At 41.7% G+C, this 65,000-nt stretch overlaps 3 long non-coding RNA genes across 5 annotated transcripts; 1 reads left to right on the plus strand and 2 right to left on the minus strand.

The window, feature by feature from the left end:
* Nucleotides 1-23,697: 23,697 nt before the first annotated feature.
* LOC308586474 lies at nt 23,698-36,292 on the minus strand. Of its 2 annotated transcripts, none has more exons than XR_014007906.1 (3): nt 36,196-36,292; nt 30,193-30,309; nt 23,698-23,831 (listed from the first exon to the last, which is right to left on the minus strand). It is a non-coding gene; the product is annotated as an uncharacterized lncRNA (long non-coding RNA). The 2 variants fall into 2 exon arrangements; XR_014007907.1 differs by lacking the exon at nt 23,698-23,831 and adding an exon at nt 25,710-25,783.
* Nucleotides 36,293-39,694: 3,402 nt separating this feature from the next.
* Nucleotides 39,695-48,807, minus strand: LOC308586462. 2 transcript variants are annotated; one of them, XR_014007890.1, is made up of 3 exons: nt 48,608-48,807; nt 46,336-46,426; nt 39,695-41,042 (listed from the first exon to the last, which is right to left on the minus strand). It is a non-coding gene; the product is annotated as an uncharacterized lncRNA (long non-coding RNA). The 2 variants fall into 2 exon arrangements; XR_014007891.1 differs by having other exon boundaries at nt 48,502-48,674.
* A 13-nt stretch (nt 48,808-48,820) lies between these two features.
* Nucleotides 48,821-50,803, plus strand: LOC308586466. The gene is made up of 2 exons (XR_014007897.1): nt 48,821-49,112; nt 50,508-50,803. It is a non-coding gene; the product is annotated as an uncharacterized lncRNA (long non-coding RNA).
* Nucleotides 50,804-65,000: the final 14,197 nt, after the last annotated feature.

Consider the following 65,000-nt stretch of genomic DNA (forward strand, 5'->3'; position numbering starts at 1 on the left):
TGGGTAGAAGGAATAAAGGTGATTTTCACTAATTCCTCTTATCCTCATTGGTGCCAGTTTGGGAAATATCCAATGCCTAAGCCAAAACCCACTTGCATCTGTAATCAATAAAGCTGTGGCCTAATCTGAACCCAAGAGTGTTCTACTGTAGTCCTTTCAGCTTCTTCAGACGTGGCACCATGGGTGGCGGGCTCACTGTGCCTGGCTTTGTAAAACTACTGCAATCATTCCTATGTCTGAATGCAGGCTTAGTTCTCTTTCACACACACACACACACACACACACACACACACACACACACATAGTGAGGGCAGAGGAGAAAGAGTATTGTTGTATATTACCAATAACAAGTAGATGGGACTAAAGTAAAAGGCCATGGAGTCACAGAAGCATGGCACTTCCTATTATTTCACCTGTTTTTGAAGTACTGCTAGATCAACTTGTGTTTTCTTAATACTGTCTGATTATACTCAATAAGACTAAGCATCCTTCTCATCAGCCATCTGTGGTTTCATCAGCCATACTGGAAACTGGCTGCTAATTGCCAATTGTTAACCAGACAATAGCAGATGCTAACTTTAATATCCAACAGTGCTCTTCAGAGCATCTTTTGTATGCATGTGCGTCCACACTGTAATATACTTTCTTCCTTACTAGAAATATGCCATCTTGTTAAAGGCTGATTAGCCAAGTGCGCTGTGTGTAATGAAGCAATGAGCTCGTAAAAAATGACAGTTGACATTCCATTACTGGACCACAGCGAATGTAACATAACTAATGATCAATAACAGAAGGAAGTATCCTTTCATTGTTTTTAAGCATTCTGCTATTTATTTAATGGATAGGCTTACAACATTTCAGGGTGGTGCGTTGTTGTCGCTTTGGCCTGGCGGTGTGAGGATAATTTCAACAAATTGTTGCCAATGCACATGCCTCCCAGCAAATACTCAATTAGCCTTGGAGCATTACAGTGCAGTGCACTGAAGCAGGCTTTTCCTCCAAATATTTACTAAAGGATTTCAGTCTCCATATTTATTTAATCTCAAGCAGGAAAACAACCGAGGTACACTCTATTGCCATATTGTTTTGGTACTAAAACATATTTTCAAGTAACAAAAAAAGCCCTAGCGGTATCTGGGAGCCTTCTGGGTGGGCTCGGGGTTTTTTTTCTATAGAAATTTGCTTGCCTAAAATAATGAATAATGAACCCATTACCTCTCTGACTGTGGCCTGCAGTCTACAAAGAGATATTAGGAGCAATTTGTACTCAACATGCAGGTCTGTTCCATCTAAAATATTATCAATGAGCTTGTCAACCCAAGCCCTAACCTTCTTTGTTATTTTCATCTGCTCTCCTCTCAGATGTCTCTGCTCATGCCCGTAACCTCTGAAGACTAGCAACAGGATGTCATACACCTGTTTTGCTTAAGGCTGGGACTTGGAGTCCTGTGCGATATTGTGTAGGCATTGGCTCGCTTGCTGCTTTGCTCAACGTATATGTCAGAATGTCAGATGATCGTTGTTGTATCTGCAGCTGTTGCATAAGAACAGTGCCAGGGGCACAACTTTCCTGCGGTGAGCTTTAATTTGCTCTGCCCTCCCTGAAGAGCTCCCTCACTTCACCTTGCTGCTGCTGCTGCAGCTGTGTGAGAACTGAGTCCCATGTGCAGCTGAGGCCAACTGGATGGGGAAGGGGAGGAAGAATATTAGCGATGGGCACGGCGAGGCTTTAGACAGCAATATGCACAGCTACACTGAACAGTGGGGAAATGAGCAAGCTTAGGATATAGGCATCTTTTTTGAGGTGATTGTTTTTTTGTCTACAGTCCATAATTAGGACTGTAAACGAGAAAGGATTCATACTTTCAAGTAGGTCAATTTCTGATATATTCAGAAACTATGCCAAAAGAGCTCCTTGAAGCCCAGACAAGCTCTAACCTGTCAGGGTATTCATGGGAGATCTAACTGAGTTTTATGACTGCTTCCAGAATTAGGTTGACAATCAAAACAGATGTAGAGTGTGATTGCAACTGGACTGCCAAAGGCAAAACAACACAACAACAACATTCTCCTGTCAGCTTTCAAAACGGAGTGCACTTATAATACATGGCGATGGTGGACAAAGGCACATAAGCATCCATCTTAAGATTTATTGGTGTGGAATGGGCTCCTCTATTGAAATGAACGGGGACACCCACAGTTTCAAGGCAGCAATGCATGCTTCTGAGCATGCACAGATTGCTGGGTCAGATCAGAACTTAGAGCAAATGCTTCTAAAAGACACGAAAGGAGGATTGTAAGGAAGTTTTAGAAGGGCAGTACGAATGTGTAAATATTGCAAGCTGTTTCTCAGTGGAGTTTTTGTCCTCCAGAAGGAATAGTTACTTTTCAAAGTGACATAGAGAGATTGCGGAGATCATTGGTAATTTAAAAGAAGAAACACAGAGACTGATTTTAAAAAGAAACATCATTACATATTACTACATTTTCCTTTGTCTGCATCTATTATTTAACAAAAGACAGAAGCACTTTGTTTTTCCATTTGAAACTTTAACTAAATAGAGAGTAAATAGAAAGCTTTTCTTTTTTTCCCTTTTCTTTTTTACAAAGTTGGCATTTACCTATCCTAAGGAAATAATGGTTGGCTGGTGTTGTGCCCCCAAATTTGCAACTACATCTTGGTGGAGAACTGCAGAATATGGTCAGTTCGAGTAGCAGATGAAGGCGGAATTATCTACATTTGAAATTTCTGTATGCAGGTGTCAAATAGGATTTTTTAAAAATTCCTTTAAGCCATTTGATTGCCATATTCTGTTATGCATCTTGCATCTGCAATACAGCTAGAGCACTAATTATAGACATCAAAGCATTTTATGAAACTCTTCAAATAGGAAGGTAAAGAATGAGGTCCTTCAGCTGGTTAGATTATTCTTCTTTGCATTTTCCACTGCTTTTTATAGCCATAAATGCACTAGAAATTTACAATATCTGTAGAAGAGTTAGTGTAATTCGAGGCATTTCTGCTCAGAAGTGATCCCCCTGAAGTTCAATGGCATTTACTCCCAGATTGCAGCCTTTAAACTCCAAGTTTAAATAACTACCACTGTTCTAGATCTTTTTTTCCTCTTTGAGAGAAACAATGTAGGTTAGCATCTAGTCCTGAGACTCTTGCTCTCTTAGACTTCTTGCTCAGTGCAGGACCTCGGGTGGGGATATAGCTAGCCAGGGGATTCAGGTTTCTGGAATTAAGGCTATAAGAGAAAACAACAAACTATGGCCTCATCACCAGAAGGGCCATTGTGGATTCATCTCATCTTGCCTTAGGAATGGCCAGATTGCTCCCTAGGAGCAAATAAAGTGCCTCTAATGGTGTTTCATTTTCAGCTAGGTTTCGTTTTATTATTATTTTTAAAAACAACTTGTTGTGTGACACAGTTTAATGGAAGAAAGCAAGGGAGAGCTGAGAGTTTGTGTCCTCTGCATATTCTCTTCTGAAACATTGCATGTAGGTTTCTATAAGATGTACACCATAATCTAGTTTGTTCTCGTGGACAACAGGGCTCATGCAGCGAATACTATTGCTGCAAATCCCTGATGGATACAGGGCAAATGAGTGCGTCAGTGAATGCTTCATAAGTGCAATTCACATAAGTGCATTTTTGGATCATTTTCCATTTCCCCTCTCTTTCCCCTTTCCTTTTTTCTTCTTCTGGGTTAGCAAATGTGCCAGAATGATTCTTATTTCTGTCCAGCTCCTTCCCATGGAACCTGTACACAGTAGGGAAGGTTGCACATCAAGGAGATGGGAATTAACGGATACAAAAATCTTGACATTTACACAATTTAGACATGTTACTTTTATTTAAAGGGACTTTTTCCTATAGAAAGGGTGCAGACCCCTTAGTGAATAGACCTGCTAATGCCTCTTGCTTTTTGTGTTTATATGTGCCACTTCTAATAATTGTCACTGTTGACCTAAGTAAGAAACATCCCAACATGTTTGTGGCAGACACCATGGGGCTTTAGGGCACGCTGTTTCTCTTGGATGGGGGGAAAGGCAGAAGGCATAAACCCTGTAGAATTCTGTTATTTACCGAACATCTTGGTTCCTCACTTGTAAATAATTAGGACTGAAGAAAGGACCTACAAATGAATGAATAAGAGACAAAAAGCAATGACATTCAAAAAGCAACACTCCCACATGGATCTGCTCTTGACCCTTCCAGAGTGGGGGGAGATTAAGTCAAAATGAAAGAACATGCTTGGACACACTCAAATTGCCTCTGCCATTTTCCAGCTTCATTAGAGAAGGGGACTCCCAGTACAGGTGGGATCGTCAAGGGGCCATTTTGTCCTTCAAATGGCACTTTGTGATTTGGACAACTGCATAGCAACATGGCAGAAAAAAACAAATAAACTTGAAGTAAGTACAGGAAGCTCTATACACATAACACCAACTTGAGCTAAATGCTGCTCATTGGGGCATCATCATGGGGATTACTGTGGTGGCATGCTAAGTCAACAGTAGCACCCTGCCCATAGTAATGTGGATACTTGGCCATGCCTTGGCAATCACTCACAAAAGAGGGTTTGTGTAGGCATAAAATGTTGCTGAATTGTTGGCATCAGTCTGTCTTGAGAGACAATTGAGTGCACCTCCAGGGTTGAAGTCAAACTGCTGTGTTAGCAGCACCAAAGTGACCTCCTCGGGGCACAAGTCTGGGCAGTGTGCACAGAGGTCCTGGGCTGCCCAGATTACAAGACCCCCATATTGGCCTTGCTGATGTAGTCCAAAGGAAAGCAGAGCACTATGTTTGGCACCAGCTTGGCTGCAGGAGTTGTCAGAAGGAGTCATGCAAAGTGCCATACAACTGTCTTAGGGACTCCTCTCTGGATTTGTGTAGGGTTTACTCATTAGCCTTTTCTTCTAAGAAAAGGCAGCAGAGAGTTAGGATCAGAGCTTTCCATCTCCTAGATGGGCTAGGATGCAAGGGGAGTCCCTAACTCACCAAGGGTTTGAGACCCATTGGCTAGCCTCATCTGGTTTGACTGGTCAGTCGAAGCTGTTCCTGGGTTGTGACTGCTGTCGCATGGTGACAGCTTCTAGGAGCCATAGGTGAGAGCTGAGTGCATGGTGGGGATGAAAGGTGGACAATCTACCCCAGAAGGAATATGACATCTCCCCCACCAGAGGTACTACCCTACCCCTAACACCCCATATACCCCTGGATGCAGCAGATGAAAAGATAATTGTTCGCATGCAGTTGCTGTGTGGTGAGTGTGTAGATGGCAAGCAGTCATTTCTGAATCAATTCGGACTTGTTACTCATGCTCAGTGTCACATGTCTCCCTTTAGAAAAACAGGCTGTGTGCTTCAGTTTGGCTGTTCAATATTATTATAAAAATTAGTAACTAACATTAGTCTAGAGCAGCAATTGATTAAATCTGTACTTCATTAATTGCCAGTTAGAAATGCAGATTTTGCTGGAGAGAATGGTTAATATTGATATACACTATATAGTAACATTGAAGTTGAGCAAACACAAGCTTTAGGAGGGGTCTTTGCATCCTGGGAGTGGCACAGTGAAAAGACCCAGAATTCACAGACCGAGAACTGCACTGCTTTCATGTTGCCAATGACTGCTGGCAGCAGAGTGCTGGCATTTTGGCTGAGGAAAAGCAGGCATTTTGCCACTTGCCAGGAAAGCACTTACATCTCAAAGAGGGGGAGGGAATTGGCCTCTGTGCCAAATTACCCTCCTCCAAAGAATTATTTGATCTGCAAAAGAACTCTGCTGGACCAGACCAAAGGCTGTTCTAGTCCAGCATTATGTTTCTCATAGTGGCTAACGAGGAGACCATGAACAGAACTTGAGAGTAACAGGTTATAATCAGAGTCAAAATGTGGTGGTTGTTGCAGCATTGGGGCAGATTGTCACATGTGCAGTAGGCATTGTTCACATGTGTTGCTGTTGTCGTTAGCAAAATCTCTGCATAGTCACCACATATCATGAAACATTACATAGGATTTCAGGATAAAGGAACTTCGCAGTTGCGGAAGCAGAGCTTGTGAAGATTTGTGTTCTTTCACCTTTTTGTCATTCATCTTTTCAGACCCATTTGGATCCATGGCATACAGTTGGAAGCTTACACAGAGGAACACAGGAGGCATGGATTAGTTCCCAGCCTGGCACGGCATCGTCCAACCTTCCTCCCCACTCACAGCACCATCCCTTCTCTTTACTTGTTTGAATATGCGATGTCTGAATACCTTAGCCAAATGGAGGAAGTTATATGTCAGCCCTGATTTAATTGGTATGGGCTGCATTTATGCATTCAAGAATAACAATATGGAGAGGTTTCGGCAAAGAAAAAGGCAATGTTCTGCATAGAAACATGAGATATGACTTCAGGCTTGGCACCAGCACCTGGCACCCTAGAATAGCTGTCTGTGCCTCAGGGCTCTATCAAGGCCTACTAGCACCTTAGGCTCCTAATGACAGCAATAGTGGATTGCCATTTTAATTTCTGACATAGCGTTGCTTTGGAATATTGACAGAAATTGAAATGGAGTATTGGCTCACCAGAGCCAATTGGCAAGGGCCCCTACCTGGAGCCCGCATGGCACAGAGCATGTTAGTAAACCAAGACAGAGGGGTCAAGCATGTACATCCCACCAGCCACATCAGAAGCCATGTTGCAGGTGCACATATCCTTTATTGGCTTCAAAGGATGACTGGTCTTAGGGCCTTATTGACAGCATTATCAGGTATGGCAGCAAATGTTATCAAGTTGGCAGTGCGTTGAGAAGAAGGTTTAAACCCTCCTTCTCATCCACAATTTCCCCCACTTTGTTATCATTAGCATTAGGGGACAAAACTCACATTGGTCCAGGTGGGAGTTTCCCACACCCAAAGTTATTTGCTGCATATGTGTGTGTAAATTCCACAGAGATTAAACCAGCCTGCTCTGTGTCCTGCCATCTTGATAATCATCCCACCCACCCTGCGCCTGGTTTTTATTTTTATTCCTAATGCACAGCGTATTTTGCTAATCATGTTGTTAACATGAGGTGTGGTTTGCCAGTTAAGCCAGGGGAACTTTGAAAGCTGGATGTAGCCTCTACTATTTCGCGAGGCGTTTGGGCTCCTGCATTTATATCTAGTTTTACCTGCTTATAGAAAGTGTCATAAAGAGATATTAAAAATTATCCCTGTTCGCCTCAAAACGATGGGGGGGGGACATGTTTGCAATGCTCATGAATTTTAAAAGTTGTCAAAATGTGCAGTTGGGTAAATGCCACTTGGAAGCTGCCTCACAAATGTGTAATTTGTATGCCTGAGGTATGACATATAGTGCTGTTAATGCACGCTTTTAGAAACATAAATTATCTATGATACTAAAAGAGATACATGCTGGACTGTTGTTGTTGGTTTTTTTTTAAGCCCATAATGCTCATTCCCTTGAGGATGGGAGTACTTGAGAAAGCAGTTCTTACTACCACCATAAGACGTAGTTAAACTATTATGTCCAAATATACTCAGTAGCCACCATCACTCCTTGAATTTTCATGCATTTCAACTTACAGATTAAGTGAGGAACTCCTCTATCTATCTGTAAAAGTTACTTTCTTTTCATTATTACTTAGCTGCTGTGAACATCCAATCAGAAGAAACTGAATAGTTTTGTTTCAGGCTTTATTATGACATAGCAAAGCTTGGACTTTTATCATCCTTTATTGACAAACATTACTCTCGATCCTTCACCAACTTAATTAGCGGCACTAAAAGACTGCAGAATACTAAACGTTATGGCCATTTCCTTTGCTACTCTTTAAATATATCTGGCAGCTCTATAAATCTGCAATGAGAGGCAGAGTCAAAAGTTAACTATTCTTCAGTTTATTGCAAGGAGACTGTAACTGAGATAAACAAAAAAAGAGCATTATCTACTAATCCCATAAAGGAAAATTGTATGTAACTGGAAACACAAAAAGTAAAAAAAGAGAAAAGGATGGTGTTTTGCTGATATTTCTAATTCAGCAGGGATTCTCAGGGCAGTCTCCCTGGTTTCTAGAAAAATGGAGGAAGTGGGGTTAACATGTTGACCTAGCAAAGGTGGCTTATACCCCCTGTACCCATGGCTACCTATCTGATGGCAACTGCTAGAAGACTTCTGTCTATAATGGAAAAGTCAAATGGTCAACGTTGACAACGCTGGTCACTTAGTTGGCAGGGGTGCCAACTTGAATAAAATATTGGTGGGGGTAGGTAAGCCCCGCCCTGCATAACCAATCACATTACGCACTGCACGCACGCCATTTTAATGGCAATTCCCATAAACTTGGGGGGGGGGGGTGCTGGTCCCTCACATATTTTATTGGGTGGCTAAAGACCTCTTGGCCCCTAGGAGTTGGCTCCTATGCTAGTAGGAGCACCTAGAGACAAATACCTTTTCAAAATGGAATATTTGCCGAAACACCAACACTTAGCTAGCCTTTTTTCTTTTTTTTAAAGGGCCCAAATAGGATACTTTCTGTGACAGCAATGCCCTACTGTTTCATGAATCTCTGCTTTTTAATATTTTATTTAGCTCTTAGAAAGTGTATTAGAATGCCAGACCAGAATAGAACATTTCCTTACACCTTCTTTGGTTGCAGAACTGTATTACAAAGTTCAGAGAAGTTTGAATTTTTAAGGAGAGATGTGCTTCTGTTCGTGCATAAGTTCGGGAAGTATGAATTTGGTAATTTCGTATTAAATTGCAGACTGAACACATTTCTCCCCCATCTCTACAAAAAAGGAGTGGGGTAGAGTGGTTAGGGTTCCTTTGGTTTGCCTTGAAGGCATGCAAGCATTGAAAAGCATAAACTGGCAACTTCTTTTGATCCAGTAGGTGCACTGGGCCAGAGTGATATCACCTGAATGGATAAACAGGACTTTCCCCCAGCTGTCTACCTTGGCAATAGGGTACCAACGCTGCAGAGCTAGCAATCCACAAAGAATCATGTCTGTGCTTGTATCTACAGGGATTTATTCTTTGTGAGCTGTTCTATGTTAAAGTAGCTTTTTAAACATACAGGGAGGAAAGGTCAAGCAACAAGCTGCTATTAACTAAAAAACAGAATACTTTTACAGTATCCAGCTGTGGGATATCGAGTGAATGAATTGTTCTCTGTAAAATGAAATGCTTAGTTTATATAAATAATATCACAATTCCTGGCGCTGCCAAGGAACATGATGCTATATTAGTGTCTAGATGTATTTATTATACATTGTGTCTGATTTCACCTACCTCAAGCCAAGGTTATGCTCCATTATATATAAGTTACCGTGTCTTGATATCAAGAAAACCGTGACAGGTGGACGACTCACATGTCCCAGAAGGAATCAACTGAAAATACTTGAATTAATCAAGGCCGATCAGTTATACTTGCCATTTTGTCCATAACTTTGAGATTCACTGAACAGGTCAGACCAAAGCAGAGAAATCATATAACTTTTATGTTATCCTCAGTCATTTTAAGGCCTTCTTTCTTTTCCTCATGACTGTTGCCTGTTCTTTTGAAAAGAATAAGAGTTTGAATTTGATATCCCACCTTTCACTCCCCTTAAGGAGTCTCAAAGCGGTTAACAATCTCCTTTCCCTTCCTCCCCCACAACAAACACTCTGTGAGGTGAGTGGGGCTGAGAGACTTCAAAGAAGTGTGACTGGCGCAAGGTCACCCAGCAGCTGCATGTGGAGGAGCGGGGATGCGAACCCGATACACCAGATTACGAGACTACCGCTCTTAACCACTACACCACACTGGCTCACAAGAAGAAGAAGAGGTGGAAAAAATGTGGCTCTTGGAGTATGGCCTTAGGGCACATGTTACAGCCACCTTGTTGAAGCTAAGCATTATGGATTCCATAATGGAAGGCAGGATATAAGTGCACCAAATAAATGAGATGAGCTTTCCAGTACTTCTCCTTTCTCAGTCACTGTGCTGATTCTAGACCGTCTTAGAAAGGGTGAGATATTTACTTATTTATTATTGATCAGCCAGAAGCTTAAAGATTCAATGCAAGCTTCTGTGTTACACAGAAGTCTTCTTCTGTCATTTCTATGTGAAGCTTCTTACCTTTGAGGCTGTTAAACCAACCTTCACAAAAGTAGAGGGCAGAAGAACTGGTGACACACATGACAATGCAAAAAAATCAAATATCTTTGCACTAATAGTAAAGATATCTTGCCTCTACACTCAAATGCAGCCACAAGGCAATGTAGGTGGTGAAACAACTTTCTGAAATATATAGTAGATGCTTGTCATGGCCTCAAACCAATCTCCTCGAGGTTGAAAAAATAGTTGCAGTTCCAAACTTTGCTATGTTGAAACAGTGTATTCAGAATATTTTAAAAGAACATTATTTTTTAAAAAATCCACAGCACATTGCAAAACAAAAGAAAAGACGAAGTGATAAACAATGTGATTGAACAAAAGAATTAGGTTTTCTTTTGAATTAAAAAACCAAAGTGTTCTGCTTTGACTGTTTGCTACTCATCACTGACAGTTTACAGGAAACAGAGTAATAGAAACATTGCCAAAGACTATTATCTCCTTGGCGTTTTGGTGCCTAGGCTTAAGAAAAGGGCACATGTTATCAGCTGTACTCCACTCTCAATTCACTACAGGAGACTGTGAGAAAATGGTCTAAAAACTGGCGATCAATAACTGGATATGTGAACACTGTGTGTCATTAAATGGCCTGATATTTAGATCCTCTTCAAAACACAAGGTGATACTGAGGAAAATAACTAGGAAAGAGAAAGAAACTGAAGTGTAATTCAGGAGAAGAGGGCCTCGTAAGGAAGTTGTACTACAGTATTTCTGAATTAGGAATCAGTAGTGCAACCAGGCTTCTGAATTCAGAATTCGGGGGAAAACTAGCCATTTCCCAGCGTTTGGAGGAAATTACTTGTTTTTACTGAGACCAATTCCATATCGAGCCCCGAGGGTGAGTGGGCGGGTTCTCCCATCACTAATTTAAAGCCTGAAAGAAATTTGAGGAGTTGGATGGTTTTGTGTGGAGTTCCTACAGCATAGCTGTGTGTGGACCAATTAGTGGATGACCTGTTTTGTTCCTCTCTTCTCTGAGTCCTTTTCATTGCGTAGGAGAATTTCCCAGCGGATTGTGCTGTTTGTGTGTAGTGTAGCAATAATGGTGGCAAAGGAAAGCAGCCACATTCTATTTCCCTCTTGTAATTGCTTAACAATGTTTGAAAAGCCCCCATTGTTAGAAGGAGGCTGCTGATCTTGTCAGTCTAAAGCCACTGATTTTCATCTCTTGGACATATATTTATTTATTTTTTACGAGTGGCATAATCTTTATTGAAATAGATATACCTAGTTCTTATTACCAGGTTTGACCCTGGTATCTTAAGAGGCATTAAGCACTTTCAACTTGCTTTGAGTGATCCAGAACTCTTTGTGACGGCTTCTAGTATTGATGTGCTAAAGAATACAAAGATCTGATTTATCCCTATGGGTGATAATATTCAATTTCTTTTGTTGTCTTGGAGGCAGCAGAGATAAACGTAGGCTGCTGGAAGAAGGTGATGTAGCTACCTAGAACAGAACAAAAATGAGTTGGTGGGCAGTCCTAAATCCATTTATCTGAAAGCAAGCAACACTGAACACAATGGGTCTTTCTTCTGAGTAGACATATATAGGGCATCACCATTTATAACTTTGTTTCTTAAAAGTAGTAATTAAATAAATCACTAAAGTGAAGAAAGATTTGATTTAAAACTGTTTTCATGAATGACTGATTTAAAAAATATATTATTTCCAAAATTTGAACTTATAGAAACTTAACAATTACAACTGATGGAAAAAAATATTTAATCAGCTTTTATGATTACCAAGCAAAGCTCCATATTCTGCCTCTGGGCCACACACACAAACACACACGCAAATGAGAGAGAGACTCTCATACCTGCCTCTTCAGATATGTGGCACAGGGATATGCTTTGTCTGGTTTAATGCTTGTACCTGAACAAGATAGATTTGAGCATCACAACAAAATGTTCCTGGTAGTATTCAGCTCTGCACCTTTGTCAGACCTTTGCTTTCTGCCGGCACAGGGACTGATTTAGTGGCAGTATCAACTAATTTACTTGTCTAATTTGATGTTTCTATGAAACCGGCAGATTCCTTACTTAAACTCAATTTTCTTCAAACTTTAATTCTCTTAAGTAATTTAATGCCTCCTTACAAGCATGTTGACCCTCACTTGCTTGTTCCATTAGTTAGTTTAACTAGAAATCACCCTTTTGCTCTCACATCTTAGCGACAGCAACTTTCCTTTTCCATGCTAATGGAATCAATGTGTTTCTGTATGTGGGGAAGTGTTTTGCACTAAAGGGTTCTATATTTTTCTCAGCCGTTCTGATCTTTCTATTACATTGGCTATATATCTCAATTGATTGCATTCTTTTTGTCAAATTATATAAACCATTCCTTTCTACTTCTCGTAACTGGTTTTTGCTATCATCTCAGAGGCTCGCCACAAGGCAGCAGCGATTTCTGCCCTGTGTTTTTCACAATCAGCGCTGTTTCTGTTTGGTACAGTTCAGTTGCCACTTAAGTCTACATCATTTGTCTCACTATTAGCCTTGGCTGAAATGAACATAATTACATAATGAATTTTAGTGCATTTCAATGGAAGGGAAACATCAAAAGCAATGCAGAAAATAACTTAATTTTTTATATAATGCTTGCAGACTATTGCTCATATTCACTTGCGTGATTTCCAGATGAACATGTGAATTGTGGCTCCCATTTCCGTTTCTGACAGAATTCTCCAACATCTGACATGCAGTACAATCCTGCTTGCATTTACTCAGAATGACGTTTCTTGTGATGAGTATGATTTATTCCCATATTAGGTGTGCATAAGGCTACAACCCCCCATATTTGTTCAAAAAGATGATACACACAAATAAATTTAAGTAAACTTCACTTTGAAACATATTTAGTTTTCTGTAGCTCTTCTCCCTTCCTCATCTTCTCCCTTTTCTCCTAGTTATGAACAAAGTCCCTTGGCTCCTTTATTTCCTGCATCTCCCTTGTGGCCCTTCTGTGCCTTTGAACCCCCGCTCAAAGAATAATTCAATTAACAAAAAACCTTTTGTGAGCTGAAGGGGCTTTCCATATAAGCATACAACTATGATCAATTGTTCAGGTGCCACTTCAGATTCATGTATGCCAGGAGTGGGGACCCCCCCTTTTTTTTTGTTGTTCAAGGACTGCATTACTTTCTGGTAATTACCTTCAGAGGCCCTCTCATCAGGGTTGGGTAGGGCCAGAGGCAAAAGTGTGTGGATGACAGGAGTGGGTGTCAGAAGTAGGTCAGCAATAAATCACATAGCACCAGTGAACTTACCTCTTTATTCAAGGTATGCTCAGGAGGCCAGTCCTAGTGAGCACAGCAACTGTTCCTAGTAGATCTTGTCCCTTTGAGGCAGTTGTGGGGACTAAAGGCACCTGCCTCTTCACAGTTGCCTAAGTCTCCTCCTCCCACAAGTCGTTCCCAAGGAATCTGACATTCTGTTGCCTTGTCTAACTTTGCTCCTCCCTCTTCATACCTCTTCTGGTTCTGGGAAACCAGTGGGGAGGGGAGCTGGCCACATCTTCTACAGCAGCCTAACTAATCTCTGCCTCTTGGCTCCTGTCCTCTCCAGTCTCTGCTTCTGCCGCTGCTTCTGGACTGCCACAGACTCTTCCTGCTCACTAAACCTTGTTATCTCTTCAGCTTCTGATGCCTCCTCCTCCCAGTCTTCTCCTTCTTCTCCCTCTGACCACTTGTTGTCATCCCACCACCAATTCCATGGCTCTAAGTTTTCTTCCCTTGGGGGTTTCCAAGCTGGTGCCTCTCACCACTGGAATGAGAGGGTGTGGTGTGTGTGTGTGTGTGTGTGTGTGTGTGTGTGTGTGTGTGGCCTGGGAGCAGTCCCAAGGAGCAGACAGAGAGACCTGGAAGGCTGGATTTTGCCCCTGGGTCTCAGGTTCTCCACCCCTGATGCAAGTGGCAAGTCAAGAGATCTGCAGATTAAACTACCACCCAGAAGAATGTGTAAATTGGAACAATAAGGGGGGGGGGGAATGGGATTAAAGAGTTTTAGGCATAAAGCTGCACAGTGACACTCCTGAAAACCTGAAAATAATTTTAAGAGAGCAAGAAAGGAAAGAACTCACTCGGGGGGTCGGCAGAACACCAGAAGAAAAGGCCAGACTGACATTGCTTGGTTTTATTAACTCATTCATAATTAGGCCCTAGCTTAGCTACAAGTCATCTTGTGCCATATGGGCTAATATAGAGCTGAAAGTTACCCCCCATGCAGGTGACAGTCTGTCACACTGAAGGCAGATTAGCATAAAACAAACAACAATACTCCCTTAATTATAGCGGCACCATTTGCAATGCCATCACTAAGGGTATGTAAGCACTTCCATTATAACTCCTTATCCTTAAGATTTTATTAAAGAGCCATAAAAAGTCTCAGAAACAGAATAAATCCTTCCTTGAATTTAACAAAGGATGTCGTGGGGTGGGGTGGGGGGAAAGGAATGTGAGAGCACCAGATACATTAAAGGAGACAAATCACGCTAGAGAGATAGAGGAGGAGCGGAGCGGAATCCAAACAGCTCCTGCTTGGATGAATTTGCAAACTAATTGGCCACTTGGCTCAACTTTGATAAAAATAAAAACATGAAAGCATCTGAATTATTAACACTTGTCACTTAGTTTCTGTTCATGCACATCACCTTTTCTGTAACTTTTTTTTCTAATGTGCACATCCATGACAAAAAGCAATGGTAAAAGAAAGGCGCTGGAGGAAATATTATGCGGATGAGCTGATGTGATGTGGAGTAGTGATCCCATAGATAATGCCATGAAAGCAAAAACGATCACAGTCCTCAATCGCATGTGAATTGGTGGGGGCGGAGCAGAACTTGCATCCATAATACAAATGATATAGATGATTATAATTAGCACAACTGACACACACATAACTATATGATACAGACGTGAATGCATGTTAATCAGATCAGAGATTACCTCTTTTTGAATGATATACAAAGTCTTTTCTAAAAAGTAACAGGTAGCGGTTTCCTTCCCCCCCATTTTTTTTTTGTCAGCTTCCACATTCCCTCCACCAACTGTAGGGGATCAAGGCTATTACCAAGCAACTTACTTTTTAAATCAAATATTCAGTTGCATTTTAATAAAGTTGCATATTCAATAAAAATGTTTTTAAGATACTAGATGAAGCAGAAGAGATCCTACTGTTTAATAAAAATTGGCGTATTATCAGCATCTCTGATGCCTGTTCTGTCCCTTAAAATATTATTAATTGCTGTTGTTGTTATTATTCTAGTGCTGAATAGAATCTTATAGCATCACTCTAGGGCAGAATGAGGAATCAAAATGGCAGCTCCCAAGATTCAGCTGCCCAGTGCTGATCAGTGTGTTGTTGCCTGTTGCTGTTGCCACCACTGCTAGGTATACCAATCAGGAGGACCTTGTGATGTAGGAGGCATCATATCAGATGGCAATGCACTAAACTCCTCAAATCTGGAGTTGACCCTGAACAAAATCTACAACTACAACAACTGCGTTTTCATTTTGTGACAGTAACACACCAGAAACAAATTAGCTTTCAAAATTAATCCATGTGCCCCTAAGTAGAGGCCCCACTGAGTAAGTCTTCACCAATTAAAATTGTGAGGTGCTAGTTAACCAACAAACACATTACCCATACAAATGATTAAAGCTTTCAGCCTTGCTGGTTTACTTTTGTTTCTGGAGCAAGCGGCCTTCGCAGGTTTGTTTTGTTGTTGATGTGTGGGGCGTTGGTTTGGCTTTGAATGGAGTGAATTTTGCAGTGCAGAGCATAGAGGGGTTAAATTTCTCTCTTGCTGTCTCCTTGCCTGCTGATGTGACTCTATGGTTTTTCAAATGCTATAATGCTAGAGGATGCCAAATGTCCTGCCATTTAATAACTAGTAGCCTACAGAGCTCTTTTCAAAATGCCACTGCTCTGAGCATCTGTTGTTATTAAGCAAGATGATCACATTTTTGTGCAGGACTTCAGTTCTGCTTTTCACATCACTTACAGAGCAGGAATAATATGCAGTTTGTGTATAACACAATCACTTCTCAGAACATCAAGCCAATTGCTGTTGTTTCAGGGTCCTGATTTATTATAGATTGTAAAAATAAATAAACTTTGGCCTTTATCCTCCCCAATAAATGTTACAAAAGTGCCCTGGAATCAGCAGAGTGTCAGCAATTAAAACCATTTAACATTATAATAATTAAAAATGCAACACTCTGGTGCACACAGCACCAGCTCCCATAAAAAAGCCACATTGTCAGTCCTTAATAATTACGTTGTTCTGAAAGGCAGAATGAAGAAGTGAGAAAGGTTAGGATAAGACTGGCAACCTGCTGGAGTCCTTTTTGCTGTTCATTGTTCTGGAATTGTTTATTCTGCATCCTGGTAAAAAAATTAGTTAACAGATGTGAAGGAACGCCCTCGGCTTGCTACCACGTCTCTCTCCAGCATAAAATGACGGATAATGTTAACAACCAAAGCAACAGCTGGATCTAAGCATGTCATTTTTTCCTGGTAGGGAAGAAGGGCTGTTAGGCTATTATTGAACAATTTAACAGAGAATAAGGTTCTCACTAGATATCCCTCTAATGATGTTGGAGGCAGTTGGAATAGGCTTTTGTGCAGCTTTACCTTGTTGTATATGCAGGCACCTGCATGAGGAAATATCCACTTGCGTGCAATGCTATTCACCCACCATCCAAATCTAAATGTGGATTCTTACTTTCACATTTATTCATCTTTCTAAGTCCATCACTATTCCAGTTGGCCCTTGCTGATCTTCTTCCCTTAGTTTTTGATGTATGTGCGAAGTGTTGCTGAGAAAGGTCAGATGGAAACAACTTCCTACAGGATATACAGTGGTACCTCAGGTTAAGAACTTAATTTGTTCTGGAGGTCTGTTCTTAACCTGAAACTGTTCTTAACCTGAAGCACCACTTTAGCTAATAGGACCTCCTGCTGCCGCTGCGCCATTGCTGCACGATTTCTGTTCTCATCCTAAAGCAAAGTTCTTAACCCGAGGTACTATTTCTGGATTAGTGGAGTCTGTAACCTGAAGCGTCTATAACCCGAGGTACCACTGTACAGGAACGAAAAGTCAGAGGCGGTTTTAGGAGAGCATGACTGGTTCAGTCGCACTGGGTGCAGAGCCTCGAGGGCACCAACACAAGTATGATTTAGAACAGAGTGCAAGAGGCAGAGTGGTACTAGATTCTGGCGTCGCACAGGGCATTGCTGAAATTTGAGACCCAAGGTCCACCACTGATAAAATGCTACATGCTGGGTATGGACCAGAGCTTAGTGGTAGAGAAGATAATCTAGGGTTGCCATATTTCAAAAAGTGAAAACCCAGAAACAAAAAGTTTTGTCCAAAGTTGCTGAGTTTTTGTGTGTGCAAAATCTCAAAAAAGAGGGGTTTTGAGCTTTTTAAAATGGAATTCGCCAAAATCTACACTTCCAACTTGGGTTGCCATATGTCTGGATTTTCTAGGACATTTTTAGAGATTTTCGCCCTGACGCTGTTTACGAGGGCCGAATACTGGCTATGCCTGGGAAATTCCAGACGTATGGCAACCCTAGATAACCAGGTAACGGGTAATACAAGTATCTCTGCTGCTGGCCACAGTAATAGTGGGCTAGATGGACAAATAGCCTGACCTGATTTAAGGCCAATGTTACTTTGCCCTTGGTGAAGAAATAGGAAGCAAAATGATTGCGGGGGGGGGGGGGGAGACTAAGGTGCCCCAGCTGCATTGTGCATGGAGATGAGAACAGAGAGGACCAGGGAGATGTATAGATGAGTGAGAGGCTGTATTTGACATCTTTGTTCGAGAGAGCCAGCCAAAGCTTTGACTATGTCCCTCTAGTATGAATTTACTTCCTTCTTGCTCCCAAGCAAATGAATGAAGTGATTCCACCTACATTGTGTTCCCAGGGTGACATCAACAGGATTTGGTGCCAGCCGAAGAAACCAGATGTCTCCACAACTCTTAGAGGAAACATTTGGAAATACAGATACTCATATGTGCAGCCTCAGCTCTGACTCATAACCAACACATTCTTTTTAAAGGGGTACCCTGTACTTTGTGCTTCATGAATATACACAATTTCCTGCAGGGCTTGTACAACATTTCATGTGAGGAAGAAATTTTGTCCAGTGGACAACAAGTAATTATTTCAGATTGCTCCCTAGGGTCTGTTTCTTTCAATCTCCTTTTTTGTTTATAAATTCAGTGTGGGGGCACGTGTGCATGAGGCATATAAGGTAATATTCTGCTATGGATAATATTATACATTATTGAGAGGCATGCTGGAGAATATACTATATATTGCTCCAAAGCATAGCTCTCTTGGAAACACCATTTCCTCTGCTGTGCTGCTTCAGATCAAGTTTTTTTAAAAGGCAACTTACAGCAGTTGAGTGACTTTAAATTGCCACTAGCCTTGTGCCAGTCCGAGCTGGTCAGAAATGGCTAGTACTGGGAGACCTTAATGTCACATTTGTTGCAGGCCTATTGGACTTGTATAGAGGTCTATTGAATACAGATTGGGATCAATTTCATTTGAAGAGACACGGTGACAAGTAGAAAACATGTGAATGAATTCTGCTTATGCTCTGTGACCTTGAACTTCCCCCTTCCTGGCTTATGAGATGTAGCTTGGGAAGTTGACCCAGTGATTCCAGGGAGTAGTTAATAGGCCCCGAGAACAGAACAAACCTTGGTGACAGGTTGTGGTTAGTGAGAAAAGAGCTTTATCACAAGCCTAGTATGGGATAACATACCATGGCAAACCTTGACTTAGAATAGCAGGCAGGGAAGTAAAAAAAAAATCTAGGGAGGAGCAAATTGCCTGTGAGCTCCTCTCTGGGATTCTATATGTTTGAGTGGTCCAGTAAGCCATTGTTTACTGTGATGTGCAAACTAGGCCGATTTGTGGTATGTGGTCAGGGATACATGTAGGCTTGGCAACAGTGCTTAAAGGCTATTCACAGACAGCCGTAATTCTGAAAGATCATTCACTGGCATTTTATGAGACAGTGTATCACCTCCACTGAGCAATGGCATTGAAAAGATATTGAGGGGCTTAGTTGCAACACAAACCCCAGAGGAACAAACAGTAGTGGCTCCTGCCCATTGGGACTGGTGGGGCAGTATGCAGGGTGGCCAAAAGTAGATAGGGCGAGATTCAATGAGAGGTGGAGCCAACTGTTTCTAGTTTTGTCCCTCTCTTCCTCCCTGCTGAGTTTAAAACAGCAACAGCTGACAGGCAGTGCCACCCGCCAAACTGGGTGGAAGTAGGAAGGCAGGCAGGTGGGCACTGACTGAGAGCAGAATTAAACTGGTGGGCCAGTGACTCATTTGACCTAATAAACCATCCTCCACTGGGAACAAAGAAATGGGGGTATGTGCCTATCCACAAGAAGTCACTGCTTAATGACTAAGGGGTCTGACAGGTTCTCTTCTGAACAGGTCATATAGATGGTGGGACCATCTGGGAGGGTTAAAGATGATGCCAGAGCAGGAAGAGAGCAGCACTTCCAAGATACTTCATATGCTTATTGCTGATAAAATGTCATTGCTCAGTCCCAAGTTTCTGTCTTTCATATCTGGTGTAAAGCATGCTTACAAATTTGGTTAGGTCTGCTACTCAGTGTTGCTCTAAATTCAGGTTAAGTTGTAAAGAACGAAGTGAAGCATAAAAGAAAAACGGGACACAGATCTTTTAATTCCATTCTCCTGCTTGGCAGCCAATTTTTGTTATAATCCACAACTCTTACCTTTCTTCTCTCCAATTTAGGATCATACATCAACTGGGTCCCTAAATAGCTCACCCAATTCCCCTCTAGGCCTTGGAACCCTGCCATGATGCAGCTTGTGCCAGTTCAGTCCTTCTCGGCGCTATAGCCGTTCCTCACAACCTTCACAGCCTTTTCTCTTTCTAGACGCTCCAAACATGATCCCTTCCAACCAAAAATATATCATTGTTCAGATGACAGTGCACAGCAGAAAATGCTGAAAAGAAACAGAGGTTTTTTTCCTAACAACCTGCTTTAGCAATAGTGGCACAAACAGGTTTTTCATTGCTGAAGTTAAAGTGGTCGTAGATCTCTTCATTACTTGGCATGGAAAGAAATACCTTTAAGTCTTCCACAGTGTGAGTGTAATTCTGAAATTGTGAAGCTGCCTTCAGTCACAGCTCTGCTTCTCCCCTGGCTCTCACCAGTCATGCTTTGTACCCTCCTTGAGTGATTTTGCCTGGCTGTAGTGTGTCTTGGACCTTGGATAATCGTGGGTTAGGGCCCATCCACATTTTTGGTTTGTCCCGTGATGTCAGGGACCCAAACCTTCTGCTTACCGCTGGATTGGAACAAGCATCAATCTGCAGAAAACCTAACTGATGATCACCCCAATTTTGCAGTGAAGAGCAGCAGGATAAAGAAAAAAACCCCTCAAACCCAGCATTGGATTCAAAGGACAACAAAAAAGCCATCATCTATGTCTCTTTGTTCCAGCCTGTCAATCTCGGCTCACTTGGAGTTCTGTCCCTCCTTCACATTCTCACGGCTAACTGATTCCAAGGACCTCGCCCCAGCCTATGTCATTCAAAGCTGAAACCCTGAACCTGGCCTTTGCCTCTGCCCACTAGCACCCAGCAAAGAAGGAGCTCCACTCCTCCTTGCCTTCTGATGGTTTCCCACTAATGGCCCATCCAGCTAGCTTTGCCAAGCTGGCCTGGCTTCTTAGCTTAACTAAATCCAGAGGGGTTCCATGTTTGTCAAAGTTTAAAGAAACCTACCGTAGTTCTAACTTTTACTAAATCCAGGAATTATGGGAAGGATCTGGCACCCAGGAATTTAGATGAATCTGCCCAACCCCCCCCCCAACATCATAAAATCCCCAGGAAATGGAGGGCCATATCATTGTGTGATCCACCCAGAAATACCCTGGGGCCTACCTGTGGGTCATAACCCACAGCTTGAAATACACATAGTTAAAGGATTCAACTGGATTTACTGGAACTAGTGGAAAGTAGCTTGTCACACTTCCATGCTGGACAGTTTCAGGCTGGCATTACAATATTTACTGCCACCAAAACATCTGCATTCATCTCCTATACCATTTTGCAAGGGGAAGAGACCTTGGCCTGCTTTTGGTTTTTGGTTTAAGTTTAACAAGCTGGGAGAGAGTGTGTTAAAAGGCAAGGGCTGGAGAATCAAAATGAGGTTTCTAATTCTCTGAGACATTTGAATAATATTTCCCACTATCTGCTAGCCCAGCTCAACTGAGTGATTAGTTCATCTCTCCACCGCACAGCATGCAAACGGTGCTGTCAGTGGAGCTAAGTCACTGGGAATCGATGATGGATCTTTGCAGGAGCTTCTGTTCAATCAATGTGTGCAAACATCTACTCCTCACTATGTATGTGGTAAACAATTTCAATGTATGTCTCCTAGTTTATTCAGTGTGTGTGTGTGTGTGTGTGTGTGTGTGTGTGTGTGTAGGTGTTGTGGGACCCAGGTAATTTCCCAAGCTGTATAATACTTAATTGAAATTATAAAAAACTACCCAAGTTCTTCCCCCCACCCCATTTTCTTTTTGTAAGTAATAATTGCAGTAGATGCTATAATTTAAGCACCAATTTCTGGAGTATTTAAATATTAATAAAGTGGTTGAAGAGGAGGCAGAATAAGGCATATATACATTTTTTTTAAAAAGCCCTCCCTCAATTTCTCCTCTACAAAAAAATCCTTCTTCCTTAATTTCACCTCCTTTGGGATGGTTTGGGTCCTGAACTCATTGTGAGATCTTCAAACACATAATAAGAATTAATCACCATTAGTTCTCTATTTTAACAGCTGCTTGCTACCTCCATAACCCAGTGCAGCTGCAAACTTCTCTCCCTTTGCTGACATCATAATCCCATTACGGCTGCAAACTTACATACATAAAATGCAGATTTAAGCTTTTCGCTCGCTCGCTCTCACTCTAAAAAACAACTTCTACTTCTTAATTGCTTGAGCCTCTATCAGAAGCATAAAATCACTTCTCACTTGGCAGCTCATCTTCTTGTGGCTTGAAGTTTAGAAGCATGCTCCTTGGCTGCCTGTGTTATTAGTACACCCCAATGCAAGTCTGTAACCCGTCGCCTGAGATTCAGGTGCCCACGCGTGGGCTGAATTATCCAGATGTGGCAGCTGTGCGTGTGTCAATTCCTTTCTCTTCACCTTCGAGCTATATCCTTGCCATTGATGGGAAACATATCGCAAGTCTACTAAGGAGCTGGGACTGCCTGGGTGCTCTGCTTAAAGCTGTGGCATATCTATTTTCTGTTGAGTGGATACATGTTGTTCCTTGAAAAAGATCAGAGCGAGGCTTTTGCTTACAAAATGCGGTCTTTCCCTAGACTATGTTCAGCAAAAGATTTGTGGCAGGTGATAGCTCAGTGGGTAGAGCATGAGACTCTTAATCTCAGGATTGTGGGTTTGAGCCCCACTTAGGGTAAAAGATTCCTGCATTTCAGGGGGTTGGACTTAGATGATCCTCAAGGTCCCTTCCAACTCCACAATTCTATGATTCCATGAAAAGATGGAGACAAAAAGAAAACCATTGTGTGGGATCCTCAAAGCGATTTCAAAAGAACTCAAAATGCCAAAACAATTCCATAGATACAAACCATTTTTAATATAACAAGCCATATACACACACCAATTAAATGCAATTCTGTATGTAAAGTCAATTTCAGTTCCAATCCAGATACAGACCTGGTTAAAGATCTCCACTTGCAAGGATTATTGACAAGAGAAGGTCTCCAGTTTGTTCTTCCAAAGCTGTCACCAACCTAAAATTTAGAGAGGTTATGACTGCTAAATGTGGGGGGTGGAGATACAAAGCAGTAGATTCCTTACTGCATTTGCAGCCCTAATCGACCCTATTGTTCAGGACAGAAAGGGGGGGGGTCTTTTTTTTGTTGCACCAGCTGTCAGGCTGGCCCAGTAGCGGGGTCTGAATTGGGCCCCTCACCAGAAGTGGGGCACAACACTGTCTCTGCCCTATCCTTGAAGCACCCCATTTTGAGACCACACACTGCCTACTGTCAAATCCAAACTCTTCTTCTACTGCCAGTGACAAGACCACTGGAATGGAGAGCTAAAATAAACACATTAGGGTTTTGTATTTTTAAAAAAATCTAAACTCCACTAGAGCAAAGATTATAAATATTAATATCAGAATGATTTTAAATAACAGTAGAATTGTGTTAAAATGCATGAAATGATTTTTTTAAAGTTATTGCCTGGTGCTGAAAGGATGTCAGGGTAGAGGCCAGGTAAAATTTCTCCAGGGAGAGGCTTCCACAACTGGGGAACTACCACTAAAAGGGCTCTCCCCTTTGCAACCACACTTCATATGTCAGATTGGCAGGGAACTCAGAGCAGAGCCTCTGATGGTTATCTTAAGGGCTTGGCTAGATGCATAATATTTGTATCAGCAATGCAGAGAAATGTTCTCTGGCTGCAAGGCCTGTGCACACTCACCATGAAGTGAGTCCCAGTGAACAAAGTGGGGCTTTGCACTGGACTGGTCCAGCAGTCAGTATTGACAGGAAGCTTTTGTAACTTGTCCAGCTCAAGTGATACAATTGACACCAACTTTGTTGAGCTTTTGGCACTGGGGAAAGAAGTGGGTTTCAGTGGAGTTTACTGTCAGATTGGATCATTGTGCATCCTTTACTTTCTAGCAATTTTATTTGCTCTTATCTTCTCCTTTGTTTTTATGTATATGAATTTTACTTCTAATTGTTACCTGCTCTGGAATTTATTTTATTTTTGCAATGAAGAACAGGATAGAAGTGTTTTAAATAAATGGTGTTATCTGTGTAGCAGCTAAAGCAGTTTATTAGGATCAGTGTGTCCATCTCATTTACATAATCATAATCATCATTACTTTTAAGAATGGTGTGCTTTTTAATGAATTCTCTGTTAAAAATAGGTTCCCCTCCCACCTTTTCTTTCCTAGTTTGGGATCTAGATTGTGGGGTCATTTTCTCCACCATTTCAATAGCTGTGTCTTGATTCTTTTAACTCCTAAACACTTAGGTTTGAGATAGATAATTATGTTGCTTAATAGTAAATTGCACTGCAACATGCCCAGAGGGATCTGAAATAAAAGGTATTTAAAAATCTACCATGTTAGAAAAGCAAGATAATTTCAACTAATGAGATTATCAAGGATAATCAGTTTACAAAAGCCCATTACGAACAGATTCATTGATGTCTTAAAACAGCAAAGAAGAATCCTATTTATTTTTTTAAATGAATTGCTTTTTCGAATGGAAATAGGCTGTTTTCCATTACTTTTTATTTGATGATTTTTGTAGCCCCATCTGCTGTCCATTTATGGAAATATCTGCATTAGGATTTTGTAAATTACATGTCTTCCAATTTAAAGTGGGCAATAAGTAAAATCTTGGATGCAATTTCCTATCAAACCAATGACGATGATAGTTTACACTGCCTTAGCTTGTGGTGTCATCCATACACACTGGAGCTCAATGCGGCTTTTGAACAGATATGTATTGAATTGCAGCCTTGATCAGTTTCAGAGAACAGTTTTGCCAGACTAAAGCCCCCTGGAAGCCAAAGATGATACCTAATCTCTCCTTATAACATGGAAAATATTTTTATTAACCCTTTCTTATGGACACTACTCTAACAGAAAGCAATACCTGCATAATATTAAAGCACCTACATAAGAAAATAAAGAAATGGGGAACTCTTGGGCCCCTACAAATCCCATTTCCCATGAACGTTGACCATGGTGCCTGGGTCTGAAACAGCTGGAAGGCTACAGATGCCCAACCCCAATCTAAGAGAAACCTTTTCGAGGGCCAATAGTCCCCCACCCCATCTTCTCCATTTTCTTAAATTGGACCTGCTAGTAAGTGACACCCAGCAAGTGTGTCTATGTGCATCTTTGGTGAGCCTGCTCACACATATATATCCTGAGCACACACATGCATGCAGGTGCGCACATACACCCCCCACATACACATATGCACATCATGGACTGTCTGTCAGTGGAAACTAAATCCCCCACTGTCAGTGTTCATGCAGAGAGCGGCTTCTTTGCAACAACTTTCCCCCCAAAGTAAAGCAGAAGAAAGTCAAAGCATATATTGGGGACACCACCTGGAAGGAGTTAATCAGCCCCCTCAAACGAAATGCTAACGGATCGGTGACTCCTCCATGGCTCCAACCCATTCTATTCTTCGTAATATAGAAAGCACAGAGGAAGGGCACATTTGTGTGGGAAGAACCATGTTTGCATGCAAGACTGGATCAAGGGGGCAGATTAGCATGGCACATGCACTTAAACCCTAATATCTTCTGCGCTGTCAATTTTAGCTGGTGCAGCTTTGTGCGCTAGGAGGCACGCACAAAACCGCAGCTGAAATACCAGGCTTATCCGACAAGCCGTGAGGATCCAAATGGGAAGATCTGAACCACAGCGTCTCTTTGGTGTGCAAACTATGCAGGACTTACTGCGCGTTGGGATGTTCACTTGCTAGCTGTTCCATGCAATTTTCAAGCCGCATCAGGATAATTTGAAAGCTGCAGCAGCTGTACAGAAGTAGTCATGAGAACCGTGATAAATTAGAGCTACAGTATATGTGTGTGGTTTCTGGAGAGTGGAAAGCGAGAAGTTCTTCTCTCTTGTTTCCTCCCTCCTGAAACTTTTCTGTATAATAAAGGGAAGGGAGGTTTTTAATCTTATTGTTCATCTTTGTACCAGGACATGTGTTAGGGGTTTAAGCAGACCAATTCCCTCTTTTCTGTCCTCCAATTCTCCTCACTATTTTTGGCTGAGGAAAGGACATCCCATGGGCCCTGGAAGCTACTGGTGAAGTACCCTGCTAACCTTGGCAGCAATGGCTAGTCAGTGTAGTCCAAGGCTGGGTACCCTTTTTGGCTCAGGGGGCCAGATCCTTATCAGGATCTAGTCTCATGGGCCAAATTTGACAGGTGGGCAGGGCTGCCCACCTGCCATTCACCTGATACCACAATGACATCAGTTGATTAGGCACTTAGAAGTCCAGACGCTGGAACTTTAAAGCACCACACACAGTTATTCCAGGAGGCCTTGGCTCTATCACCCATCAACTGATGGTCACTAGTACTGAATCCTGTTTTCCCTTGCCAATGCACAACTGGGAAGGCACTTTAAGGCAGCCACATCTCTTCCTGCCCCACACTTGACATCACATACAATGTCTAATGTGGGTAGTTGGGTGCGGTTTGGAGAAATTGGCCTTGTGGGTCAAATTTGAACCCCTGGCAAGGCACATTTGGCCCACAAGCCAAGTTCCCCGACTCTGATGTAGACAATATTAGTTGAAGGAGCAATGGTCTGGCTTGGTATAAAAGCGGCTTACTATAATAAGCATATTCTGCCATTTTATGGACCTCCATTTTATTTGCAGGCTATGTTGATCAAGGGTGAGGAAGTTGTGGCCCTTAAGATGTTGGGCTGCAACTCCCACCATCCCAAACCATTTGTGGGCTGATGGGAGTTGAAGTCTAACAGTATCTGGAGGGCCAGAGCTTTACCAACCCCTGCTATAGATGCTACCGGGGAGATCCTCTGACACAAAAAAACACCACTTCAGTATTCTTTAATGATTTCTATGTCTTCTCTAATAAAAGTACCAGATTAGCTTCCTTCTGCTTAGAGACAGTAAAAGGTGAATGAAAGATGTTGTGGTCCAATGAGAGCCGCAAAGCTTCTCAGATGTCACAGAGAGTGTGTAAATTCTCAGTCAGTTTAGATAACTATATTAACCAAAATATCCTACAACCATATTGGCTTATTCATACACTTATTATTTATGTAGGAGCTGCTCTACAATGGCACCGTTTTATTTATTTTAGCCCTGAGCGAGCATGCTGCATGAGCATCTACTGCATGCCTATTAGCCTGGTTCACAGATGAAGGGTTGTTACAGTTCCTGAACATTTTCCTATCTCTTCATGATGATTTGAAAGGTGGCTCTCCTGACCTTCTGTAACCTAAAATGATTTCAAACTTGTCTAAATAATATACATGTTCTGTCTTCTTTTGATTGAATGATGAATAGCACTTAAGAGTGATTGATTGGAGGCCATTAACATGGCCAACGTGTTTAGCATGGATCACAATCTTCCCCTCGTCACCACGCTGTATCCTATGAATTTGTCCGGTGTCTCTTTATTTCTTTGTCTCTGGCCACTGCAGCATGTTAACTTCAGCCAATTGGCAAACAAGCAATCCCTCTGGCACCGACACAAATGTCATTTCTTGGATTGTCCATTAAGGGGCTGGAGCAAGGGATATGTAGCTGATCCTTCCAAAAGAATAAGCACATCCTCAGGATGAAGCATTCTGTCTTCTTCGTTCTCTCTCTCTCTCTCTCTCTCTCTCTCTCTCTGTGTGTGTGTGTGTGTGTAAAACCAGCATTTCTAATAATAGTTAAAGCATTGATATTTCTTATAAATGACAAGCATCCCGTTTAACTATGTATCTATCTTACTTTAGAGACACTCAGGCAACAAACGTGTTATATGTCTTGGATAGAAAGTTACATACAAGTCTTCCTCTGCTTAAAGAAAGAAAGAAAAACTGAATGATTTCTCACATACACACTCCATTGGTCATTTGCACTTTTCATAAGCATTGCTCTTAATTTGGAAGCCAAATGAACCTCCAACCCTAAATGTGTTTAGTTGGAAAGAAAGTCTCATTGATAGCAAGATAATGTATTTCCTAGCCAGCTGTTTAGGATCAGAATATATCCAGGTATAGATGTTTTTTAAAATCTTGCTGTAAACAAGTTTTCCTTTACAAAAAAAGGAAACAATATAAGCAGGAAAGCCACTTACATACTGATGAGCAGAGGGTGGAGGAGGCAGCCCTGGGGTGGGAACTATGAGCTTTTGGAGGATTCATGAGGATAAACAGGACTCCCAAGTCCTGTCCTTTATGGAGCTGAAAGGCCTTTGGGACTTCAAACTTTTCAGATCTTTATTGAGAACTGTACTACACATCCCCAGGAGTATACCTTCGGTGTTTTTAACAGCTGAGACCAATATATTTGCAGTGGCAATAAGTGTTCATTTATACCTTTTTAGTTTATTAGTCTAAGCCAGGGATCAGCAAACTTTTTCAGCAGGGGGCCAGTCCCCTATTCCTCAGACCTTGTGGGGGGCCGGACTATATTTTTTTGGGGGAAATGAACAAATTCCTATGCCCCACAAATAACCCAGAGATGCGTTTTAAATAAAAGCACACATTCTATTCATGTAAAAACACCAGGCAGGCCCCACAAATAACCCAGAGATGCATTTAAATAAAAGGACACATTCTACTCATGTAAAAACATGCTGATTCCCAGACCGTCCGTAGGCCGGATTTAGAAGGCGATTGGGCTGGATCCGGCCCCCAGGCCTTAGTTTGCCTACCCATGGTCTAAGCCATGTATGTCTGAGTGCAGACAGTCAAAACTTGCTTAATGAAACAAATGCGAATCTGATCCAGTAGCTGAATCTCCGGGTGCCCCAAATGAGGGCTTGTGCTTCATTCATCTGACTTACCTATTGGGAATATAAGGGTGGGGTGGAGGGAATATATAGATAAAAAATAATTCCCAAAGACATCAATATTCAGGTACCATCAAGTAATCATGAGGAGACAAAATGTAAAGCATTTGAACGAATACAAGCCATATGGTAAGAACTGGAGTGCAACAAACGTTAGATTTCTGAATATCTGAATCAAAGTCACATGTCTTTTACTTTTTAGTGGCATACTTGTACTGTCAGAAAGTTGCTTTGGGGGTGCAGAATTATACCCATATATTAAGCCATTATCTTTACATAAGGCTTATCTATGAATATTTCAGCCATAACAGTAAATTGCAGGTGGTTTTGTATAGGTAACATAGCACTTCTGGGAATCCCCAGGTGCAGTATAAGTTCAGTGGAACCTTACAAATGGCACAGATTATATTTCTACACATCAATTATATGGGTTTCTGGATACTTGAACACATAAATAAATAGACAGGTATATCAACTAGCCCTCTGGGGAATAATGCAATATTGTTTGTGATTGGAAAATATTACACAAGATCTTACATTTGGTATGTGGGTAACCAAAGATAAGCATTTTCACTTTCAGCAAAGAGAGGGAATCACACATAATGGCTTCAGTTGCAAAAAGCATTAGGAGCTACGAAAGCACAGTGTGTGTGTGTTGGGATTCTATGGATTCCGGTGCAATTTTTATTTTTTGCCAGCTAGACACTTGTTGTTCTACAAACAAACTCTCTCAGACAGATGCTCATTTGGGAAGTAGCAGAATGGCTGTGTTTCCATAGCAAATGATTCAGTCCTGATTTTCCTGGATCCTTTAAAAAAACACACACACACACACACACACACACACACACACACACACCATTTTCTTTCATGTAATGACTTGTGGCTGCCTGCATGCATCAGGATATTTATTTCCTGTTGTAAACAGCATCTTTACTAACAAATCAAGGGGTCATTTCACATTGACACTTTTCATTATTTAGCAGTCAGAAGTGCACATGAAAAACAGCAACTGAGAAGTTGATCAGGGTCTTTATTTGAAACCCACAGCTATTTAGCAGTTGATGAAGAAGTTAGCAAACTCTCAGGGAAATTTGGAATGTTTCCCTCCAAGTACGGAAAGAGATTCTGTCACCCGTACCAAGTTTAATCAGCATGAATGCTGCTCAAAAGACATACATTTGAGGAAGCATTTAGCAAGCAGCATAGTACATTAGTGTCACAAACACTTTATGCTTCCAAACACGTTGCCCAGTGTGGTTATCAACAGAAGTTAACAGATGAACAGTGTGAAAACACATAGCAGTGTCAGTGCGTGTTTAGAAATGAGGCATGCTTTGGAGGAAACCGGGATGTCAAAAGGACAGAGATGAAAGTGGAATGAAGTCAAACCATACCTCCGTGCTGATGGCCAAGCATAGGAAAGGAATCGCATCTGTACCTCATATATAGATGTCTCCCTGTGAGTTTAGGAAAGTCCTTGCAGCCCAAGGGCAGATCATCTTTACAAAGCCCTACAGTAATAATAACGGGTGCATTATGAAATTGAGCATGACTCTTGCATTATGAAAGTGAAGATTGCTTAGGGGTTTTTTTTGGCCATTTCACCGGAACTAGAGTCTCTTTGCATGTTTACTCTTTAAACATCCTTCATTTGGGAATGTAGTTACTTAGAGACAGCAGACAATCTTAAGTAAACACAACTGACATTTGGACAGTTAGGGGATGCTATTCAACAGAAAAAACAATGATTGTTTATTATCTTCATAGCAATTCAAAGAAGCAATGTCATTTTGAGAGAAAGTTAGGGGGTAGTTGGTTACAATTTGTCCTTTTAAAGCTTTTTGTGAATTTTTCTTTCTTTTTTTGTGGCTCACTCTTGATATATTTTTTAAGTTGTTGTTTTTTTTTGTCCCAGAATCTAACTCTTTACAGGTGAGTGTTCCAGTAAGTTATTTTTATATTTAAATGAACCACAAGTAGCAGAAGCAGGTAATCTGAAATTGGCATGGGGAGAATTTCTCGCTGGGGTTCTATAGGACACCACACATATATAGGTACACCCACACACCCACACACCCACACCCCTCCTTTTCCTACTAAGTAAAGTTATCAAAGGAGATTTGCTTTCTTTTCAATACACTTGAAGAGTGCTTTATGATCCTGTTGCCCGGCTATTAGAAAAAGCTTAGCTTTCAACAAAGGTAATTAAATTATAAAATCATGCCTGCAATCATCAAACTACTCATAAAACAAGAAATGAAAAAAAGATCTCCACCCCTGAAATAAAATTCTTGAAGGCTTCTCTTCACGTAATATTGCTCCCTGATGTTAATTACATTTAAATGGAAGAGTACTATTTTGGTATCATTCATATGCCTTGAAAAGTACTTTCCAGTTTATCATACCTGTCAACCCCTGTGCATCACAGGCTAATACTTTATTAAGAAAAAAATCATTGGGGAGCTGCTGATCCCATTTAAGTACATTGGGCAGAATGTAAGACTAATTAAAAAGCATATTTTACATTATTAATTTCTGAGTTTCACTTAATGAATGTGAAATGACAAGGCTACTATTTTTACATTCAGGCTCTCTGGGTTCTTTAGTCAAGGGAATTAAATTCTAGGGATTTTTTTTTTTTTTTACAAAGATGCTGCTTGAGAGATTTGTTTTCAAGAGCAACTAAGCTTTTTGAGCAAGGTTTTTTTTATATAAAAAATACCAAAACCCGGGAAGTACACCAAAGCATATTACAACCACTTAAAAGAAGAGTTAAATAGATGTTGTTGTTGGGATTTTTGTTTTCCATCTCGATACTATAAAAGTATTTTAGATGAGGTATAAAATATGGTTTTTTAATTATATTATGATTTGCAAACACTAAAAAATAATTGCAGTGCAGTTGAGAGAGCACGAAAACATCTAATCTTTATTGTGTAAGACAATGTGATAAAATATTTTACAGCCAAAAGCTCATTTTGCATCTGGAAAATTGTGTAAACTGATGGGGGAGGGGGGGAAAATCTCATTAAAACGAAAGGTTTTTTTTTAATATTCTTAAAACAAAGCAATAGACTATAATTGCAGTTCTACTCCCACTCAGATTTTATTAAATTATACAGTTGTACAAATGTCTAATATTCTCTTTAAAGAAAGACATAAAATAAGAAGGGCTGTGAGATCAGGCAGGTTGATCTGAATTTATGCCAATATTTCAGAGAACAATGCTGTTACACGCTATAAGAATTTTGTTTTGGGTGTTGTGTTCAACTAGAGCAGTGCAGTTGTTAGGAAGTACTAGATGCTGTGTGTGTTACTTAAAACTTTACCAGGTGGAGACTGGCACTATGCTCCTTTTGAGTACTACATAATAACACATTTTAATAGGGCTGTGGAGGGAGGAGAGTCAAAATCTCTCCCCCCCCCAAATGTGCTTACAATTAGCTCTCTGTACTTTTATTGTCTTTTTTCCCCCTAACCACAAAACTCACACTGGAGGCAAAGCTTAACTGCCAAGGCTTTCCTCGTGTAAATATTAGGAAATTACATTTGTACAAAATGCAGGGCTTTGTCAATGAGGGCTGGAGCGACTCCAACACAAATTAATCAGGATAAAGTTGCTCTGTGTTCAACATGACCATAGTTTATTTTCTTAAAGCATTAATTTGTCAACAGCTTTCCTGCCTCGCTGTGACTCATGCGAATGGCATTAAAGGAAGACCCAGATTTAGTCCGTGCTGATCTACCTTGCTGTTTTAAACAACCCATTCCAGCCATTTGAAACATTATACGGCTTAATTTTCAATACTGGCTTTTGCACAAAAGGCTTTGAATCATTTGCAAGCAGCAGAATGTGTTTTGGTTTTTTTGCATTAAGAAAAATAAGTCATCTTTTTTAAAAATAATGTTAGCAGGACTGACAAAGCTAATTACTATAGCTGTGTATTATGTCAAATTTATATTCAAAATTGTCACAGATAGTCTGCCTAAGTAAACTATGCTCCAAATGAAAAAGCAGCATTCTAAACACATCTCTCTCACTCATTCCTGTCTTCCTGATGACATCACAGCATTCTTAATTGTAACCTGGTTTTCTCAAACATTATCCATTCATTGTTCTGTTTCTGGAATGCACAATGGGATCGACGTTTCAGGCTCGCCAAAGCAAATTGAGGAAATGTTTCAGTTCCTCCTTTGCCAAATATCGTAACGACTTGTCCACAGAAGCAAACCTTACTTGTGACTGTTACACCACGAGTAAATGCAGCATTCTTATCAGACGCAAATGCTATTGTTCAGTCAGGGACTCCTATAATGTTTCTACTGCTCATATGTATACGTGAACAATTTTATTCACACGAATGGATACTCTCTAGTCTTAATTTGTCTTATGTCAGTAGCTAACTTTTCACAGTTGTGCAATTATAGCTGATTCAGCATTTAGCTTTGGGGAGACTTGCAATCTGTATTTCACTAGGTAATGCTAATTGCTTAATAAAGTCATCACATTAGGAAAAAATAAACAAATCAGCATTGTTTGTCTCTTGTGCTTTTTGTTTGTTTGTTTGAAAATCTCAACCCTCCCCGTTCTTCTAGAGCAGTTTATATTAACATAGGTGCCTGAATAATATTGGCACTCCCCTTGTTTTATTAGTATACATTTGCCTTGTTCACAGTTTTATTATTCAAGAATTCGGTTGTTGCCAAGTATTAATCAATATATTATGCTGCTCAGTTGGGCAAGCTGTACGAAAACATAGTGCCCCTAGGGTTAATACAGTCAAGAGCCAGAAAAGTGTTTTAGACATGTACACAACATGTGGTTTACTATTATCATTAAATGAGGTGAACTGGGACTCTATACATATGGATTTTGAATTGCATAAATTTTGATTGATATCATTTGAAGACTGAGACCCTGAAAGGGTAGATTTTGTGAAAGACAATACACAGGCCAGCTATTACCACATACAATAGTACCAGGGAAGAAGAAGAAAAAATATCTGAAATGAGCAAGGCAGCTGGCTTTTAAATAGCTAAAACATAACATCAATACTTATTTTGAATAATGGAAAAAAGAGGTAAAAGATGTTGACCTCTGCCTGACAATAACATGTTCCAAAAGTAGAACTGGTCTCAAGGGACTATTCCTGCACTCCACAGTAGCCACTACAATTTCCTCCCCCCTCTCTTTTTCTCCCTTGTTTTTTGCCCTTTCTCCTCCTCTCGCTCTCTCAAAAAGATAAATATTTTTTGAGCATTTAAACATTATGGACAACCGGCCAGAAAAAGAAAAAGAAAGAAAGAATTTTCACAAATTCAGGAAACACTTGAGAGGTAAAACCAACATCCTGAGACAGGAGACAGGCCAGCTTTTGACACCAACGTTGGACCTGGGAGGCCTAGCAAACCCTTCAGCCAGGAAGTTCTTGCCACAGAGGTCAGGGCTTCGGGGACCTCGCATGAAGGCAAACGGGAACAGAACTTTCCATGCACCATCAAAACCAACAGGCCTTTTCATGGGAAATTTGCTGGAAATTTGCTGATCTGCATTAAACATTGATGAGATTTAGAGAGTAAGAGCCTTTCCCTCAACTTCTGGTGGCTTACAGGTTCATGCCGTTTTAAGTAGTGAATTATATAACATATGCAGGAATTTGAAAGGTCTCCGAGGCCTTTAAACCCATTTTTCTCCTTAACATGTGATCCGCACGGAAAATTATCAATACATCACTCCACGAGATTCATTCAATTTGCTCAGATTTGTTAAAACTTTATTCTGAGAGAGCACTGGATAATGCTTCATTTATTATTGATGCCCCATAAATGTATTAAAACATTAACCGTATTTCTCCGCCATGGCATACTTCAATTCTCACGGGGTTGTGGGGGGTGTACAGGGGTGGGAGAAGTCCAAATGTTTCTCCGACTGCTACTTTAGTTTCCCCAAGGAGCGAGCATATTTGTGTTGTGCTACACCTTTAAGTGTTGATTAGGCTTTCATGTTAAGGTGACGGAAGTGTCATGCCGTGTTTCCCTTTAATGGGGTAATAAGCTGCATCAGCCACATGAAGGAAACGTTCCTTTTCAAGTCAAAAATGGCCAAAAAAAAAAAAGTTTGTGTGTAAACACGAAAAAGGCATTCTCCTCTTACTTCAGCTTAACTTGGGGAGATAAGCTGGGGCGGGGGGAGGGGAGGAGTTCTGTGAATCTGGAACAAGCGTTTTGCCCTCCTTCTGATACTAACATTCCCTATGAAGTTCTCAGCATGTCATATACAACTCGACTTTCTTTCTTTCTTTCTTTCTTTCTTTCTTTCTTTCTTTCTTTCTTTCTTTCTTTCTCTCTCTCTCTCTCTCTCTCTCTCTCTCTCTCTCTCTCTCTCTCTCTCTCCCCCCCCCATAGAAAGGTTTTCTGTCATTTAAGCAAGAAAATAGAAGAAGAAATGAGCTTACTATTTTAAAATCCAAACAGTCAGATAACCCCCCTAATTTCTATGTTACTATTGAGAGAGAGTAGGTTATTTAAGTTTGGTGTTCATTTGGGGGGGGGCGAATTGTTTTATTCTTTTTCTTTGCTTCATTTTGGATGAGTGGGGGAGATATTTTTTGGTCATAAATGCCTCCTGTTACCCCCTGCCACACCCTGTTTCCCCCAGCTATCATTATTGGGTAACAATTGGCGCAAACGTTATGTGTGTGGGGGGGGGGGAAGGGACATAAATCAAGAAATAAAAAAATAAAAAAAATAGTTTCTGCACATTTTCAAAAAACACGTCGTGCTCTCTGAGGTCCTTTTCATTTTAACCAAATCAGGGGGAACTTGTCCTCACAGCGGCAAGGCAGATGGAACAATAAATCACAGGAACCATTGACTGCCTGCAGTGTACTCTCCACAGCTGTCACTTTTGTGTCTCTTTGGTTTTAGCTGACATGGTATGAGGTCCACTGTGAACCAATCTGGACTTTTTTTTTACAGTCATATCCATCAAAACGACCAGTACCCATCAACCTACTGCCGCGATCGATTCGTTTGCTTATTCTCACGCATAAGCCAATACTCAGCTCACTAGGTGAGGCTTCGGAGAAGCACCTCATTTTGGGGAGGGGTTTGCCTCTAGCTACAGCTGTGATTTTCTGCGCATTCTTGGCGAACGTTATTAAAGTTGCATCACGATAGATATAGAGCAAAGCAGATAACACAGGCTTTATGCGGAAGAGCAGGGATATATGCAATAATGTCACTTGGCAATTGTTGGCTGTTGCAAATGTTTCTTTTTCAGTTGCGTCAAGATGCTTACCAAGCATTGAGTTTACAACTCGTTGTTGATTTTACAAAGTAAACAAGCAAATGTTATGTGCATAACCTTAGCTGTCTTTGTAAAGGTCAGAACGTACTTGCTAATTTCTCTTCCTGCCTTTTGGTGGCACTCTGATGCCAGCGATCGCCTCCAGTGTGTTTTGGAAACAAGACGTCCTTTCTTAACAAAAGACTCAATCTACAAAAGACTGCAAAACAAAAATTGATTAAATGTGAACTGTTGGAGGAAAGTTTACTTGGTGTTAAAAAAAAAGAAAGAAAGAAAAAGCCCTGCAAGCACTAAATAGCAGGTCAGCTGTAATTTGGGCTAAAGGTTACATTATACACACAGTGATTGCATATTCATGTTGGCTAAATGAAGATTTTCTTGTTCAAACTCAAATACTAAAGGCATAACATGTGAATATAAAGATATGGAATTCATGTGAGGCTGAAGCCCCTTATATTATTTTTAGACAAGCGTTAATCTAAACATGGCCCTTTGATTCCTTTTTTTTGTTAAGTAGATGTTTCTTGGACTATTGTAAACATTAGAACAATTTTTAACAAATCATGTTTGTGAGCAATGTGGAAGTAGAGGATGTGTGTGTGTGTGTATATATATATATATATATTCACACATTTTAGCACAAATACACAGGCATTATTTTTAAAAGCTGTTTTCAAAACCTCTGCTTAGGTCAAGTTAAATTTATTGTATTTTATATTGCTGAGCTCCATGATTTTGAATTGAGGTGACAGCTGAAAAGCACCAGAAACTTTTAGAATTTCAGAACTATGTATTCCTATAAAGGAAGAAATTAAAGTCCCACTCCTAGAAGGCAAGTAATTGCATTTTAAAAATACAAACTTAAAAGAAGCATATCAAAACACTCCTTTCCCCCTTAAAGATTTACGTTAAGAAAATACTTTTTCCATATGTGGACAATTCATGCACACTGCTTGTAGTTTAAAAAATCTCTTTAAAATATATTTTTTTGCATGATAGCGTGAAGATGTTTGGTCTTGTAAACTATATTCCCACCCACTTTTTTTTAAAAGCCTTTGATGAGTAAGTGTTCCAATGAAATATCATTAGTGAACCCGGATATAGCAAGCACAGATTCATGATGAGAAAGCATGAGCAACAGAAATTGCCTCTATTTCCATACAAGGAAGGGAGAACTTGGGATAGGTGGGAAAATTGATTTTAAAAAAGTCCAACTACTACTTCTAATAATAATAATAAACCTCTTAACTTTAACCAAATCATTATTATATGTTTTTATCAGTGCTGTTGCATGAACCGAAAGACACTGTTATAGACCAAATGGTACCTTCCTTTACAAACTACAAAATTCCAGTGATTTCACTCAAAGCTGTCAATGATAGGCAAATTGAAAGTAATTGAAAGCAGAGTGTAAAGCAAGCAACATCCTATTGGACACACTGATTCTAGTACAACCAGTGGCTCTTTAAAAACCTGAATAAAGGAACACTCCATTCTGAGTATGTAAACATGCCGTGAAGCAAAGATATATGAAGCATCACAAGCTTCTGTTGGATGCAAATAAAAGTTAGCAACTGTGAGCTCTTCCTGGAGTCGTGGATTCTACTGCTGCTATTTACAAAACAAAACAAAACACCCATCCTTTGAACTCAACATACATTTTGGCAAAATAAGGACTGCAGAATATAACATGATGAGAAATGGACTTTCAATGAAGGCCTTAAGTCACTAATGTATATAAAAATAAGATCTACAGATGGGAAAGGTCAACAGTCCCGAAATCTTTCCATTTTGAAATGAGCACATTTTAGAACTGGGTTTCTGGTATAAAGATCTCTCTGTATGTTAGTCCTAACAGCAACAGAAATTGGTATGTTTTCTATGAATCTTTTCCCCCAATTTGCATTCAGCAAAAGTGCAGTTGCAGCCAAAAATCCTGCAAGGGGGAAGACTGACAAGGAAATTTCTTCATTGGCTCGGTATGATAAATTTGGATGGCTCGTAAAGTCTAAGCTAGCAGTTGCAGCTGTTTCTTTTCTCAAAAAGCTAATCTTGCAAATACTATTGTACACATGCTTAATTTGGAACACTCAATCTCACAATTAGCTTGTTTGTTTTTTAATATTCAAATGACTTCACAACATCTCTGTTTACAGTATATATGCCTTCTATAAAGGAAATGCCCCAAATTCATCCCAGTAAAATATCAAGCTGCTTTCTGCCTATATTTTGAGCATTTCTTTATCTGTTCTAGTTTTTGAAAAATCCAGTATATTGCCTATGAAATTTGTTTTTCCTTTAAAAGCTATGATTCTGAAGAAATGCACAGTAAAGTGTATGATGCCAACATTTGCCTGAACAGGACCACAATTAGAAATGCATTTGTACTGAAACCTATACTTTTTTATAATGTGATGCTTTGTTTTCATTTTTAAATGAGAGGGGAGAGAGAGAGTCTATTCAAATTACAGTTGAAAGGAGAGGAAACTAAACTTTGTATATATTAATCCATGGTGCTGTCAGGGCAGGTTTTAGGACAGAAGTCAACGTAGCCACTCTACAAAATAAGAACTCCCCCCCTCTAAAGGCAGCATGCCTGGCTTTATCATATTTTGAAATTAATTAATACACATTACAATCTAAAGAGTGAAGGGAGGGGTGTATGATCATGAAGTCCAGAGTCTTCACTGTGCCACTGATATTAAGGTTGGACATCCCATTCCTATCGCCTTTTTATGATTTGGGTCACAATAGCATTTATTCCACCTTCTGATTGGTTAGCTTTGCTCCTAGGTTGTGCAAGAATAAGGAACTATGGCTCCTGGTTTTAATGTTTGGATGAAGTGTAAGATCACAATGGTGTCATATAGAAAATACCCCGTGGGGTGAAGCTGCTAGGATTATGGCCACTGCTACTTCAGCTTGAGGATCAGGAACAGAAAATGGAGACCAGAGGACCCTTATAACAAATGCCCCGGCATGCTCAAAGAAAGCGGCAAAATAGTCATTTATTTCGGCATCTTGTTCAGAATGGTGATAAAACTGGGGCAGCAAGTCAGCTGTCTTAACAAAACTGCATAATTAAGAAATGAAATTTTATTTCACTGGGTTTGATAATATTTGAAAGGTTTATAGGAGAGGGTTTTTTTCTTTCTTTAGTGGCTGTCATCTGGGACAACTAGACTTGCTGATTTTGCTTTCTGGGTGTTCTCTCATTCCTGGTGTGTGTGTGTGTGTGTGTGTGTGTGTGTGTGTGTGTGTTTGAGAGAGAGTGAGTTAGTTTACAGGTTATTAACCCTAAATGTTGCTGACACATTTAAAAGGTTGAGTCTTAGGGAAAAGTGTAAGATTGACATATATGAATACTGATTAAGCAAGTTCAAATGATTAAGGAAAACAGGGCATTCCACAGTAATGTCCTTAACTAAAACTATTTGGGGGGGAGTAAGTAGTAACTAATTGCATCTGTTGGCTGAAGGTGGAGCAGGTTTAGTATTCCCATTATGTTACAAAATTAACAGTTATGAATTGCTCATTTTGGAGTCATTTCTTTGAAAAACTACTCACAGGCTTGTATTGGTATTTTATTCTTTTTCACTACGGAAGAATTGTTGCACAGAACATCAAAACATTGCAAATGATACAAGAGCTATATTTAGCTTGTTATCAATGAAATTCCAGCAGGGATCTGCATCTTTTACAATGCCCCATGCATCTGTGGGAAGAATTTTAGACATCTGTAATTGCTCTGCCTTTCCAGTATGGCTTTGGGGTATCAAGTGCTGCTTTATTTGAATATCATAAGTAGCGAGTTGCTCTAAGCAAAGAAACAAAAACAAAAAACCAGCACACACACACACAAACATGTCAGTTGCCCAGGTGACATTTTGTAGCAAACAAGGAAATCACAACTCCAGGAAGTGTTGTATTTTATGCCAACAACAATATGACAGTTTTCTCTGTAAAGAAAACATGACACTTTTCCAAATATCAGAGGATGCCTCCGCCGCTCCAGGGATTCCTGTACTGTCACTGAAATGGAAGGTCACAGGCTGGCTTCATGATTTCTATAGTTTCAAAATGTTGTGGTAGAGCGTCTCCACGCTAAATGCTGTAGGCTAAGGGAAATCTCTTCCTTCATCTCTGAAAGGAGTGACAGGAAGAAAAAGGTCCCGCTTTGACAGCAGTAACCTCTAGGTCTGGAGGTGCTGGCCCTAGCAACTCTGAAGTGAAATTACCTATGTTAATATGTTGTTGTCTCTGTCTGGTATATAAATACACACATACGTGTGTGCGTGAGGGAGAGAGGAGGAGGAGGAGGAGAGGGGGAGAGAATGTGCCTTGTGCTCTTAGAGAACATACTTTGAAAGCTACGGGAAGGAAATGTATTCGAAAACTCTGTTCTATAAGCAATGCTTCCAGAAAGCATTGGGCTTGGTTTATTCTCAGCTAGCCTAACCAGGTGGAAACAAGGCCGGCTTGAATAACTGTATCCCCTCTTGGAAAGATAACCCCTAGTGTTTAGAGGGCTGTGACAAAAGTCATGGACACGGACAGTTGCTCCATACATTTCTACTCAATTCATGAGAGGAGGGGGAAGCCAGGTTCTCTGTATATATACTGACACTTCCTAAATGTTGCGGCTGGATTTGTGTTTTTTCCCCGGGAAGGGGTGGAAACAAGTGAGCATAGGCAATCACTGTTGATGACACTACAGAAACACACAGCAAAATCAGAGGGACACTTCCTGTCGTCAGACTGGAATGTATCCTGAGGTTTCGACTTCAGTGCCGCCCAAAGCAGTCCCATCCAAAGCAAGGCAAAAGTCTCTGAAATTCATTTCTCAGAAGACGTGAATTTTCTGTTTCCAACCCTCAAGAGTCAAACTGCTGTTTGGCACACCGAGGCATAATTGAATGAATAACCTGCTGGTTGCTTAAAGCCAGGGGGAAAAAAATGATTTCAGAATATGGAAAGAATTGAAACCCATTTGTTCCTAGCATTCCTCTCTTTCCAAAGCACTCAGATCAAAACACACCTTACTCTATAGATTATATACTTCCTGCTGCCCATTTTATAAGCAATAAGAATTTAATAACTGAGGGCAACTCTATAGTAATATTTATATGGGTCAAGTGGCTTAAAGAGTATGCAATAAATGTAACATTATGAACCACATTGCCCCTTTTTAAATAATGCAGCTTGAACCACGGTATTATGTTTCATATTCTGGGGGAAAAAGGTGTCTCAGCATACGCTTTTGGAATACAACAGACATGAAAAGTTATACTGATCCCATAATAAAATCACTGCCTGTTTAATATGGTGTGTTATGTAGAGCTCCAGATCTTAATAGCAGACCACAGCAAGAATGTCCCAGATGATATCAACAAAACCTTCACTTTCTCATTAGCAATCAGCAAATTCTCCTGGTGTCTGCTAGTTTCAAATAAGGGCAAGTGCCTCTATGCCTTGTGTGAAGCCCAATAGGATCATAGAAATAATGTAGTCTAATCAGCAGTGAACACACGAGAACCGGCATTCATAACAGAATGAAGGGAGTTTGGTGACTCCTATTCAGCAGCTTTTAACAGTTTCCAACATTCTGAAAAGGAAGCCTGCCATGTTGGTAGGAAGAGGAGAATGGAAGATTTCTGCCCTTTACAGCTTGCCCTAAATGTCTTATTCATCTATTGTGATAGAAGAAAGCATGCCATTATAAGTGACTGGGTGAAGTAGTGGCAAGAGCATATCTCCAAATATTTAAGAATAATATGCATTGTGTGTGTCATTGGTGTTCTGAAATGCAAATAAGTCCTTGTAGTAGTAGTAGTAGTAGTAGTAGTAGTAGTTAGAAAAGGCGTTTCTTTCAGAGGACAGTGAACTTTTGTGATAGTAAAGCTATAGCACAGAAAAGTTATTGATGGGAAATATAAACACACACACAGACACACACACACACAAAAATTCTTCTAGCTGTGATCCTCAAATCACTTTTTGTAGAATGCATGATGGCAGATCGAACATTTGTAGCACTGTGGCCTACAGGTTTATATTTCTGTTACTTATATTTCCTCCAGGGTAGCAAACATGATCCTCCCTCCACCACTCCCAGTTTTACCTTCACATGCCTGTGAAACAGTTTAGCCTGAAAGTTTTTAGGTCTGATTTGTCCTGTGAGCATCATGGAAGTCAGGAGCCGCTGAAGCAGAACCAGGAAACTTTGATTTGATGTGATTCAAATGTTTAGCTGCACCTATATGTAGAAGCTGGTGAGTTACCGGAGCTTGGAACATCTTCCAGGGAGTGGTGTATTCTCATGATCCAGACTGAGATCCTGGCCATTAGACCTTCCTGAACAGGAAAGGTGCTAAAAAGGTGCTTTTCAGATGAGACTTTGCCTGAACAGCAAGGTCTTCTTGGCTTGGAGGTTTTTGTGTATTTCTCAAGTGTGGCTCCTGGTTGTAAGAATGTAAGAAGAGCCACGGTGGATCATTCCAAAGGCCCATCTAATCTAGCATCCTGTCCTCATGGTGGTCAACCTCATCCCATAGATGCCTATGGGAAGTCCATAAGAAGGACCTGAGTGCAAGAGCCTTCTCCCCATTTGTGGTTGCAATTATGCAGAGGCAATACAAACACGGGTGTAGCCAGGATTTTTTTTTTTGGGGGGGGGGCAGAACCTCAGTTAGCTATGTATTTTTATTCATTTTCATTGATTTAGTGGGGGCAGCTGCCCTTCCCTGTCTCCCCTTGGCTACGCCCATGAATGCAAACATCTTCCTCTGATCCAACTCCTGGTCTTGTTCTCCAGTTCTCCAGGCCTTGCACCCTGGTGTTACTACTCTCAGCTGCCAACACCTACCTACAGCTCAACCTTAACAATGGCTGAATGAAGATTTGAATTTGACCATATGCCTCTTAAGGTGCTATCAGACTCCACTTTGTTTTGCAAGTCACTGCAAGCCTTACCACTACTGACCTGCCATTTTATTATGTGGTAAGCCCAAGTCTTGCCATGTTTCTTTCAAATCTGCAGTAAGTACTGGTGGCATGTACCTTGCTATTGGTTTTGGGCATACCGTTATAGCATTTCTGGTCCTATGAATAAGGTTATTACAACCTTTGGGTAACCTATGGGATCCTTATCAAACTCGAAGAATACAACACTGACTTGCTGTTTCTTAATAGTACACTCAAGGCAAGTTTCAGTGCTACTTGTGCTTTAGGCAGAATAACTATAGTTTGGGTATTGCGATAAAATCTCTATAGGTTAGCCTGAATCCCCCCAGGCTCTAGACTGGGCAATTGTGTCTATAAACGATTACTTCAGAACAATTGATTTGTGCTTATAGAACATCCCTGTCCCTTTACTACAGGCTTCCTCAACCTTGGCCCTCCAGATATTTCGAGACTACAATTCTCATCATCCCTGACCACTGGTCCTGCTAGCTAGGGATCATGGGAGTTGTAGGCCAAAAACAACTGGAGGGCCGAGGTTGAGGAAGCATGCTTTACTACATAAGGGCATGCCTAGACTAGGGACGTAGCTACATTTGTAAAGAAAAAGCATTTTATATGCGTTATAACAGTGTGACACCAGATGGCGCTGTGGAGTCCCATCTTTTGCCAACGTGATTTTGCACTATGAAGGTTAGAATGCATTTTCCTGAAACACTTTTTTGATGTGTCTAGGTCCAGCCTGGGTTTTGCAATGGTTGGTTGCACTGAATCAGTATGTCTGACCCCTAGAAGGCCCTTGGGACATATCGGTCCTTGTTATGGTTGGGGATAGTTTGAAAATACTTAAAGGTACTGCATAGCACTATATCCAGGTGCTAGCTGTAATTTCTTTGGCTCAAGTACATCTACCTAGCACTTTTGATTTAGTCTTGGAGGTGACTGAGAGAAGTTGCTACCCAAACACTGCAAACTTTCTCACATAGAAGGATATATACATGTCAGAGCCTGAGGCAATCAGGAAAGCAAGAAGCCATGGTTGTCAAAATGTGAGGCAATCCTCTCCCAGGATATGTGGGCAGTTGCTCTGGGAAGCTGAGATGGCCCTCGCTCAATAATATGCATGCTCCTTTACATGATCAGGAAATGGACCAAATGCTTACCCCTTGGGCTTGGTGCATTACTGACTGCCATGTTGACTGGCTGGTCTAATGAGGTACCTGGCTATTTGACATGGGATTTTTAAGCATTAAAAGGTGCTGCAAGATTTCTTCAGGACTATTCCAGCACAATAATAATAATAATCTAACTGGAAATGCTTCCTTCCATCTGTTTTGATTTCCCAAGCCTTGCAGCATCCCTTGAGCTACTTAGGTAGAGCAGAACTGAAATTATGATTTGAGCAGGGAATTCCTGATGTCATGCAGGCCTCATAATGCTAATGTGGATATGGGGTGTGTGCACAAAAGAGAGTTAGCTTGTTAGGCGGAGGTGATTAACCTTTCCTGGGTTCAAGACAGTTTACATACAATACAGTACAACAAAACAGAAAACAGGAAGGTAAAAGAACAACAGGCAATTGTAGTTCAAGCTCTGCAGGGCTGGCCCAAGACATTTTGTGGCCTGGAGCAATTTATAGTGCCCTCTTCCCATTCCACGTACAGAGGCTGATTGGACTGACAGCTGCATCTTACTTCAACACAGATGATGGGGCAGCAAGCTTCATTACACCTGAGGCACCATGTCCTGAGGGCCCAGGAGAGGTCATGCTGCAACAGAGGGGAATGGCTGAAGGTCTGAGGAAGAATAACCAGCTGCTATGCTGGCCCTGTGCATCTGCTGCCTCAGGTGGTTGTCTCACTCTGTATAATGGTAGAGCCAGTCCTGTCTAGATGTTGATGACTTTACTTGTGTGTAATGGTGATAAACAGAGCATGATTGGTAGAGTAGGGGCTTACATGGAGAGGTGGTCTCTAAGGCATGTTTGTTCCAGGCCATGAAGATATCAAAGGAGCATTTTGAACTGGGCCTGGAAAGGCACAAACAGCCAGTCTGGTTGCTGAAGAAAATGTTGGGTATGTCCTCACTTGTCTGCACTGTAGTCATCAGGAGGAATGCTGCAACATTATGGGTGGCAGCAAACTTTTACTCAGAGCAGACCCACCCAAATTAATGAATATGGTTAAATTATGTCCATTAATTTCAATATGTCTACTCTGGGGTAAAATGCCACCCTATCCAGTAAACGTCAAGGGCAGTGCCATGAAAAGTATTGTTGAAGATACCTCTATTCTGCAGACACCTCTATTCTGAAAAGGGTTGGGACCTTTGGAACAGGTGCAGTTGATGAAATACACAGCCAGTACAGTGGTACCTCGGGTTACATACGCTTCAGGTTACATACGCTTCAGGTTACAGACTCCGCTAACCCAGAAATAGTACCTTGGGTTAAGAACTTTGCTTCAGGATGAGAACAGAAATCGTGCTCCAGCGGCGCAGCAGCAGCAGGAGGCCCCATTAGCTAAAGTGGTTAAGAACAGTTTCAGGTTAAGAACGGACGCCCGGAACGAATTAAGTACGTAACTAGAAGTACCACTGTAATTGCTGCTACCCATCCTTACAGAAATAACAAAAGGTCCGGGAGAATTTCAAGTCCTCAAAACTGCATTGATGGGCTTTGGTGCAATGTGTGTCATTGATGCAAAACAGGCAGGGAAAAACACCCATCATGGATTGCCAGTTAGGCTATTACCCTTAAGCAACAATGGCTGGGAAGTAAGTTCCACTGAACTCAGTTGTTCACATTTCTAAGTAAACATGCTTAGGATGAAAGTAGTTTACACTTGACTTTGAGGAGCTCTTGTGAAGCCTGCAGTTTGTGTGGGACATCCTTGTGTGGAAAAGCGAAAGGCAGGCTGTATTATTGCTGCTACAGGGATTTCTTGGACCATCCTGAGAAAACAGTCGCAAGCTGCATGGAGGGTAGCAAGAAGTACAAGTTTATGGCCTCTGTGGGGATTTCCTTCATACATGCTAGCAACTCATGGGAAGCCTCTGGATATGAATATTGTTCTGAAAGGGAGTCAGAGGTTGACTGATTATTATGACAAAGCTGAATGGACTGAATGGATTAGAAATATTTTTTTACATTTTTATCCTTCCATTCTTCTGCCATGGATCCCAAGGCGTTCCCCAGTCAGGCACCCACCCAGGCACTGACCCAACGCAGACCTGCCAGGTGGTGGCCTCACAAGCCTTCGGACCATACCTTGTTCCCTGCTCAGGTTTTCAAGAGCCAATGACAGTCACAAATTATGTAATATTCTTAATCCCTCTCGGCCCCCATGCATTTCAGGCACCTGTATAAATAAGGGGAAATGAGCGATAAAGAGAGCGATTAGACTGAGTTGTTTGACAATGGCAGAGAGCCACAGCATTTTTAGCAGCTGGGATGTATCACTGAAACCGGAGCTGTGCCGTTTGGAGACAGGATGAGCTGTGGAAACATAGGAAAGGACAGATATATCACTAGGCTCTATTTTGAAGTATCTCCAGTCTTCAGAGGCAGTCAATTACAAGGAGGGTCAGTTCCCAGAAGTAATGTAGTCCTTCTGTAATGGGTGTCTGTTATTCTGTACTAAATAAAGACAGATGAAAGAAATAATGAAACAAGAGAGAGAAGGGAAATCTCCAATCAGGGCTCACAGACATTCCTTTCATATGTAGGTACCACCAGCATCTTCAGAATTGTGTTTATAATTTTGCAAAAGATTTAAATAGGGACCTGTTGGCTATTCACATTTGCATATTTCTGAGCTACTTAGCTGTTTAAGGACAAAGATAACAAAATAGTACATATTATCCAAGCTTTCAAGACATCAAAGATGTATTCTTCAAGCCCAGAATATTGCTTAAAATGACACTTCTAAGCACAGAGCCTAAGAAGTGTAGTTAAGGATTGTAGCTTTCATTGTATCCAACACATAAAGAAGGGAGCCTTTGAGGTGTTAGAACCTTGTTTGACTGTATTTTCTTTTCTTTTTTATTCCTTTGCAAGCTTAAAAAGGTATCATTAATAACACACTGATGTCTCTCTGTTTGTTCTACCTCACAAGGCACTTTCCAAACTAATTTTGAGAAAAGCTATTGAAACCCTTAGTATTTACTTGATTTTACACAATGATTTCCCCCCACAAGACACCTGCTAAGCAAGAAGGGTAGAAAGCTATTTACATAAACATGTTTAAACTTAATAAAAGAGATGGTGTTTAAAGAGCAAGGGAAATCAAAGTGTTCGCACACTCAGAGGCAGCAATACACGAACAAGTAGCCAGGCTTCAGTGGAACTCTTAAAGACAGCAAAAAGAATAATTTAGACTGTGATCCTATATCCTGTGTAAGCCCCATAGATTGCAATCCTAACCACATTTTACTAGGAAGTGTCATTGAATCTTCTGGGATGTGCTTCTGAGGGGAATCTGTTTAGGATTACACTGTAAATGAACCTTATAAATGTAAAACCACATCTGGATAAAACCATTTCTATCTTATTATCATTTCTTTCAGACCTATGCCAAAAATCCAAGTGAAAACACAGCAATGTGGCTGCAGAACAAAGACAAGGTTAGGGCCAGCCTTTTAAATGTGGGGTAACAAGCAAAGCAGTCTGTAGGCTCCTATGTATTAATGAGGTGGCTGAAATTATTTAGCTTACGAACATGAAAAAATATTTTGCTAATAAAGCTTTGGTTCACTGGCAGTAAGAGAAATGCTCCAAGGGTGAGCTTGGAATAATGTTTTCTAAGCATGTAAGAAGAATTTTGTGGGATCAGGCCCAGATCCATTTATTCAGTCACCCTGTTTTCCAACAGTAGTGAGCTAGTCACCTCCAGGAACTGCACAAGCAAGATGCAAATGTGACTGCTTTCTCCAGACCTGGTTTATTCCCAAGAGGTATCCTGTTGTTTAACATGCAGGTTTCAGTGTCATGTAGTGGTTACAGCAGGGATGGCTAACCCTGTTTAGAGTCTTAATCCAGCCCTCAAAGCAAATGTTTTGCCCTCCCAACTCCAGTGCTTTTGGTGGTGACAGTAGCAGAGAGAGAGAGAGAGAGAGAGAGAGAGAGAGAGAGAGAGAGAGAAATTAAACAGACCAGAGTAAGGAACTCCTAGCCTCTAAGCCAAATTTGACCCAGCAGAGGTCTCAATTTGGCCCACAAGGCCATTCCTTGCAAGCAACACCTAAATGCTGCATGTGGCAACAGAGGAACAATTGGAAGCTTTAAGTGATAAACATCTGCTCCCCACTCCAGGCCAAAGAGGTTCCCCACCCTTGAAGTAGATACAGTGCTGGGGTAAAACCTGATGTGGATTCAAACTGCCCCCTTTCTGGTCGTCAGATAGATCATTTCATGAGAGGGTGATAATACACACACCTCTCCTCAACTGAACTTCATGGAGTTGCGTTTATGTTTGCCTCTGTGTGAGAGACAGTCCCCAGAGAAGGGCTGGTGCGGCCATTGGACAGAGTAAGCCAACTACCTCAGGTGGCAGTTGATGAGGGATGGAAGCAGTATCTCCTCCTTGGCTGTTCTCTGTTGGAGGGCAGAAGTAGGTACACCAGGTGGCCTGTGCTGCATACCCTGAACTAGCTAGCAGCCCTCATGTGTGCTGAAAGATGCTGTTGTCCTGTTGCCAGTGTTGAAGATTGAGTCAGCCCTCAGTCCAGTCACCTTCTGATCATGGACGTTTGCCTCTGGCAGCAAAATGTCATAGGCCAGTTCAGCCCCAGAGGGTTGGTCAAGGGTGACAGTGACCCTTGGGTGACAGTGACCCTTGGGTGAAAAAAGAAGAAGAAAGGTTAGCCATCTCTTGGGCTTGGACTGGAGAGACCCATGCTCAACTCCTTGCTTAGCCATGAAGCTCATTTGATGACCTTGGGTCAGTCTCCTTCCTCTGTGCCTAGTCTACCTTGCAGGGTTGTTGTGAAGATAAACACTGAAGGGTAAAGAACCACATATGCTGCCCTGGGTTCCTTGGAAGAAAGGTGGGATATAAATGAAATAAATTAATTTAGTAACCATGGCATGCAGCTATTGAGCACACCCTCTGGGTTTATGAAATTTTACAATCCCCATTCAGTTGTCCAAACCAGGAGCCATCAACACACCTTGTGGCAGAGCATTCCATAAGTTGAATTGGATAAGGTAGTTTTCTAGTTCTATGTTTTTCCTCCCAGAAAAAAATTGCCTAGAATGTTTGTTTATTTGTTTGTTTAAACCCAGTGGCAGCTGATGGGTGTTAAGCACATTTTGAGCTTTAATATTTTGGAATCCAGGGCCAAAATTAAGCCACAGGCACCATGTATTTTCTGGACCGCAGGCCTCCACTCCCCCCCCCCCCGTACATATTCTTAGACGAGAGGCATACATTCCCTTGAAGCAAATGAAGTTTTTAAAAGAATACTAAGTAGGAAGGCTATCGTGGGGGGATTTGTCACAAGCACTTACACAAGGTAAAATTAGAGCATATGATGCATTGTGATCTGCATGCCACAGTAACTTTGGATGGCAATGCTACAGTAAATGCCTTTGAAGCCTATAAACCATAAAATTTTAATCATTAGCAACCTCCTGGGGAATCTAGCGATAATACCTATAGGACAACTTACAGCTTTTCTGTCAAAAGTAGGAGAGGCCATGTAATAGCATGGTGCGAGCCCTGTTGATCTCTCATTTCTAGCATCCGAGCGGTCAAAGCTGAACTTCTCTTTATTAAGCTCACAATTAGGCAGCCATATGTTGTGAATGAAAGAACGGTTATCGGATTGGGGTTGGGTTTTCTTCCTCTCTTCCTCTCTCTCTTTTTAAACCATTAGGCTCATTGTCTCTGTTTCCTGGTTGGCTCTGCCTTTGAAGAAATGTCCCCCCCCCCCCCGAAATAATTGACGGTTAGAGAATTAGTGTAATAAGGCTCAGAGAAGGAGAATTAAAGTACCAGTTGGTGGAAACGAATTGGGTGTGTGCATTTAATATCATCAGCAGCAACAACAACTACAACAACAAATAGTTATGTGGATTCTTTTGAATAAATGTTGGCCTTTAAGTGCCAGCTGTCATTCTAAGCCCAGCCTGCCTTCTTACTGCTAACCTTTCAGTCACCTCAGCTTGTCTTCCTAACTTGTCCTATTATGCAGTAGCAAGCTGAGTCATTGTTTCAAGCAGGAGGTGACATGTTAATAGCTTAATAATAGTATAATCTCACAAATAATAATATGCTGTCACACTGTCTGAAGCACAATGTTTACAGGAGAAGTGGTAATGTATGATGACAGTAATTTGAATAAAAATGAATTTACTGCTCTTGTCTCATTTGCAGTAAATTTTCGCATCTTTCATGCACAACTGGTGCTCCATGACCTCTTTCATTATTGTGTTCGCAGTGGCTGCGGCTCGCTTTAAACTGAAAGGCAGGCAAATGAAACAGAAGCTTAACAAACGGATTTCCAGGAGTGAAAGAGAGAGAGAGAGAGTCCTCACAGTAGTTTTTGGAAAGAGTGGGGTGCGTTGGGGGAGAATTTCCCTACATTTGTTTACTAAGATGATACGGTGTGAGGCAGACTGTTTAATTAGTGCGCTCTGGAGGTGCCATTTGTAAAGCAGGCATGTGCTGATATGATTATGTATTGACAATTTACAAAATTATTGCCATTAAAATATGTCAGAGGGAAGAAAATTATTCACCACGTGAAGAGGCTCATTTGATGCGGAATTAAAGTTTGCACTACTTTAAAAGTATTTTTTAAATGCTAGTGATATTATTTGATATGGGGGCATCTAATCTCAGGCTTCCTGTTTGACGGGGAGAGGTGTCAAAAATGTACTCACTTTATTAGATTCAGTAAATTATAAATGCTCTCTGGTATGATAAAGGGTTATTTGAACTCCCAAATGCTTCCCAAATGGATAATACTGGTTTGATTTACATGAAATAAAAACAATTTAACCAGATACCGATCCATCCCAGTTTAAAATTTTTAATTGTTGGCTACTTCAAAGAAGCCACCACAGTGTAATGATGGAAATAGTAATTATTAAATATTTAAATTGTTCTATCTAATACTTTAGTATAGAATTCCTGCGAGAGCTTTTTTCTTAAAAATTAAAAAAAGTATTATTAAATGATGTTGAAGATTGTATAAAAACAGGGAAGTTTAAAAGTCAGAGACTGACATGTCTGGACTAAATTTAGTTTGATGGAATGAGGACAACTAATTGAAATGTCCTTGGTGTTGTTCTTTTTAAAAAAGTGAAAAGGATGAATTTTCAGGAAAGTGCTACACTTCATATCAGTGCAAAGTGAATGACATGCAGAGAATGAGAAATGATACTTCTGATTGACCCAATTCATTGCTTAAAATAATTAAAACCACAAGCAACTTGCACATCTCATTTTTTGCTCTTATTTCCAGTGAATGCATAGCACTAAACACTGTGCCAAAAAGACCAAGTTTTGGATGATTCAATTAAGTGATGTTAATTGAGGCCTAGCTAGGCTGCTTGATGAATATTTCAGGAAGGGGTATATATGTGTTTTCACTTCTAGATTATGATTTTGATTTGCAATGTCAGGGAGGGATTTAATTTTGCAGCACAGCTTTGGTTGCGGTGATGGAATAGAGATAGGGTACAGCAGCATTCAAAATAGCTATTTTTGTTTGCAAAACATACTGAAAACTCTCCGCTCATCAGCATGGTGAGAGCCTGAAATTCATTGCTTTGGTCCTAGGAGATCAATCTGGCCATTTCCCCCCTCATCCAGACTGCAAAGCTGGGCCTAATTGTTTCCCACTGTCACAAATACAGCTTATTTAAACTTCAGAAATCACTAAGGAGACCTACAATTGTGGCATCAGCCACAAAGCAGGCAAAAAGAAAGGAAGGAAATCTGAAGTGTGTTATCTCTCAACAGAGTTGCCAACCACCTCAGGGACAGAAAACCTGCCCAGTATTCCTATGTGGGAATTGGCACAGTTCAATTTAAGCTTAATTTGAAACAGCTCAGCTTGAGGTTCGATGAAGAAGCCTCTCATGGATTTACTCAATGTTCCTCTTCCACTTCTGATTGGGAAAATGTTGCCCGCGATCCAAAGGGTTTTCATATGGTTGCCACCTTGCCCTAGCAAGGCTGTTGTACTTTTAACAGCTGGATGAAATGAAAAAGAAAATCAGAACCAAAATTCAGCAGAAGCTGAAAGAGTAGAGAAACGAGAGGTGGTAGTGAACCTGAACTGATGCCAGCAATTCGTTTATAAAAATATGCCCAGTGTGGGGAATCTTTGGCCTTCCACACATTTCTGAACTACAGTTGCCATTATTCCTGGCCATACAGATGAGAATTGTATTCCGGAAACATCTGGAGAGCCAAAAGTTCCCCAGTCGTGTTCGAACGTGTGAAAGCCTTCTTCAGGGAAAACTTTTCTTTTATGAATCTTGCACAGAATTGTGTTTTTGGTGCGTTCCTAGACAGGGATTTTTAACGCTATATATGATAAGCAAAAATCCACATGGTGAAGTGATTTCCCATATATCTCTCTTTGTGGCCAGAAAAGCTATACCAGTAGAACGTCAGCCTGCCAGACGATGCTTGAAAGTCACAGATACCATGCCGGAGGGGACAAACATCAGTCTTTTGGCAGGTGTCACAAACTTAAGCAGGTGCAAAATAAAAAATTCCTTCCAGTGGCAGGTGCAGTAAGTGAGAAGAAAGTGCACCCCTTGAATTACTCCTGTGTATTTAATCTGAAGATACGTTTACACTTTTCAGGTGTCAATTTTGGGAAAATGTACACATGTAGTGTGGTGGCAAGCTGCATTCCCAATACACTTATTTCTTAGATTAATTATTAGAACATGTCAGGGAATCCCCCCCCCCAATGCATACAGAGGGTTTTCAAGGCTGGAGACTCCTACTGGGGTTAGGGCTAGGGTTGGGGAGATCCAGATTCAAATCCCCACTAAGCCACAAAGCTCACTGGGTAATCATCACCGTTTCTGAGCCTAACTTACCTCACAGGATTGTTGTGGGAGATGAGAAAACCATGACATAACTTGGCCTCCCTGAGGGAAAGAAATACAATTCTTAAAGAAATGAATTACCGTATTTTTCGCCCTATAGGACGCACCTTTTCCCCTCCAAAAATGAAGGGGAACTGTGTGTGCGTCCTATGGGGTGAATGCAGGCTTCAGGAAGCTATCCGCAAGCCTTGCAAGCCCGGCAGGAGTTCCTGCGGGCTCGCAAGGCTTGCGGGCAGCAGCCTGCAGCCCAAAGCACGGGGCGCCCTCCGGAGGGCGCCCCGTGCTTTGCGCAGTTGTCCGCAAGCCTTGCGAGCCCGGCAGGAGTTACCGCGGGCTCACAAGGCTTGCGGGCAGCAGCCTGCAGCCCACAAGCTCGGGGGATAGCGGGGAGGCGCAGCGCACCTTCCCGCTGTTCCTCGACCTGGTTTGGAGGCTGGTGCTGGGAAGAAGCGCACTTCTCCCCAGCGCCAGCCCCACAAGCTCGGGGGACAGCGGGGAGGCGCAGCGCCACCATCCCGCTGTTCCCCGACCTGGTTTGGAGGCTGCCAGCCCCACAAGCTCGGAGGACAGATATCTGCAAGCCTGGGGAGACCGGCAGGACTTCCCGCCGGGCTCCCAAGGCTTGCGGATAGCAGCCTGTTCTGGGGGCTGCAGTCGGGGGAAGCTCGGGCATCCCCCGCCCCAGCCCCGTGCCTGGGGGGAATTAAATTTCCCCCCTTTATTTCCCCCCCAAAAAACCTAGGTGCGTCCTATGGGCCGGTGCGTCCTATAGGGCGAAAAATACGCTAGTTTGTTGCATAGCATGCATCTCTCGTTCATTTTAATGTGTCCTGTGCAATGGAACTTGTGTGCTGACAAGTTACAGGAATGCAATCTTGCACATTAGAAAATGAACTTCCTCCTTCAGAAGCTTGATTGGAAGCCAGCAAATTTAATAAGGCTGCCTCTGGATGGCTTCTTTTGTCTTCCTCATCTTTGAGCAAACTTTTCAAAGTACAGTATGCAACCCAGATCAATATATATTGCTCATGAAATTGCCCACTTGTAGTGACTTCCTCTACAAAGCTGTCTGCCTCTGAGCACTAATGCCAGTTTTTTCCAGAAAATACGGGAAGCATATAACAACTCTCCCCGCCCCCCATGAACTACAATCTTTTCTCCCTTTATTTGTGGTCTTTAAATTATTTAATCTCACTTTCAAAGGTCCAACTCTTGTGAATCCTTTAAAAATAACCAGAATGAAAAATATTTGTGGCATCATAAAGCTTCATAATAGCAGAGTTCATGCAATAATAAAAAAGGAGGGACATTCACGTTTTGGCTTGTAGAGATGTATTCATATATCTGAAAGATTTTTTACCTAAATCACTGAGCTATCCAGACCTCTGCCTTGCATTTAAGGCAAAACAATGGTTTTCTTGCTGACTGCTGCCTTTTAACTATTTAAATACAGATGTGCCTGATAAAAGGACAAGTATTAGGCTTTCTAGCCACACTGAAGTAAAAATAAAGCAACCATATCGGCTGACAAATACTTGCTCATTAGTATTTTATCAGACCGTAAATACACTGAAGAGGTTTTGATCCATAGTGGACATGAGAAAACCTGTTTTCTACTTTCTCGGAGGGGGGGGTGGTAGATTCTGATGTGCGGAAAGGTGGTGGCTGATGTGGCAAAGTCACTGTGGAGCAATATTTTATAGAGCGGTGGCATTCTATTTGCTCCTACTGACGTGTCAAAGGTGTGTGGTGAGTTTACAGCCCGCCATGTCCTCTTAAATTTATGCTAGTGGTCATCCCCACATCCTTTGGCAATGAATCCCCCAAGTTAATTATGTATTACCTTGACAAAGTACTTCCTTTTATTTCTAACAAACCTGCTGCTGCCAATCAAGTTTGCTGGATGGCCCCATGTTCTAATGGTCTAACAAAACAATATCTGCCTATTTCACCTTTTGCAAGCCTCCATCTTTACATTTTCTAAATTAGAAGCCCAAATCTATAACCACAGGGTAAAAAGGTAAAGGACCCCCTGACGGTTGAGTCCAGCTGAATTTGACTATGGGTGCTCATCTTGATCCAGGCTGAGGGAGCTGGCGTTTGTCCACAGACAGCTTTCCGGGTCATGTGGCCAGCATGACTAAACCTCTTCTGATGCACAGAACATGGTGATGAGTGCCAGAGCACACAGAAACACCATTTAGAAGCCCAAATCTATAACCACAACACCTATATCACAAATATTTAGTAAACGGTATTTCATAAACAGCTGATCTGTCCAGTCAATAAATACAAAATTATATATCAATAACCACAATACTTATTTAAACAACCACAAGAAAATAATGAAGAACTTAAAAACTATTGCCACAAATGCAGCAAAATGAGCGAACGTTTTTACTTACCTTTCTGGTATGACCCATACTTTGATAGTTCTTGCCAATTTAAGTCCTGTACTTGCATACATTACTCCATTAGTTTCACTGGATGCCAGGAAATTTCTCAGCCTAATTCTGGTCCGGTGGCCACTGGCAGATGAGGGGGGGGGCAGGGGGGCAGTCTGCCCCAGGTGCCATCCAGGGGTGACATCGCAGCCACCCCCACTCCCGGCACCCCCGTGGTGCTTGCAGTGCACGCCCTGAGAAGCGTGCCGTTTGCCACACACATCCCGACGCACACCATGCCCCCTGGGACATGCGCCAGCAATGCCCCCAGATGTATGCCACTCCCGGTGCCAGAGAAGGTAGCTTCACCACTGCCAGTTGCATATTGGCAACAACGTTGTTTTCCATCTCGATGCAGTCTTTACCCCCTCTGTTGCCATTATACGACTCAGAACAAGAGGAGCTGAAGGACCACCAACTCCCATATGAGTCTGTCTTCTGGATCTTTGGATTTTGTAGTTCTCCCCACCCCACTTGGATTTGATATCCCGCTTTATCACTACCCTAGGGAGTCTCAAAGCGGCTAACATTCTCCTTTCCCTTCCTCCCCCACAACAAACACTCTGTGAGGTGAGTGAGGCTGAGAGACTTCAAAGAAGTGTGACTAGCCCAAGGTCACCCAGCAGCTGCATGTGGAGGAGCGGGGACGCGAACCCAGTTCCCCAGATTACGAGAATACCGCTCTTAACCACTACACCACACTGGCTCTCAATTGGTAGGCACTTTGAACTTTTATAAGGAAACACAGGACATAAAAATTTTAAATCAACAAATTATCCACAGTTTTCATCAGCTTACTTTTTGTCTCAGGTTTCATGCTGTCCTCAGCTTTGAGAAGACCAAGGGTTTAAACCAGGGGCGTGGAAGTGTTTTCAGCCTGAGGAATGCATTGTTTCTAAGGCAACTGTGGCGTTTGCTCATTTTTTGGGGATACGTTTGTATTGGGGGAGAGAAAGGGTTAATAGGCTGACCAATAAGAAAGCCTGGAGGTGGAGCCTACCTGATTTTGAGGCTCAGCCCAGAGGTTTTGACAGTTAGTTTAGTTGGGTCTTTTGTGGGGGGAGATAGAGGAGTCAGAGTGAGTTAGAGACAGGGGCAAGACTGAGAGGGAACAGAGTGACAGCGTTTCAAATATATTTTAAAACTTGTTTGTGTTTAAAATAAACTTTAATCTTCATTGTTAACTCTACCTGACTGAGACTCAATACTTCACTGGGGAACCCTGGGTTTTTCCCCACAAAATTGGTGGCAGCGGAAGAATAAAGTAATGGTTTACAGGTCAATAGTCCGTGAAACGACTGGGGGCTCTGTATGAACACCACAGCAACCTTCCAGGAAACACATGCCCATGGGGAGAATAGCCAGAATCAAAGGGGGTCAGGGCCAAAGTGATGTGACACTTACCTTTTGTAGAATAGGCTGCCAGGTTACTCAAAGATTCCCAAATACCCACACCCCTCTCAAAGCCCCACTCAGGTTAGAACAAGAGACATTCTCACATTCTCAGTGACACTTCAGGAGAGTGTGGAGCAGGGATGGCGATGGATGGGGAGAAACACAAGCTGTGGAAGGCCACATTTGAACCCCAGATCTGTTCTATCCCGATTCAGAACATCACCATCACAGAATGAGGCATTCCATACTCGATGTTCCTAAACTTACTTTTCACCAGAAGTTACTTTCAAGAATGCTCTGCAATCTTCTTAATTTTAAGCAGGCTTCCGTTACAGTGCATTTGCAACTTACTCCTCTTATGCAGGTTGTTCCTGCCCTAAATGTCTTAAACATCCAAAACATTATTTATGCCATCACTGTTGTTTTTGGGGAAGCCAACTATTTTGTTTCATGTGGTTCATACAAAAGAGGTGGAAGTGAAGTCACCTCGATTTTTTTTTATTTTTCTGCTGAAAATCCAGAGTTGATAGAGTTGACAGAAGCAAAATGCAAGGTATAAATACAGCACGTACAGTATAAACAGCATTCCCATTTATCCAAATGTTTCCTGTAGTTTGAAAGGAAATACTTTTTCTTATTTAGGTCACTTGCCATGGTAGCTTAAAATGGGAGCTGGATCAGGCCCTTAGGGTATTTTAGTGCTCAATTATAAGTTAGTGCTTACTCCTAATCACCTTGTTCTCCAAAGGAAATAGATACTGAACAGGAACCATCTGGTAATACATTCTGTACCTCTTAATTACAATGTTTTGAGTGGCACCTAAATAAATTTCATTTACAAGCACATGACTGCTTGTCAAAAGCTTGCTTGATAATTTTATTATTGTAGTATACTTCTCTGCTTAATGACTCAGGCCCACTAAAGTTTGGAATATTTGGTTTTAGAGGGGGGTGTGATTTAGAGGGGGGAGTGATTTTAAAAACACACAAGCTGCTCATTTACATGCCATAGTTTATTTTTAAATATATTTTGAAGCTGAACATCATGCAGATCCGATGGGCTCCTAAAATATGTAACTGTAAAAAGTGACCAAAACCCTCAAAAAACAAATTATGGAAAGGACCTTATATACCTGCCCTGACTAGAATGCCATATATCTAAAACTGTGTGTGTGTGTGTGTGTGTGTGTGTGTGTGTGTGTGTAGACACACACCACACATACCTGAATCAGATGAAAGGCCTGTCTAACTCAGTACTTTCTCTGCCATGACTGACAGCAGCTCTGCAGTCTCAGACAGATGTCTTTCCTAGCTCTGCTACCTGAGAGATGCTCTAATTGGAGATGTCATGGACTTGAACCTGGCTGACCTTATATACGCAGAGCATGTGCTTGGCAACTGAGCTACAGCTATAACCCCTACTATCAGAATGTAGAACTTTTGAATAGTGATATACCCACACAGTGAGGTCGGTTGTTTTTTTAAAAAGAAAACCCTAGATCTTCCAGAGGCAAATCCAACATTCTGTCTCCTGGGCTGTAGAGGATCTCCAGAGCATGGTGGCCATTTTGGGTGCTGTAATAGCACACCATTTTGTGCTGCGATGTCAAACGGGTCACGTGACTCCCATAGGAGTATGGATGGGAGGTTGTGTGTTCCAATTCCAGCATACATGTTGGAATGTATGCAATAACACAGAAATGGGAAAATGCACTGGAAAGTGTGTTATAACATTTGCTTGAAGTAACAGTGTCAGCTAGTCTCTCCTCAAACCAATCAGAATGATGGTTCACTAAATAGCTACTTCTACCCCAGCTGCCCTGTGGGAAGCATCCAGTGACTATGTCATGACTATGTCATGACCGACCATGTCACTATATGTTGCTTCTGAGCTACCTTGAAAGAATTTGTATCCTGAAAGGATATAAACAATTGTCTTGAACAAAGAAAGGTGGGCAGGTATCATCCAAATCCCTTCTGATTTCCCAACAGGCTTCTAAAACTATTTCTCCTTGGTTCTCTCAAGGAGGTCTTTCCAGAGCTGAGCAAATTCTCTTCATTAATTTTGGGGTTTTTCATTCAACAACCTTGCTTCGTATTTTCTACTTTGTGTTCTGAAATGTCATCGTCCTTTTGTTTGTGGTATGGCAGCCTATTGTTGTTTCCGGGAATTCAGAGTAATGTTCAGAAGTAAGCCTACTTTGTTATTTTATTAGTACTACACAGACATGTGTGTGTGTGCATTCACGCCCGGAGCCTTGATCCTATTGAGAAGTGTCTATGTTTGTTACTGTATGAGGGATAGGCTCCCGTAGAGATGAAATCCAGTATTTCGACAATTTTCTCTTGCTTAACTGCAGGAACCAATCAATATTTTAAAGAGGCCCTGTGACTCAATGAATTAGTCTGCTGGCTTTTCACCTCTGGATCTAAGGCCTGCCATTAGTTACAAGGCGAGATGGGAGGTGAGTCACAGGGTTTGTTTCTGAATTCAGATGGGAACGTCTCCAATGTTTGGTGGTCGGGTTTTGTTGGGCTGCTTTTGGTTTTGTTTTGTTTTTTGTTCTTGGCTGCAGGATTTCAGTTCCCAGCTGATACGTTTCCTAGTCAAAAGTGAAAACTATTTTGGGAGCCTCATCCTACTCTCTGGTGGAAACTAGTCTGCATTACAAAATCAACACATAATTTGGCACAATTCGGCAGGATTGGCAGCGCCTTCTAAAGAGAAGCCCAGAACTCAAATAGCTGGGGCATTGAAGGTTCAGGATGCTGAGCTGCTACTTTGGGAAGAGACATGTGGAGAAGCTCATACACATTGCCTCATTCGGGCCAAGGTTATGAGCCTTTATGCCGTAATTTCAAAGCAAACCAAATATAAAATAGGGAGAGCTTTCCAATATCATAAACATGCATATAAATATAATATAAGATGCTTAGTTATATTCTGGTAAATATAAGGGGCTTTCTGGAATTTAATACAGCTCTGCACATATTTCTTTTTCCCCGATGGTCTTGCTCCTGGGGCAGGGAATGATGATTTTGCGGAAATAAGCTTATTGTGATAGAATATATGCCTTTCAATTGCTTGGCAGCCCTTTCAAGGACAGCCTAGAAGAACTCAGGACTTAAGTTACATATGCACATATGGAAATGAGATAGCCTATTTAACACCCTGCATAGCAGGTGGCCATGATCAGCATCACAGAAATGCATTTGTTTTACAAATCCTGAAAAGAATCCCCAGCCTTTGCATAAACTCACTTTGGTCTCAGGTTGCCGGTGTGGCTCTCAAAGCCCTCCAACTACACAAATCCCTGCTGGATTGTTTGTCCAAACACAGAATGTCAGGTAGGGCTTCTAACCATTATTATGCAGCAGATAATCATAGTCACTGTACATATAGACATCCATCTGCCCTTCCCACAATGCATTATTATTTTCTAATATGGTTCCAAGGGGGCCAATGGCATGCATAAGATAAATATGTAGCCTAGAGTCTTTTATCCATTTGTATACTCTGCACACATCTTCCTCATGGGCACAGCAATGCACTGCAATACTCCGTGTGTGGACATTATCTTTCAATATAGCGGCCAGCAGTCTCCATGTGTAATTTCAGTTGCAAATTATCTGCTGGTTACAAAGAACAACAAGAAACCACACAATGTTGTCATGCTGTTCCTAACTTTTCATGTGACAACGTGTAGACAAATTTAGTAAGTCAAAATCATTGATAAAGGCTAGAGTATCAGGCGATAACTGGGTGTAGATCAAGTTTAAACTCATTGAGTAATTGTGTCTCAGCTTAAACTACCTTACAGGGTAGCTGTGAGCATCAGATGGGTTGGGAGAACTATGTAAGGCACCTTGAACTCCTGGGAGGAAGGGCGAGTTATAAATGTAATCAGTTAAAATTAAAAAGTACCTGCACCAAGTGCTACTTAATTCAAAGGGAATTATTTCCTGGTAACTATGCTCAGGATTGAAGGGGCGTGGGTGGCACTGTGGGTTAAACCACAGAGCCTAGGAATTGCCGATCAGAAGGTCGGCGGTTTGAATCCCCGCAACGGGGTGAGCTCCCGTTGTTCTGTCCCTGCTCCTGCCAACCTAGCAGTTCGAAAGCACGTCACAGTGCAAGTAGATAAATAGGTACCGCTCCGGCGGGAAGGTAAACGGCGTTTCTGTGCGCTGCTCTGGTTCACCAGAAGCGGCTTAGTCATGCTGGCCACATGACCCGGAAGCTGTACATTGGCTCCCTCGGCCAATAAAGCGAGATGAGCTCCGCAACCCCAGAGTCGGCCATGACTGGACCTAACGGTCAGGGGTCCCTTTACCTTTATGCTCAGGATTGCATCCTTGTGCTGACAATAGAGCTGAACACGCCATCAAATGTAAGAATATAGAGCATATTATGTTGGCTCTAAACACACCACAAAACAGGTGTGTGTGTGTGTGTGTGTGTGTGTGTGTGTGTGTGTGTGTGTGTATCTCAATTCCTGACCATTTAATCAGCTGGTGAGGTGGCACGAAACCCACAATGTATAAAGCACAATGTAATTGCTGCTGCTGATAGTTAAAGAGGGTACTTGCTTTACTTGCGAGATTAAAGGCAAACGCTCCCTTTTAAAACTGAAGTCATGCTGTGTTTTGCACCTTTTGACACATATTAAGTTAGGTCATTAAAAAAGGGGGCTAATTAAAAAAAAGAATGTAAAACAAAAGAGCCATTTGTCTATTCCAGAGTGTGGTTCTTCATGTGCTCTGACTGGAGGCAAGTCTGCATTTAAACCTTGGGTACAGAAAGCAGGGGAGGCCACCAGGGCATGCTTGGAGCTTGTCATGGCTTTTGGCTAGACTGTGGTCCAGCTCATTATGCACCTCATAAAGAAGAGAAGTCACTGTCATCAAAATTAGCAGAGGCTAGAATTTACATTCATGGAAATGTTGGTTTCCCACCGTCCTCTGGGGCTGGACAATAAAGGAAACCTTTTACCATCTGCAGTTAAAGTAAGGGAAGTTTAGGAAATGCTTAGCGTGCCATTAGGGCATTTTAAGAATTTAGCACTGCTATGTAAGTGATTCTTTTTTTTAAGCCAATCAGAATATTACACACAAACTGCTCAGGATGCCTGCAGAATCCTTGTGCATAAAGCACTAGAAACAATAAGCAGCCATTTACCCAAAGCTATTATTTCTATTTCTCTCAAGGAGTGTTTATTTGTTTAAGAAAATTATAGTTTTGTGTGTGCAAAAATAAAAATCCATCATAGGCAGGACTGCCTCGGAATAATTTCTGATTTCTCATTTATAGCAAAACTCTCTCTTGGTTTCAAGATTGATTTTTTGTTAAGAGCATTGATATAGGTTTTATTAGAAATTCTAAACTGCAAAATATCAATAAAAGGTTCATAGAATATTATGGTAGGTTTATTGAAGGCCACCTAGTCCACCCCACATAGCACAGATGACACAAAGCCCCCAAAGCAATCTTGCAAATTGTTTAGTCAGCCAATGAACACTTTCAGTGAAGAGCATTTCACAGCTTTGCTAGGCAACCCAGGCTATCTGAAATTTAGGCAATTTGTCCTTTTAATATTCAATCTGAATCCACTTTTGCCTTTGGACCATTCCTCCTGTCACGTCCCAGTGGTAAAGAAAAAGCAGTTGAACCATGTGTACGGAATGTAGAGATGAAATGTTAATAATCACATGCTTATTTATTTATCCTAATATTTTGTGTCAGTTTAAGGAACTAGTGACACACCAATGGATGGGAAACCTGTAGTCCTCCAGATGTTGATGGACTACAACTCCTATTATCCATTACCTTTGTCCAGGCTGACTTGTGCTGATGACGGTTAGATTCCACAAGTTCCCCATTCCTACTGAGGGGGAAATGTCATTTCTTATAGACAAATCCATAGAGGATGATACTGGTCATGATGGTCCTATACTATTTCAAGAATGAGACAGAATACCTTTGCTGAGGAACAACAATGAGAGACTTTCCATAGGCATCTGATTTCCCACTGTGGGAAATAGGAAGCTCTATTGGATAGGCCACTGTTCCAGTCCAGCAGGGTTTTCTCATGCCATTTTCAATAACTCATTATTCCCAGGGCTTCTGTACTGGCTCTTCACTGCAGAAGCAGGTGAAATACCTAAAAGTACTTAGTGAGGAATGTGCCACAACAGATGAGCTGAAGGTCTGAGGCACACCAGTACCAAAACATGGAATAGGGTTGTGGCTCACTGCTGCAGGGAAAACTTCTGTGCCATGTCTTCCGAGTTGTGGGGAAGCAAAATCATGGCCTAGGTGTCTACCTTCTTTGGACGACAAAGAACCATCAAGAATTCCTCCGCCTTTTCCACCTCTGTTTTCAAGAGGACCTGTGTGGATTTATTGTGTTTCAATGTGAAATTACTCTGAAGCTAGTATGCTTTTCATGTGAAATGGGATCACAAAGCAATTTTTTGCTGGTTCTCCGCCACAAAACCTAAAAGGGAGCGCTTAAAATACAGAAAAAGGAAATATTCACATGAGTGCTTCTGCATTAAAACTGACTTCTGGAGCAAGGTTTCTTAGTTTGTGCTTCCTAGGCTATTAGCAGCCTGTAATAGGGCTGTGCCACAAGTTGTCCTCCCATTTCTCAAAAGTTTTCTTCCCATGTGAAAAAGGCTTCTGTTTTGCTGCCACATTTCCAGGGCACATTAGAATTTCTTTAGAATTTCTGTGGGTGCCAAGCTAAGCTTACCTTATTGTTGCAAGGTGGCCAAGGGAGGTGTGTGTTTGTTTTTCATCCCGTTGAAAATTTATCCAGCACTCTGAAGCCTTTCTGGATGCCCACACCTCTCCATCTAGGAAAATGGGCTTTAATTGAAATGCAGAAAGTGAGGGATAAGCCAGAAGGGGTTTTTTTAATGGAGTCACAGCTCAGGCCTTGTTGCCATTTCAGTATGCTAGATGGGCTCTCAAAGGTAGAGCACACACTTTTTCATGAAAAAACTCCAAGGTTTAATCCCTGGGCTCTCCGGGTACAACTAGGCTTCTGCCTGAAACATTGGAGTGCCAATGCAGGTGGTGTGGACAATACGTGCTAGATGAGCCAATAGTTTGCCTTGAATAAGACAGTTTCCCATGTTTCAAGAAGCCTAAAGCACTAAGGGAGCAGAAGCCAAATGACATTCACTGGATTGTGCTGATCGCTTCCACAGTATTCCTTTATGTAATATTGTAGGCCACAGAAATTGTGGAACTCTCACTGCTCAGGTCAAATGGGCCAGTGGCTTTGGATAAACTGAGCACTAAGAAACTTGTGGCCATTCCCTCTCCCACAATTTGTAGGTACAGTGGTACCCCGCAAGACGAACGCCTCGCAAGACGGAAAACCCGCTAGACGAAAGGGTTTTCCATTTTGGAGGCGCTTCGCAAAACGAATTTCCCTATGGGCTTGCTTCGCAAGACGAAAGCCCATAGGGAAATCTCCGGGGACCTCTTTTAAATGCTAGCGGTGGGGAGCAAAGCCTTCCCCCCCCCACCGGCCTTCAGAAGAGGTCCAGGAAGGCTGGCGGGGGCCGAAAGGCTTTGCTCCCCAGCGCCAGCATTTTAAAAGCAGTCCGGGATAGCAGGGAAGCGCTTCCTGCTATCCCGGACGGCTTTTGAAGGCAGGAGAGATCCGCGAAGCCTGGGCGCGCTGCGCGCAGGCTTCGGCATGCCGGCAAGTCTCCGCCAGCAGTGGCAGCGCTGCCGCTGCTGGCGGAGAGATCCGCGAAGCCTGGGCGCGCTGATGTCAACGCGCGCAGGCTTCGGCATGCCGGCAAGTCTCCGCCAGCAGCGGCAGCGCTGCCGCTGCTAGCGGAGAGGTCCGCGAAGCCTGGGCGCGCTGATGTCAACGCGCGCAGGCTTCGGCATGCCGGCAAGTCTCCGCCAGCAGCGGCAGCGCTGCCGCTGCTGGCGGAGAGATCCGCGAAGCCTGGGCGCGCTGCGCGCAGGCTTCGGCATGCCGGCAAGTCTCCGCC

This window comes from Podarcis bocagei (genome assembly GCF_964188305.1).
Source record: "Podarcis bocagei genome assembly, chromosome: 4".
Taxonomy (NCBI): domain Eukaryota; kingdom Metazoa; phylum Chordata; class Lepidosauria; order Squamata; family Lacertidae; genus Podarcis; species Podarcis bocagei.